Raw genomic sequence first — 72,089 nt, forward strand, 5'->3', positions numbered from 1 at the left:
GGTAAAAAGGATCCAAGGCTTTGAGCACTAATGGATAGGAGGGCCCAAGGAAATAAATCCAGGACTAAGCGGCTAAATCAAGCTGTCCCTAACCATGTGCTTGTGGCATGCAGGCCCAAATGAAAAGCTTAAGACTGAGTGGTTAAAGTAGTGATCCAAAGTAAAAGAGTGTGCTTAAGAACTCTGGACACCTCTAATTGGGGACTCTAGCAAAGCTGAGTCACAATCTGAAAAGGTTCACCCAATTATGTGTCTGTGGCATTTATGTATCCGGTGGTAATACTGGAAAACAAAGTGCTTAGGGCCACGGCCAAGACTCATAAAGTAACTGTGTTCAAGAATCAACACACTACACTAGGAGAATCAATAATATTATCTGAGTTCTGAGTTCCTATGGATGCCAATCATTCTGAATTTCAAAGGATAAAGTGAGATGCCAAAACTGTTTGGAAGCAAAAAGCTACTAGCCCCGCTCATCTAATTAGAATCTGAGCTTCACTTAAAACTCTGAGATATTATTGCTTCTTGATTTCTTTTTATCCTCTTTTATTCATCTAGTTGCTTGGGGACAAGCAACAGTTTAAGTTTGGTGTTGTGATGAGCGGATATTTTATACGCTTTTTGGGGGTAATTTCATGTAGATTTTAGCATGTTTTAATTAGTTTTTAGTAGAATATTATTAGTTTTTAGGCAAAAATCATATTTCTGGACTTTACTATGTGTTGTGTGTTTTTCTGTGATTTCAGGTATTTTCTGACTGAAATTGAGGGAGCTGAGCAAAAATCTGAGTTAGGCTGAAAAAGGACTGCTGATGCTGTTGGATCCTGACCTCCCTGCACTCGAAATGGATTTTCTGGAGCTACAGGAGTCCAATTGGCGCGCTCTCAACGGCGTTGGAAAGTAGACATCTAGGGCTTTCCAGCAATATTTAATAGTCTATACTTTGCGCAAAGATAGACGACGTAACTTGGCATTGAACGCCAAGTACATGCTGCTGTCTGGAGTTAAACGCCAGAAACACGTCATGATCCGGAGTTGAATGCCCAAAACACGTTATAACTTGGAGTTCAACTCCAAGAAAAGCCTCAGCTGGTGGATAGCTTTAGTCTCAGCCCCAGCACACACCAAGTGGGCCCCAGAAGTGGATTTCTGCACCAATTATCTTAGTTTACTCATATTCTGTAAACCTAGGTTACTAGTTTACTATTTAAACAACTTTTAGAGAATTATTTTGTATCTCATGACATTTTTCAGATCTGAATTACATACTTTTTGACGGCATGAGTCTCTAAACTCCATTGTTGGGGGTGAGGAGCTCTGCAGCGTCTCGATGAATTAATACAATTCCTTTATTTTCCATTCAAACACGCTTGTTCTTATCTAAGATGTTCATTCGCGCTTAATTATGGAGAAGGTGATGATCCGTGAAACTCATCACCTTCCTCAATCCATGAACGTGTGCCTGACAACCACCTCCGTTCTACATCAGATTGAATGAGTATCTCTTAGATTCATTACTCAGAATCTTCGTGGTATAAGCCGGATTGATGGAGGCATTCATGAGAATCCGGAAAGTCTAAACCTTGTCTGTGGTATTCTGAGTAGGATTCTGGGATTGAATGACTGTGACGAGCTTCAAACTCCTGAAGGCTGGGCGTTAGTGACAAACGCAAAAGAATCAATGGATTCTATTCCAACCTGATTGAGAACCGACAGATGATTAGCCGTGCTGTGACAGAGCATAGGAACGTTTTCACTCAGAGGATGGGAAGTAGCCATTGACAACGGTGACACCCTACATACAGCTTGCCATGGAAGGGACTTTGCGTGTGGAAAAGGATTTCAAGGAAGAGTTGAAGTTCAGAGGACAAAGCATCTCCAAAACTCCAACATATTTCTCATTACTGCACAACAAGTAACGCTTTTATTCTCTTTTATTTTTCTGATCTAATAATTCCAACTGATAATTTTAATTAATATCCTGACTAAGAATAATAAGATAAACATAGCTTGATTCAAACCAATAATCTCCGTGGGATCGACCCTTACTCACGTAAGGTATTACTTGGACGACCCAGTGCACTTGCTGGTTAGTTGTGCGGATCACAAATTCGTGCACCAGTAATGAATCCAAAAACTTGGTGTTCAATACCATGGCATAAACACAACTTCGCACAACTAACCAGCAAGTGCACTGGGTCGTCCAAGTAATAAACCTTACGCGAGTAAGGGTCGATCCCACGGAGATTGTTGGTATGAAGCAAGTTATGGTCATCTTGTAAATCTCAGTCAGGCAGACTCAAATGGTTATGAATGATTTATGAATAAAACATAAAGATAAAGATAGAGATACTTATGCAATTCATTGGTGAGAATTTCAGATAAGCGTATGAAGATGCTTTGTCCCTTCCGTCTCTCTACTTTCCTACTGTCTTCATCCAATCCTTCTTACTCCTTTCCATGGCAAGTTGTATGTTGGGCATCACCGTTGTCAATGGCTACAGTCCGGTCCTCTCAGTGGAAATGTTTAACGCACCCTGTCACGGCACGGCTATCCAGCTGTCGGTTCTCGATCATGTCGGAATAGAATCCAGTGATTCTTTTGCGTCTGTCACTAACGCCCCACAATCGTGAGTTTGAAGCTCGTTACAGTCATTCAATCATTGAATCCTACTCAGAATACCACAGACAAGGTTTAGACCTTCCGGATTCTCTTGAATGCCGCCATCAATTCTAGCTTATACCACGAAGATTCCGGTTAAAGAATCCAAGAGATAAACATTCAAGCCTTGTTTGCTTATAGAACGGGAGTGGTTGTCAGGCACGCGTTCATAAGTGAGAATGGTGATGAGCGTCACATAATCATCACATTCATCAAGTTCTTGAGTGCGAATGAATATCTTGGAATAAGAACAAGCTGAATTGAATAGAAGAACAATAGTAATTTCATTAATACTCGAGGTACAGCAGAGCTCCACACCTTAATCTATGGTGTGTAGAAACTCCACCGTTGAAAATACATAAGAACAAGGTCTAGGCATGGCCGTGAGGCCAGCCCCCAGTGATCAAAAGATTCAAAGATCAAAAGATGATCTAAGATCTAGAGATGAAAATACAATAGCAAAAGGTCTTATTTATAAAGAACTAGTAGCCTAGGGTTTACATAGATGAGTAAATGACATAAACGCCAGCTTTTGTGCCAGTTTGGGCGTTTAACTCCCATTCTTGTGCCAGTCCCGGCGTTTAACACCGGGCATTCTTGAGCTGATTTGGAACGCCGGTTTGGGCCATCAAATCTCGGGCAAAGTATGGACTATTATACATTGCTGGAAAGCCCAGGATGTCTACTTTCCAACGCCGTTGAGAGCACGCCAATTGGGCTTCTGTAGCTCCAGAAAATCTACTTCGAGTACAGGGAGGTCAAAATCCAACAGCATCTGCAGTCCTTTTCAGTCTCTGAATCAGATTTTTCCTCAGGTCCCTCAATTTCAGTCAGAAAATACCTGAAATCACAGAAAAACACACAAACTCATAGTAAAGTCCAGAAAAGTGAATTTTAACTAAAAACTAATAAAAATATACTAAAAACTAACTAAATCATACTAAAAATATACTAAAAACAATGCCAAAAAGCGTACAAATTATCTGCTCATCACAACACCAAACTTAAATTGTTGCTTGTCCTCAAGCAACTGAAAATCAAATAAGATAAAGAGAAGAGAATATGCAATGAATTCCAAAAACATCTATGAAGATCAGTATTAATTAGATGAGCGGGGCTTTTAGCTTTTTGCCTCTGAATAGTTTTGGCATCTCACTCAATCTTTTGAAATTCAGAATGATTGGCTTCTTTAGGAACTCAGAATCCAGATAGTGTTATTGATTCTCCTAGTTAAGTGTGATGATTCTTGAACACAGCTACTTTATGAGTCTTGGCCGTGGCCCAAAGCACTCTGTCTTCCAGTATTACCACCGGATACATACATGCCACAGACACATAATTGGGTGAACCTTTTCAGATTGTGACTCAGCTTTGCTAAAGTCCCCAATTAGAGGTGTCAAGGGTTCTTAAGCACACTCTTTTTGCCTTGGATCACAACTTTATTTCTTTCTTTTTCTTTCTTTTTCTCTTTCTCCCTTTTTTTTTTTTTTTTTTTTTTTTTTTCGCTTCTTCTTTTTTTTTTGTATTCACTGCTTTTTCTTGCTTCAAGAATCATTTTTATGATTTTTCAGATCCTCAGTAACATGTCTCCTTTTTCATCATTCTTTCGAGAGCCAAGAATTTTAACATTCATGAACAACAAATTCAAAAGGCATATGCACTGTTTAAGCATACATTCAGAAAACAAAAGTATTGCCACCACATCAAAATAATTAATCTGTTATAAAATTTAAAATTCATGCAATCTTCTCTTTTCAATTAAGAACATTTTCATTTAAGAGAGGTGATGGATTCATAGGACATTCTAACTTTAAGGCATAGACACTAAGACACTAATGATACAAGACACAAACATAGATAACATAAGCATGAAAATTCGAAAACAGGAAAATAAAGAACAAGGAGATTAAAGAACGGGTCCACCTTAGTGATGGCGGCTTGTTCTTCCTCTTGAAGATCTTATGGAGGCTTGAGCTCCTCAATGTCTCTTCCTTGCCTTGTTGCTCCTCTCTCATGATTCTTTGATCTTCTCTAATTTCATGGAGGAGGATGGAATGTTCTTGGTGCTCCACCCTTAGTTGTCCCATGTTGGAACTCAATTCTTCTAGGGAGGTGTTGATTTGCTCCCAATAGTTTTGTGGAGGAAAGTGCATCCCTTGAGGTATCTCAGGGATTTCATGATGAGTGGGATCTTTTGTTTGCTCCATTATTTTCTCAGTGATGGGCTTGTCCTCATCAATGGGGATGTCTCCCTCTATGTCAACTCCAACTGAATAACAGAGGTGACAAATGAGATGAGGAAAGGCTAACCTTGCCAAGGTAGAGGACTTGTCCGCCACCTTATAAAGTTCTTGGGCTATAACCTCATGAACTTCTACTTCTTCTCCAATCATGATGCTATGAATCATGATGGCCCGGTCTAGAGTAACTTCAGACCGGTTGCTAGTGGAAATGATTGAGCGTTGGATAAACTCCAACCATCCCCTAGCCACGGGCTTAAGGTCATGCCTTCTCAATTGAACTGGCTTCCCTCTTGAATCTCTCTTCCATTGGGCGCCCTCTTCACAAATTCAAAAGGCATATGCACTGTTTAAGCATACATTCAGAAAACAAAAGTATTGCCACCACATCAAAATAATTAATTTGTTATAAAATTCAAAATTCATGCAATTCTTCTCTTTTTCAATTAAGAACATTTTTCATTTAAGAAAGGTGATGGATTCATAGGACATTCATAACGTTAAGGCATAGACACTAAGACACTAATGATCACAAGACACAAACATAGATAAACATAAGCATGAAAATTCGAAAAACAGGAAAATAAAGAACAAGGAAATTAAAGAACGGGTCCACCTTAGTGATAGCGGCTTGTTCTTCCTCTTGAAGATCTTATGGAGTGCTTGAGCTCCTCAATGTCTCTTCCTTGCCTTTGTTGCTCCTCTCTCATGATTCTTTGATCTTCTCTAATTTCATGGAGGAGGATGGAATGTTCTTGGTGCTCCACCCTTAGTTGTCCCATATTGGAACTTAATTCTCCTAGGGAGGTGTTGATTTGCTCCCAATAGTTTTGTGGAGGAAAGTGCATCCCTTGAGGTATCTCAGGGATTTCATGATGAGTGGGATCTCTTGTTTGCTCCATCCTTTTCTCAGTGATGGGCTTGTCCTCATCAATGAGGATGTCTCCCTCTATGTCAATTCCAACTGAATAACAGAGGTGACAAATGAGATGAGGAAAGGCTAACCTTGCCAAGGTAAAGGACTTGTCCGCCACCTTATAAAGTTCTTGGGCTATAAACTCATGAACTTCTACTTCCTCTTCAATCATGATGCTATGAATCATGATGGCCCAGTCTATAGTCACTTCGGACCGGTTGCTAGTGGGAATGATTGAGCGTTGGATAAACTCCAACCATCCCCTAGCCACGGGCTTTAGGTCATGCCTTCTCAGTTGGACTGGCTTCCCTCTTGAATCTCTCTTCCATTGAGTGCCCTCTTCACAATTGTTCATGAGGACTTGGTCCCTTCTAGTGTAAGGGTGTTCATCTCCTTGCATCATGGGCAAGTTGAATGCTAAGCTTACATTTTCCGGACTAAAATCTAAGCATTTCCACCGAACCATTGTAAGCCAATTCTTTGGGTTCGGGTTCACACTTTGATCATGGTTCTTGGTGATCCATGCATTGGCATAGAACTCTTGAACCATTAAGATTCCGACTTGTTGAATGGGGTTGGTAAGAACTTCCCAACCTCTTCTTCGGATCTCATGTGGGATCTCCAGATATTCACTCTTTTTGAGTTTGAAAGGGACCTCGGGGATCACCTTCTTCATGGCCACAACTTCATAGAAGTGGTCTTGATGCACCCTTGAGATGAATCTCTCCATCTCCCATGACTCGGAGGTGGAAGCTTTTGCCTTCTCTTTCCTCTTTCTAGAGGTTTCTCCGGCCTTAGATGCCATAAATGGTTATGGAAAAACAAAAAGCAATGCTTTTACCACACCAAACTTAGAAGGTTTGCTCGTCCTCGAGCAAAAGGAGAAAGAAGAGAGTAGAAGAAGAAGAAATGGAGGAGATGGAGGGGGTTTGTGGTTCGGCCAAGTGGGAGAAGTAGTGTTTAGGTTGTGTGAAAATAAGGTGGTGAAGATGGGTTTATATAGGAGTGGAGAGGGGTGTATGGGGAAGAGGTGTTGAGTTGATTGGTGAATGGGTGAAGAAGAGAGAGAGTGGTGGGGTAGGTAGGGATCCAGTGGGGTCCACAGATCCTGAGGTGTCAAGGAAAATTCATCCATGCACCAAGGGCGAGCAAAAATGCTTTTTATGCCAATTCTGGCGTTAAACGCCGGGCTGGTGCCCATTTCTGGCGTTTAACGCCAGCTTCTTGCCCTTTCCTGGCGTTTAACACCAGTCTGATGCCCCTTTCTGGCGTTAAACGCCTAGAATGGTGCCAGACTGGGCGTTAAACGCCCATTTGCTGCCCTTACTGGTGTTTAAACGCCAGTAAGGTTTTCCTCCAGGGTGTGCTATTTTTCTTTCTATTTTTTCTTTTTCAATTGATTTTGTGACTTTCCATGATCATCAACCTACAGAAAACATAAAATAATAAAGGAAAATAGATAAATATAACATTGGGTTGCCTCCCAACAAGTGCTTCTTTAATGTCAATAGCTTGACAATGGCTCTCATGGAGCCTCACAGATACTCAGAGCAATGTTGGAACCTCCCAACACCAAACTTAGAGTTTGAATGTGGGGGTTCAACACCAAACTTAGAATTTGGTTGTGGCCTCCCAACACCAAACTTAGAGTTTGACTGTGGGGGCTCTGTTTTGAGAGAAGCTCTTCATGCTTCTTCTCCATGGTAACAGAGGGATATCCTTGAGCCTTAAACACAAGGGATTCTTTATTCACTTGAATGAACAATTCTCCTCTGTCAACATCAATCATAGCCTTTGCTGTGGCTAGGAAGGGTTTGCCAAAGATGATGGATTCATCCATGCATTTCCCAGTCTCTAGGACTATGAAATCAGCAAGGATGTAATGGTCTTCAACCTTCACCAAAACATCCTCTACAAGTCCATAAGCTTGTTTTCTTGAATTGTCTGCCATCTCTAGTGAGATTCTTGCAGCTTGCACCTCAAAGATCCCTAGCTTCTCTATTACAGAGAGAGGCATGAGGTTTATGCTTGACCCTAGGTCACACAAAGCCTTCTCAAAGGTCATGGTGCCTATGGTACAAGGTATTGAAAACTTCCTAGGATCCTGTCTCTTTTGAGGTAATCTCTGCCTAGTCAAGTCATCCAGTTCTTTGGTGAGCAATGGAGGTTTATTCTCCCAAGTCTCATTACCAAATAACTTGTCATTTAGCTTCATGATTGCTCCAAGGTACTTAGCAACTTGCTCTTCAGTGACATCTTCGTCCTCTTCAAAGGAGGAATACTCATCAGAGCTCATGAATGGCAGAAGTAAATCCAATGGAATCTCTATGGTCTCAGTGTAAGCCTCAGATTTCCATGGTTCCTCATTAGGAAACTCATTGGAGGCCAGTGGACGTCCATTGAGGTCTTCCTCAGTGGCGATCACTGCCTCTTCCTCCTCTCCAAATTCGGCCATGTTGATGGCCTTGCACTCTCCTTTTGGAGACTCTTCTGTATTGCTTGGAAGAGTACTAGGAGGGAGTTCAGTAACTTTCTTACTCAGCTAACCCACTTGTGCCTCCAAATTTCTAATGGAGGACCTTGTTTCAGTCATGAAACTTTGAGTGGTTTTGATTAGATCAGAGACCATGGTTGCTAAGTCAGAGTGGCTCTGCTTAGAATTCTCTGTCTATTGCTGAGAAGATGATGGAAAAGGCTTGCCATTGCCAAACCTATTTCTTCCACTATTATTATTGTTGAAACCTTGTTGAGGTCTCTGTTGATCCTTCCATGAGAGATTTGGATGATTTCTCCATGAAGGGTTATAAGTGTTTCCATAGGGTTCTCCCATGTAATTCACCTCTTCCTTTGAAGGGTTCTCAGGATCATAAGCTTCTTCTTCAGATGAAGCGTCCTTAGTACTGCCTGGTGCAGCTTGCATTCCAGACAGACTTTGAGAAATCAAATTGACTTGCTGAGTCAATATTTTGTTCTGAGCCAGTATGGCATTCAGAGTATCAATCTCAAGAACTCCTTTCTTTTGATTCGTCCCATTGTTCACAGGATTCCTTTCAGAAGTGTACATGAATTGGTTATTTGCAACCATTTCAATGAGTTCTTGAGCTTCTGCAAGTGTCTTCTTCAGATAAAGAGATCCTCCAGCAGAGCTGTCCAATGACATTTTAGACAGTTCAGACAAACCATCATAGAAGATACCTATGATGCTCCATTCAGAAAGCATGTCAGAAGGACACTTTCTGATCAATTGTTTGTATCTTTCCCAAGCTTCATAGAGGGATTCACCTTCCTTCTGTCTGAAGGTTTGGACTTCCACTCTAAGCTTACTCAATTTTTGAGGTGGAAAGAACTTTGCCAAGAAGGCATTGACTAGCTTTTCCCAAGAGTTCAGGCTTTCCTTAGGTTGTGAGTCCAACCATATCCTAGCTCTGTCTCTTATAGCAAAAGGGAGTAGCATAAGTCTGTAGACCTCAGGATCAACCCCATTAGTCTTGACAGTGTCACAGATTTGCAAGAATTCAGCTAAAAACTGATGAGGATCTTCCAATGGAAGTCCATGGAACTTGCAATTCTGTTGCATTAGAGAAACTAATTGAGGCTTAAGCTCAAAGTTGTTTGCTCCAATGGCAGGGATAGAGATGCTTCTCCCATAGAAGTCGGGAGTAGGTGTAGTAAAGTCACCCAGCACCTTCCTTGCATTGTTGGCATTGTTGTTGTTTTCGGCTGCCATGGGTTCTTCTTCTTTGAAGATATCTGTTAGGTCCTTTACAGAGAGTTGTGCTTTAGCTTCTCTTAGCTTTCGCTTCAAGGTCCTTTCAGGTTCAGGGTCAGCCTCGACAAGAATGCTTTTGTCTTTGCTCCTGCTCATATGAAAGAGAAGAGAACAAGAAAATATGGAATCCTCTATGTCACAGTATAGAGATTCCTTGAGGTGTCAGAGGAAAAGAAAAATAGAAGGAAGAGGTAGAAGAATTCGAACTTATCAAGAAAGATAGAGTTCGAATTGTGCATTGAGGAGGAGTGTTAGTCCATAAATAGAAGGATATGAAAAGAGGGGAAAAAATTTTCGAAAATTAAAGTAAAAAAATTTTGAAAAATAGTAATTGATTTTCGAAAACTAAGATTGGGAAAGAAATTAAGTGATTTTTCAAAAAGATTTTGAAATTAGAAATCAAAAAGATATGATTGAAAACTATTTTGAAAAAGATGTGATTAAGAATATATGATTGAAAAGTTATGGTTTTAAAAAGATATGATTGAGAAGATATGATTTGAAAAACAATTTAAAGAGATTTGATTTTGAAAATTAATGACTTGGCTAACAAGAAAGATATGATTCAGACATTAAACCTTTCTCAACAGAAAAGACAACATACTTGAAATGTTGAATCAAATCATTAATTGTTAGCAAGTATTTTTGAAAATGGAAAGAAATTGATTTTGAAAATATATGATTGAAAAGATATGATTTGAAAAAGATTTGATTTTGAAAAAAATTTTGAAAACTTGAAAAAAAATTTGACTTAAAAACGAAATCTTCCCTCTTGTGCCATCCTGGCGTTAAACGCCAGAATGGATACCATTCTGGCGTTTAACGCCCAAAACTCACCCCTTTTGGCCGTTAAACGCCCAGCCAGGCACCCTGACTGGCGTTTAAACGCCAGTTTTCCTTCCTCACTGGGCATTTTGAACGCCCAGCCTTTTTCTGTGTAATTCCTCTGCTGTATGTTTTGAATCTTCAATTCTCTGTATTATTGACTTGAAAAGACAAAAAAAAAATTTTGAATTTTTAATGATGGGGAATAATCAAAATGCAACTAAGACCAAATAAACAATGCATGCAAGACACCAAACTTAGAAGTTTGTATACTACTGACACTAACAAAATGAGAATGCATATGAGAAACAACAAAACACTCAAGATGAGAGAATGTAAATATCAGAGTAAGGAAATCATCAAGAACAACTTGAAGATTAATGAAGACACATGAATGAATTCGAAAAAAATGCAAGAAGAATAGAAACATGCAATTGACACCAAACTTAAAATGAGACACTAGACTCAACAAGAAACATACAATATTTTTGGTTTTTTTTTATGATTTTGTAATTTTTTTGGATTATTTTTTTTCGAAAATTGAGTGAAAAAGAAAATAAGGATATCAAAATTCTTAATGAGAATTCCATGAATCATGCAATGTTAGTCTAAAGCTTTAGTCTAAAGAAATTAGACATGGCTAGCCAAGCTTCAGCAGGACATTACATTCAAGAGCTAAATTGATGAGAATCAATAAGCTTTGGTGATGATAAGAACATCACCTTGAACCACTAGAATTCATTCTTAAGAACTCTGAAGAAAAATATCTAAGCTAAGCAACAAGATGAACCGTCAGTTGTCCAAACTCAAACAATCCCCGGCAACGGCGCCAAAAACTTGGTGCGCGGAATTGTGATCATCAATGGCGCCATCAACATGGTACAATAAATTGCAATCTCAACTCTTTATCACAACTTCGCACAACTAACCAGCAAGTGCACTGGGTCGTCCAAGTAATAAACCTTACGCGAGTAAGGGTCGATCCCATAGAGATTGTTAGTATGAAGCAAGCTATGGTCATCTTGTAAATCTCAGTCAGGCGGATTCAAATGGTTATGGATGATTTATGAATAAACATAAAATAAGGATAGAGATACTTATGTAATTCATTGGTGAGAATTTCAGATAAGCGTATGGAGATGCTTTGTCACTTCCGTCTCTCTGCTTTCCTACTGTCTTCATCCAATCCTTCTTACTCCTTTCCATGGCAAGCTGTATGTTGGGCATCACCGTTGTCAACGGCTACAGTCCCGTCCTCTCAGTGAAAATGTTCAACGCGCTCTGTCACAGCACGGCTAATCATCTGTCGGTTCTCAATCAGGTTGGAATAGAATCTAGTGATTCTTTTGCATCTGTCACTAACGCCCAGCCTTCAGGAGTTTGAAGCTCGTCACAGTCATTCAATCCTTGAATCCTACTCAGAATACCACAGACAAGGTTTAGACCTTCCAGATTCTCTTGAATGCCACCATCAATTCTAGCTTATACCACGAAGATTCTGATTAAGGGATCCAAGAGATATCCACTCAATCTAAGGTAGAACGGAGGTGGTTGTCAGGCACACGTTCATAGGTGAGAATGATGATGAGTGTCACGGATCATCACATTCATCAAGTTGAGGAACAAGTGATATCTTAAAACAAGAATAAGCCAAATTGAACAGAAGAACAATAGTAATTGCATTGATACTCGAGGTACAGCAGAGCTCCACACCTTAAACTATGGTGTGTAGAAATTTCACCATTGAAAATTGATGAGCGGATAATTTGTACGCTTTTTGGCATTGTTTTTAGTATGTTTTTAGTATGATCTAGTTAGTTTTTAGTATATTTTTATTAGTTTTTAGTTAAAATTCACTTTTCTGGACTTTTCTATGAGTTTGTGTGTTTTTCTGTGATTTCAGGTATTTTCTGGCTGAAATTGAGGGACCTGAGCAAAAATCTGATTCAGAGACTGAAAAGGACTGCAGATGCTGTTGGATTCTGACCTCCCTGCACTCGAAGTGGATTTTCTGGAGCTACAGAAGCCCAATTGGCGCGCTCTCATCGGCGTTGGAAAATAGACATCTTGGGCTTTCCAGCAATATATGATAGTCCATACTTTGCCCAAGATTTGATGGCCCAAACCGGCGTTCAAAGTCACCTTCAGCTTTCCGAGCGTTAAACGCCGGAACTGGCACCAAAATGGGAGTTAAACGCCCAAACTGGCACAAAAGCTGGCGTTTAACTCCAAGAAGAGTCTCTACACGAAAAATGCTTCATTGCTCAGCCCAAGCACACACCAAGTGGGCCCGGAAGTGGATTTTTATGTCATTTACTCATCTTTGTAATCCTTAGGCTACTAGTTCCCTATAAGTAGGACCTTTTACTATTGTATTTCACATCTTGAGATCTTTGAATCTTTTGATCACTGGGGGCTGGCCTCACGGCCATGCCTAGACCTTGTTCTTATGTATTTTCAACGGTGGAGTTTCTACACACCATAGATTAAGGTGTGGAGCTCTGCTGTACCTCGAGTATTAATGCAATTACTATTGTTCTTCTATTCAATTCCGCTTGTTCTTGTTCCAAGATATCACTTGTTCTTCAACTTGATGAATGTGATGATCTATGACACTCATCATCATTCTCACCTATGAATGTGTGACTGACAACCATCTCCGTTCTACCTTAGATTGGGTGAATATCTCTTGGATTCCTGATACACAATGCATGGTTGATCGCCTGACAACCGAGTGCTCGCCTGACAAACGAGCCAGCCATTCCATGAGATCAGAGTCTTCGTGGTATAGGCAAGAACTGATGGCGGCATTCAAGAGAATCCGGAAGGTCTAACCTTGTCTGTGGTATTCTGAGTAGGATTCAATGATTGAATGACTGTGACGTGCTTCAAACTCCTGAGGGCGGGGCGTTAGTGACGGACGCAAAAGAATCACTGGATTCTATTCCGGCCTGATCGAGAACCGACAGATGGATAGCCGTGCCGTGACAGGGTGCGTTGAACATTTCCACTGAGAGGATGGGAGGTAGCCACTGACAACGGTGAAACCCTTGCATAAGCTTGCCATGGAAAGGAGTAAGAAGGATTGGATGAAGACAATAGGAAAGCAGAGAGACGGAAGGGACAAGCATCTTCATACGCTTATCTGAAGCTCTCACCAATGATATACATAAGTATCTCTATCTTCATCTTTATGTTTTATTCATATATCATCTATACCCATTTGAGTCTGCCTGACTAAGATTTACAAGGTGACCATAGCTTGCTTCATACCAGCAATCTCCGTGGGATCGACCCTTACTCGCGTAAGGTTTATTACTTGGACGACCCAGTGCACTTGCTGGTTAGTTGTGCAAAGTTGTGTTTATGCCATGGTATTGAGCACCAAATCTTTGGGGCCATTACTAGGGATTATTTGAGTTGTGAAAAGTAGTGATCACAATTTCGCACACCAAGTTTTTGACGCCGTTGCCGGGGATTGTTTCGTGTATGGACAATTGACGGTTCATCTTGTTGCTTAGATTAGGTATTTTTCAGAATTCTTAAGAATGAGTTCTAGAGTTTCATGATGATCTATTGAAATCTGGCTGGCTGAGAAGCCATGTCTAATCTTATTGGACCGAGGTTTCAACTTATCATCACAAGAGCTTGTTGATCTCTATCAATCTGGCTCTTGGAGCAATGATCTGCTAAGGCTTGGCTGGCCATTGGCCATGTCTAGTGTTTTGGACCGAAGCTTTCTTTGAAAGCTTGGCTGGCTGTGAAGCCATGTCTAATTCCTGGACCGAAGTCTTAGACTAGCATTGCAATGATTCCTGGAATCCAAATTGAGAATTCTGAAACCTTCATTTTCTATTTCCATATAATTTTCGAAAAATCCAAAAAAATTCAAAATCATAAAAACCAAAAAGATTTTATGTTTCTTGTTTGAGTCTAGTGTCTAATTTTAAGTTTGGTGTCTTGCATGCATTGTTTATTTGATCTTGGTTCTATTTTCAAGTCAATAGTACAGGGAACTGAAGATTCAGAACATGCAGCAGAGGAATTACACAGAAAAAGATGGGCGTTCAAAACGCCCAGTGAAGAAGGACAAACTGGCGTTTAAACGCCAGCCAGGGTACCTGGTTGGGCGTTTAACGCCCAAAAAGGTAGTGCATTGGGCGTTAAACGCCAGAATGTGCACCATTCTGGGCGTTTAATGCCAGGATGGCACAAGAGGGAGGATTTTGTTTTCAAATCAATTTTTTTTCAAGTTTTCAAAGTTTTTCAAAATCAAATCTTTTTCAAATCATATCTTTTCAATCAAATGTTTTCAAAATCAATTTCTTTCCTTTTTCAAAGATACTTGCTATCAATTAATGATTTGATTCAACATTTCAAGTATGTTGCCTTTTCTGTTGGGAAAGGTTTAATATTTGAATCATATCTTTTCCTGTTAGGCAAGTCATTAATTTTTAAAATCAAATCTTTTTAAATTGTTTTCAAATCATATCTTTTCAATCATATCTTTTTAAAACCATAACTTTTCAATCAAATCTTTTTAATTACATCTTTTTCAAAATAGTTTTCAATCATATCTTTTTGATTTCTAAATTCAAAATCTTTTTCAAAAATCACTTGATTTCTTTCCCACTCTTGGTTTTCGAAAATCAATTAAAGTTTTTCAAAATGTTTTTAAAATCTTTTTAACTTAATTTTCGAAAATTTCTTCCTCTCTTTTCACATCCTTCTATTTATGGAGTACCACTCCTTCTCAATGCACAATTCGAACTCTATCTGATTAAAGTTCGAAGTCTTCTACCTCTTCCTTCTATTTTTCTTTTCCTCTGACACCTCAAGGAATCTCTATACTGTGACATAGAGGATTCCATATTTTCTTGTTCTCTTCTCTTTCATATGAGCAGGAGCAAAGACAAAGGCATTCTTGTTGAAGCTGACCCTGAACCTGAAAGGACCTTGAAGCGAAAGCTAAGAGAAGCTAAGGCACAACTCTCTGTAGAGGACCTAACAGAAATCTTCAAAGAAGAAGAACCCATGGCAGCCGAAAACAACAACAATGCCAACAATGCAAGGAAGGTGCTGGGTGACTTTACTGCACCTACTCCCGACTTCTATGGGAGAAGCATCTCTATCCCTGCCATTGGAGCAAACAACTTTGAGCTTAAGCCTCAATTAGTTTCTCTAATGCAACAGAATTGCAAGTTCCATGGACTTCCATTGGAAGATCCTCATTAGTTCTTAGCTGAATTCTTGCAAATCTGTGACACTGTCAAGACTAATGGGGTTGACCCTGAGGTCTACAGACTTATGCTATTCCCTTTTGCTGTAAGAGACAGAGCTAGGACATGGTTGGACTCACAAACTAAAGAAAGCCTGGACTCATGGGACAAGCTAGTCAATGCCTTCTTGGCAAAATTCTTTCCACCTCAAAAATTGAGTAAGCTTAGAGTGGAAGTCCAAACCTTCAGACAGAAGGATGGAGAATCCCTCTATGAAGCTTGGGAAAGATACAAACAATTGATCAGAAAATGTCCTTCTGACATGCTTTCTGAATGGAGCATCATAGGTATTTTCTATGATGGTCTCTCTGAACTATCCAAGATGTCTTTGGATAGCTCTGCTGGAGGATCTCTTCATCTGAAGAAGACGCCTACAGAAGCTCAAGAACTAATTGAAATGGTTGCAAATAACCAATTCATGTACACTTCTGAAAGAAATCCTGTGAACAATGGACAAGTCAGAAGAAAGGAGTTCTTGAGATTGATACTCTGAATGCCATATTGGCTCAGAATAAAATATTGACTCAACAAGTCAATTTGATTTCTCAAAGTCTGTCTGGAATGCAAAATGCACCAAGCAGTACTAAGGATGCTTCATCTGAAGAAGAAGCCTATGATCCTGAGAACCCTTCAATGGAAGAGGTGAATTACCTAGGAGAACCCTATGGAAACACTTATAATTCTTCATGGAGAAATCACCCAAATTTCTCATGGAAGAATCATGAGAGACCTCAACAAGGTTTCAACAACAATAATGGTGGAAGAAACAGGTTTAGCAATGGCAAGCCTTTTCCATCATCTTCTCAGCAACAGACAGAGAATTCTAAGCAGAACCACTCTAACTTAGCAACCATGGTCTCTAATCTAATCAAAACCACTCAAAGTTTCATGACTGAAACAAGGTCCTCCATTAGAAATTTGGAGGCACAAGTGGGACAGCTGAGCAAGAAAGTTACTGAACTCCCTCCAAGTACTCTCCCAAGCAACACAGAAGAAAATCCAAAAGAAGAGTACAAGGCCATCAACATGGCCGAATTTGGAGAGGAAGGAGAGGAAGTGAACGCCACTGAGGAAGACCACAATGGGCGTGCACTGACCTCCACTGAGTTCCCCAATGAGGAACCATGGGAATCTGAGGCTCAAAATGAGACCATAGAGATTCCATTGGACTTACTTCTGCCTTTCATGAGCTCTGATGAGTATTCCTCCTCTGAAGAGGATGAGTATGTCACTGAAGAGCAAGTTGCTAAATACCTTGGAGCAATCATGAAGCTAAATGACAAGTTATTTGGAAATGAGACTTGGGAGAACAAACCTCCTTTGCTCACCAAAGAACTGGATGACTTGTCTAGGCAGAAATTACCTCAAAAGAGACAAGATCCTGGGAAGTTTTCAATACCTTGTACCATAGGCACCATGACCTTCAAGAAGGCTCTGTGTGACTTAGGGTCAAGTGTAAACCTCATGCCTCTCTCTGTAATGGAGAAGCTAGGGATCTTTGAGGTGCAAGCTGCAAGAATCTCACTAGAGATGGCAGACAATTCAAAGAAACAAGCTTATGGACTTGTAGAGGATGTTCTGGTAAAAGTTGAAGACCATTACATCCCTACTGATTTCATAGTCCTAGAGACTGGGAAGTGCATGGATGAATCCATCATCCTTGGCAGACCCTTCCTAGCCACAGCAAAGGCTGTGATTGATGTTGATGGAGGTGAACTGATCATTCAAGTGAATGAAGAATCCTTTGTGTTTAAGGCTCAAGGATATCCTCTGTCACCATGGAGAGGAAGCATGAAGAGCTTCTCTCAAATCAGAGTCAAACAGAGCCCCCACAGTCAAACTCTAAGTTTGGTGTTGGGAGGCCACAACCAAACTCTAAGTTTGGTGTTGAACCCCCACATTCAAACTCAAAGTTTGGTGTTGGGAGGTTCCAACATTGCTCTGAGCATTTGTGAGGCTCCATGAGAGCCCTCTGTCAAGCTACTGACATTAAAGAAGCGCTTGTTGGGAGGCAACCCAATGTTATATTTTATCTATTTTCCTTTGTTATTTTATTTTATTTTATTTTTTTGTAGGTTGATGATCATGAGAAGTCACAAAATCAATTGAAAAAGCAAAAACAGAATGAAAAACAGGAAGAAAAATAGCACACCCTGGAGGAAGAACCTACTGGTGTTTAAACGCCAGTAAGGCTAGCAGATGGGCGTTTAACGCCCAGTCTGGCACCATTCTGGGCGTTTAACGCCAGAAAGGGGCACCAGACTGGCGTTAAACGGCAGGAAAAGGCAAGAACCTGGCGTTAAACGCCAGAAATGGGCACCAGCCCGGCGTTTAACGCCAGAATTGGCTCAAAACGCGTTTTTGCATGCCATTTGGTGCAGGGATGACTTTTCCTTGACACCACAGGATCTGTGGACCCCACAGGATCCCTACCAACCTCACCACTCTCTCTTCTTCTTCACCCATTCACCAATCACCTCAATACCTCTTCCCCAAAAAACCCTTCACCTATCAAATCCCATCTTTCTCTTCACCACTCACATCCATCCTTCATAAAACCCCATCTACCTCACCCTTCAAATTCAAACCACTTTCCCTCCCAAACCCACCCATACATGACCGAACCATGAGCCCCCCTCTCCTATAAAAACCCTTCTTCACTCCTTCATTTTCACACAACCTAAACACCACTTCTCACCCTCTTTGGCCGAACACAAAGCCATTCCCTTCTTCCTCATTTCTTCTTCTTCTACTCTCTTCTTTCTTCTTTTGCTCGAGGACGAGCAAACCTTTTAAGTTTGGTGTGGTAAAAGCATTGCTTTTTGTTTTTCCATAACCATTTATGGCATCTAAAGCCGGAGAAACCTCTAGAAAGAGGAAAGGAAAGGCAAAAGCTTCCACCTCCGAGTCATGGGAGATGGAGAGATTCATCTCAAGGGTGCATCAAGACCACTTCTATGAAGTTGTGGCCTTGAAGAAGGTGATCCCCGAGGTCCCTTTTTCACTCAAAAAGAGTGAATATCCGGAGATCCGACATGAGATTCGAAGAAGAGGTTGGGAAGTTCTTACCAACCCCATTCAACAAGTCGAAATCTTAATGGTTCAAGAGTTCTATGCCAATGCATGGATCACCAAGAGCCATGATCAAAGTGTGAACCCGGATCCAAAGAATTGGCTTACTATGGTTCGGGGGAAATACTTGGATTTTAGTCCGGAAAATGTGAGGTTGGCATTCAACTTGCCCATGATGCAAGGAGATGAACATCCTTACACAAGAAGGGTCAACTTTGATCAAAGGTTGGACCAAGTCCTCACTGACATTTGTGAAGAGGGTGCCCAATGGAAGAGAGATTCAAGAGGGAAGCCGATTCAATTGAGAAGGCATGACCTCAAGCCCGTGGCTAGAGGATGGTTGGAGTTTATCCAACGCTCAATCATTCCCACTAGCAACCGGTCCGAAGTTACTCTAGACCGAGCCATCATGATCCATAGCATCATGATTGGAGAAGAAGTAGAAGTTCATGAGGTTATAGCCCAAGAACTCTATAAGGTGGTGGACAAGTCCTCTACCTTGGCAAGGTTAGCCTTTCCTCATCTCATTTGTCACCTCTGTTATTCAGTTGGAGTTGACATAGAGGGAGACATTCTCATGGATGAGGACAAGTCCATCACTAAGAAAAGGATGGAGCAAACAAGAGACCCCTCTCATCATGAGATCCCTGAGATACCTCAAGGGATGCACTTTCCTCCACAAGACTATTGGGAGCAAATTAACACCTCCTTAGGAGAATTGAGTTCCAACATGGGACAACTAAGGGTGGAGCACCAAGAACATTCCATCCTCCTCTATGAAATTAGAGAAGATCAAAAAATCATGAGAGAGGAGCAACAAAGACAAGGAAGAGACATTGAGGAGCTCAAGCACTCCATAAGACCTTCAAGAGGAAGAACAAGCCGCCATAACTAAGGTGGACCCGTTCTTTAATCTCCTTGTTCTTTATTTTACTGTTTTTCGAAATTTTCATGCTTATGTTTGTCTATGTTTGTGTCTTATGATCATTAGTGTCTTAGTGTCTATGCCTTAAAGTTATGAATGTCCTATGAATCCATCACCTTTCTTAAATAAACAATGTTCTTAATTGAAAAGGAGAAGAATTGCATGAATTTTGAATTTTATAACAGTTTAATTATTTTGATGTGGTGGCAACACTTTTGTTTTCTGAATGTATGCTTAAACAGTGCATATGTCTTTTGAATTTGTAGTTCATAAATGTTGGCTCTTGAAAGAATGATGAAAAAAGAGACATGTTACTGAGGATCTGAAAAATCATAAAAAAATGATTCTTGAAGCAAGAAAAAGCAGTGAATACAAAAAAAAAGAAGGAGAAAAACGAAAAAAAAAGAAAGAAATAAAGTTGTGATCCAAGGCAAAAAAAGTGTGCTTAAGAACCCTGGACACCTCTAATTGGGGACTCTAGCAAAGCTGAGTCACAATCTGAAAAGGTTCACCCAATTATGTGTCTGTGGCATGTATGTATCCGGTGGTAATACTGGAAGACAGAGTGCTTTGGGCCACAGCCAAGACTCATAAAGTAGCTGTGTTCAAGAATCATCATACTTAACTAGGAGAATCAATAACACTATCTGGATTCTGAGTTCCTAAAGAAGCCAATCATTCTGAATTTCAAAGGATAAAGTGAGATGCCAAAACTGTTCAGAGGCAAAAAGCTAAAAGCCCCGCTCATCTAATTAATACTGATCTTCATAGATGTTTTTGGAGTTCATTGCATATTCTCTTCTTTTTATCTTATTTGATTTTCAGTTGCTTGGGGACAAGCAACAATTTAAGTTTGGTGTTGTGATGAGCGGATAATTTGTACGCTTTTTGGCATTGTTTTTAGTATGTTTTAGTATGATCTAGTTAGTTTTAGTATATTTTATTAGTTTTAGTTAAAATTCACTTTTCTGGACTTTACTATGAGTTTGTGTGTTTTTCTGTGATTTCAGGTATTTTCTGGCTGAAATTGAGGGACCTGAGCAAAAATCTGATTCAGAGACTGAAAAGGACTGCAGATGCTGTTGGATTCTGACCTCCCTGCACTCGAAGTGGATTTTCTGGAGCTACAGAAACCCAATTGGCGCGCTTTCATCGGCGTTGGAAAATAGACATCCTGGGCTTTCCAGAAATATATGATAGTCCATACTTTGCCCAAGATTTGATGGCCCAAACCGGCGTTCAAAGTCACCTTCAGCTTTCCCAGCGTTAAACGCCGGAACTGGCACCAAAATTGGAGTTAAACGCCCAAACTGGCACAAAAGCTGGCGTTTAACTCCAAGAAGAGTCTCTACACGAAAAATGCTTCATTGCTCAGCCCAAGCACACGCCAAGTGGGCCCGGAAGTGGATTTTTATGTCATTTACTCATCTTTGTAATCCTTAGGCTACTAGTTCCCTATAAGTAGGACCTTTTACTATTGTATTTCACATCTTGAGATCTTTGAATCTTTTGATCACTGGGGGCTAGCCTCACGGCCATGCCTAGACCTTGTTCTTATGTATTTTCAACGGTGGAGTTTCTACACACCATAGATTAAGGTGTGGAGCTCTGCTGTACCTCGAGTATTAATGCAATTACTATTGTTCTTCTATTCAATTCCGCTTGTTCTTGTTCCAAGATATCACTTGTTCTTCAACTTGATGAATGTGATGATCCGTGACACTCATCATCATTCTCACCTATGAACGTGTGACTGACAACCACCTCCGTTCTACCTTAGATTGGGTGAATATCTCTTGGATTCCTGATACACGATGCATGGTTGATCGCCTGACAACCGAGTGCTCGCCTGACAAACGAGCCAGCCATTTCGTGAGATCAGAGTCTTCGTGGTATAGGCAAGAACTGATGGTGGCATTCAAGAGAATCCGGAAGGTCTAACCTTGTCTGTGGTATTCTGAGTAGGATTCAATGATTGAATGACTGTGACGTGCTTCAAACTCCTGAGGGCAGGGCGTTAGTGACAGACGCAAAAGAATCACTAGATTCTATTCCGGCCTGATCGAGAACCGACAGATGGATAGCCGTGTCGTGACAGGGTGCGTTGAACATTTCCACTGAGAGGATGGGAGGTAGCCACTGACAACGGTGAAACCCTTGCATAAGCTTGCCATGGAAAGGAGTAAGAAGGATTGGATGAAGACAGTAGGAAAGCAGAGAGACGGAAGGGACAAGCATCTTCATACGCTTATCTGAAGCTCTCACCAATGATATACATAAGTATCTCTATCTTCATCTTTATGTTTTATTCATATATCATCTATACCCATTTGAGTCTGCCTGACTAAGATTTACAAGGTGACCATAGCTTGCTTCATACCAACAATCTCCGTGGGATCGACCCTTACTCGCGTAAGGTTTATTACTTGGACGACCCAGTGCACTTGCTGGTTAGTTGTGCAAAGTTGTGTTTATGCCATGGTATTGAGCACCAAGTCTTTGGGGCCATTACTAGGGATTATTTGAGTTGTGAAAAGTAGTGATCACAATTTCGCACACCAAAAATACATAAGAACAAGGTCTACGCATGGCCGAATGGCCAGCCTCCCAATGATCTAAGAACTAGACGTCCAAAGATGATCCTCAGATCTAAAGTGATCAAAAGATTCAAAGATCTAAAGATGATCAAAGATCTAAAGCTGAAAATACAATAGCAAAAGGTCCTATTTGTAGAGAACTAGTAGCCTAGGGTTTACAGAAATGAGTAAATGACATAAAAATCCACTTCCGGGCCCACTTGGTGTGTGCTTGGGCTGAGCATTGAAGCTTTCATGTGTAGAGACTTTTCTTGGAGTTAAACGCCAGCTTTTGTGCCAGTTTGGGTGTTTAACTCCCATTCTTGTGCCAGTTTCGGCGTTTAACGCCGGGCAGTTTTGAGCTGATTTGAAACGCCGGTTTGGGCCATCAAATCTCGGGCAAAGTATGAACTATTATACATTGCTGGAAAGCCCAGGATGTCTAATTTCCAACGCAGTTGAGAGCGCGCCAATTGGGCTTCTGTAGCTCCAGAAAATTCACTTCGAGTGCAGGGAGGTCAGAATCCAACAGCATCTGCAGTCCTTTTCAGCCTCTGAATCAGATTTTTGCTCAGATCCCTCAATTTCAGCCAAAAAATACCTGAAATCACAGAAAAACACACAAACTCATAGTAAAGTCCAGAAAAGTGAATTTTAACTAAAAACTAATAAAAATATAATAAAAACTAACTAAAACATACTAAAAACATACTAAAAACAATGCCAAAAAGCGTATAAATTATCCGCTCATCAGCGGGGGATTTGTAATGGTGTTATATTATTGGTTATTGTACATATATGAATATTGTAAATAGGTCTTTTTCTTGTTTACTAGGTTTTGTTAGTTTTATTCTGTCCTTTCATAATGAATTCTCACTTTGTCTATGAGTGTGATTCTAATTGTGTTGTAGGAAATGTGAACTTCAATGATAACATGTACCAAGGATGGAACCAACAAAGATGGGAGGAGTCTCAAGGAATTGATCACTCCTATTGGCAATAACCTCCGGACACTTATAGGTATAATTCACATCCTAATGTATGTCAATTCAATGGCTATGGTGACTCCTTTTGTGATAATCAACCACCATATGCCTATGAATCTTATCCTCAACATGATGCTCAACCATGCTCACAAGCCCCTCCAAACCAAGCACCTTCCTATAATCCATATCCATCATATGACCAATCACCCATACCACATCCTTGTGATCATTATGAGCAAGAACCTTTAGAACCACCACAACCCTATCATGATTACTACCAAGAACCACTTCAATGCACATCTTCTCCACAATTTTACCAAGAGGAACCACCTTCCTACCATGAACCCTCTCTCCAAAATAATGAACCCTCCTATTCACCCCAAGCCCCAATAGACGATTCTCTCACTTTGTTACTTCAAGGACAAGAGGCCATGAAGCGAGATACACTTGATTCTGTGACCAACTTGACCAAGGTGGTGCATGCTTTAGCCCACCAATGTTTGAATACTCAAGTTGTTTTTGTAGCCCCATGTGAAAAGCCAAAGGAAGAACGAAGCATGGAGAAGATATCAAAAAATCCAGTGAAAAGGAAAGAATCGGTAATAGTAGTAGAGCAATTGGAGAAGCTTATGGTTATTGAAACAAAGGAAGAAGTGGTCCAAGATTTAAGAGATATGGAACTACCATGTGAATATCAACAACCTCCGGAGCATATCAAGATTGAAGAACATGAGAGGGTTGAGCAAGAGATAGATTCAACCATGGATGAGTTTCTATCTACAATTGAATCCTCTCCCATTGGACATGGAGTTGAAAATATAGAAGAGTGTGCACAACCTCTCATACCCTTGGTGAACAATAAAGAAGAGAATGAATTGAAAGAGAGCTACCATGGAGAAAAAGTTGGCATGGTGTATATTGAAATTGAAGAATATGAAGAGGTTGATCAAGAGATGGATTTATTCATCAATGAATTCCTATCCAAAATTGAATCACCTCCCATTGGGCAAGAAACCGAAGTTCTTGAAAACAACACCGAGCTGAATGACAAAAGGAAAAAGGTTGAAATTAAAGAAACTTGTCAAGAGGTGGGGATATTCAAAGAAGAGAATAAAGAAATCAACCTTGCATTGTCTAAGTGTGGGGAGGCTCTCCTTCCCAAGTTATCCAACACAACATTCAAGTGGGTAAAATTCTTATCCCTAAGCTTCACTTTCTCACTTGAATATGGTTTGATTGAAACGGATGGACAACTTATAGCTCTTTGTGGAATCAAAAGCAAGAACGAGTTGTGTAGTAGTTGGAAGTTAGGAATTAGGCTCATTAAGGTCAAAGCTTCAAGGTATAGGAACCGTGATTGGAAGAGTGCCACTTTGTATGGGTCTAGAAGAAAGAATTGGTGGACTAAAGAGAATTCTATGTGTCAACCACCCGGAAAGAAAAATTATGAAGATCAAACTGAAGACGGGTGCGAAAATAAGATATGGGATCCCGGATCGAAGAATGAAGACCAATTCGGGGAACTCATATCCTGGGTAGAACTCTATCCAAGCTTGGTGACGATGGTTGGAAATTCTATAAACCAATTGAGAAGCAAAGATCTTTGGAGATTCAAGGACGAGTACAAGTATAAGCCGCCATGACAATGAGCTTCCCAAATGTCCAACTTAAGGACTTTAACTAAAAGTGCTAGGTGGGAGACACCCACCATGGTATATTCTTTCCACTCTCTTGTAGATTTCATTAATAAGTGATTTGAGTTACCATTATAGCTAGTTCCCCCATTTCATTTTAGTTGCCTTAATAAATTGATTGTTAGCATAGTCACATGTATGTTGTGCTTAGTAGTAGATGAATAAATCAAATTGAATTTTTGTGAATTGTATGATTTTTGAGTGAATAAAGAGTTGTAGGCATTATAGGGAGCTCTTGGAAATTTTTCTGCTGTTTAGCAGATGAAAAAAAAGGGGGGGAGGGGGAATGGCGCATGCGCACGCAGTACGCGCACACGTCCATGAGCGGATCCACCACCATACTAAACTCCAGAGAGTTGGGCCTCTCTTATGCGAGTATTAGGCTTTTAGCCCAACTCGCAAGACGCCGACGCGCACATGCCGCGTGTGCGTCCATTTACATAGAAAGCCATGCACGCGGAGGCGCAGCTGCCGCGTGCGCCACCATGCTGATCCAACATTCCATATTTTCGACCCGAGAGTCATGCTGGCGTTGGGCCAACCCTAAGCTTCTGGCCCAACATCCATCGCGCGGACGCGCACTGCGCACATGCCCTGTGCGTGCCGATCTAATGACGCGACTTCTAGGCCAATGACCCACGAGTTGTGCCAACTCGGGGCCAACCTTAAGCCCCCAGCCCAACACCTGGCACGCGTGCGCGCACCGTACTCGCACGGACACTTACCAACTCTCACCACCCACGCGTAAGCGCACACGGCGCACACGCGTCAGTTCTTAAATTCATCAATGCACGCAGACGCGTGCTGTGGCATGCCCGCGTCGATTCGAAAAGAGGGATAACCCTAGGTCGCGACGAACACTCGCGCAAATGCACCCAACGCCCCTCTTTTCTTCCTTCCCCTCCATAGACATCCCTTCTTCTCCCTGCGACCACCGCCCGGAGCCCCTCCTCCACCGTCGCTCCTGTCTTCTCTCACCATCACCCACATTCTCTTTCTTTCTTTCTCACTCATCCTCTCTCTCACCGCCACAGCCCAGCACCACCGCGGCCACCACAGTCGCCAACGTCACTCCTCTCATACCATCATCTCTTTTCTCTTTCTCCTTATCACCCATTCCTCCTCTGCCTCTGTGTGCCACTACCTGCATCGCCGTGGGTCTCTGCCGCCACCATCATCCTAGGTGGCAGTTTTGCTTCTAATTCGGCCACCCTCGCTCATCCAGTTCCAATCCCCTTCTCTGTTATGCTTCCAGGTTACCTGCCACAACTCTGTTTTCTTGATTCTTCTTTTTATTCTTAGTTACTGTAGTTACTGTTAGCTTAGTTAGTTGATTGTTAGGTTAGATAGAAATAACTGCTGTTAGGTAGCTAGGTTCTAGATAGAGAATTCTAGGCCTAATAAGTGCGCCGTATTTGTTTACCTGCTTATGTACATATTGTTTGCTGTTGAGTGGTTTGATTATGCTTTACCATGATGTACTCATATTCTGCTGCTTACTTGTTCAGAACTTTGCCATGCTTGCTTGAGTATGTGAATGGTATTAACTGATGCTTTTGAAACCAATTCTTGCTCATTTAGTTATCCGGGAACGTCCATATTCTAGGCGGAATACTGCCCGATTTTTTTTCCAAAACTATTTTAACTCTAATCCTTGCTCAAGGAATTGAACTTGGCACTCAAAACTCAACCTTTTTCCTAATACACCCCAAGTTTAATGCTCGGGATTTTGGGCCAGCATTTCCACTCTTATTTCTGGTTCTCGTGATTACTATATAATGCTCACTTCCTTACAATAGTTGGTATGCTTTGATTGTGCAACTCTTTTTCAATTGCATTTTATCGCTTGTAACACCAACTATTGCAAGTTCATTTTCATGCATTTTTGAGAATTCCATACTCTCATGATAGTGAACATAATTGCTGTGCACAATTTGCATATTTCTTTTCATTAGGCAATTCTCCACTATACCACTAATCCTCTAACTTTATTTTCCTAACCCTCTAACACCTTTAACGTTCTAACTTCACTTTTAATTACACTTAACTCCTTTAACCATTCTTTTAGGGTATGATTGATGAATATGCCTATTCTTTAAGCGTTGTGTTACATTGGTTGAAATTTTGAATTCTTGGATTATGCTTCCATTTTCTATGCTTATTTGCTATCCATGTGTTCCGAGGGTTACCTGAAACGTGTAGCTCGGTCTTCTGGCAAGGCCCGAGGTGGGGGGTCTGTGACCCGAGCTGGTTGTGCTGAACGGCGGGGGGTTATACCTGCAATGACACTCCGATGCTTAAGTTAGCATGGGTCCAAGCAGATATCAAGTAGAATTAGAGTATGCCTTATACCTGGGTGCTCTAGTGTATTTATAGTAGTTGGCTGCGATCATCCCTGGATAAGATATTCTTATCTTATCTTATCTTTTGGGAGATTCATCTCTATCTTTGCGGAACCGCCTTTCCCAGGCCCTTTCGGCCTTTAGGTTTTGGGCTTAGTTCCTTCTGATGGGCCTTTCTTTGGCCTGTTTGTCCGAGGTCCGACCTCGAACGTGGGCCTTGGGTCGAGGTCGGGCCTTCTATCAGCTTTACCGAGTTTGGAGAGCTCGGTCAGGGTATGAACAGTGCCCCTGCCGAGTTCGTCTTTTTTCGGAAGGTCGAGCTCGGGCATAGTAGTTTTTTCAAAATTTGAAAACGGTCGCTTCAGCATTTATTGCTTGTTACCGTTTCTTCTTCGATTTCCGTGCGGCGCTCTGTGGAGGCTTTATTTATTTGCCCCTTTCTTCATTTTTCTTTGTTTATTCATCACTTCTTTTCGAGCATCTTCTCTTCTTTCTCTCTGTTCTTCGTCTTCCATTTTTTGTGCGTTTTTTCAGAGTTCTTTTCTGCGCCGCCGTTTTCCTTTCGTCGGAGCTCGTCGCTTTCTTCTTTTCCGGGTTTGCTTTTTTCGCTTTTATTCTTCGTACGCTTCTTTTTTCTGATATCTTCTATGCCCGGGTTGCCCCGAAAAGAGGCGCCGCTATTGCTTTGTACGTGTGTGTGGGGGGACTCTTTTCTCCGATCCATTTTTGTTATTCGAGTTGCTGCCTTCTTGTTTGTAAAAGAACTTTGCTTTCTTTGTTTTTGTTGAATTTGGTTTTTCTGCCTTTGTGTGATTTTGTCTTGTTGTTGTATTCTTTCTTTGTAGGCAAGATTTTTTTATGTCTCGAAAGGTGTTTCAAGCAATGTCGACTAAGATTCCGAGTGGTCTAGGTTGGGTAGATCCTGCTCCTTTAAGGGTCCCGTCTGTTGTAGATTCTGAGTATCTGATTAGGTTCCGTAGGGAGTGTAGTATTTGTGAGAACAGGGAGTCTGAGCGGGATTACGAGTTAGCAGCCCCGGAGTCCGAGGAGAGGGTATGTTTTCCGCCGTTAGAGAGTTCCGAGAAACTTTTTTCTATGCTTATGATTGTTTCTTTTCCAAGCTAGGTGTCCGTCTTCCTTTCACCGACCTGGAATCCGAGGTCCTTTGGTCTTGTAACCTTGCCCCTACACAACTCCATCCGAACTCTTGGGCGTTTTTAAAGCTTTTCCAACTTTTGTGTCAGATTTAGGCGTCTCCCCTTCTGTTTCTCTTTTTCTTATCTGTTTGTACTGACGAAGCCGGGGTCGGGTGCTGGGAAGGTGTCCTGGGTTTCGTTTAGGGCTAACCAGGGTAGGAAATTTTGCACTTTGTATGATGAGTCGTTTCACGATTTCAAAAACTATTACTTCAAAGTCCGGGCTGTTGGAGATGTCCGACCTTTTTTCTTAGATGAGAGTGGGGAGCCTTCGTTTCCTCTTTGTTGGCAAGAGAGTGTGGTGTCGGTTAAGTACACTTTCGAGAGTCTAGATGAGGTGGAACAGGCTTTCGTTGGTGTGTTGAGCAGTCTATGGGGTCGGGCACCTTACTTGGATACGAAGAAAATGTTGGGAGATCCAAGCCTTCTCCGTTCCGAGTTAGGTAGCTCCCGACCTCTTTTTGAGATTTCATTTTCATATTTTGACTTTGTTTTGATCTTTCTGTTTGATAACCTCTTTGTTTCGTTTCTGCAGAGATGTCTTCTCAGGCTGATTCTATGAAGTTTCTCCGTCGAGCGAAGAAATCTGCGGCATCTCGGAATATCGAGGCTGAAGCTTCTCCCCAACCTTCTCCGCAGAAGACTACAATTGGTGTTCAGACTCGGTCGAAGACCATTCCGGTCCCTCAGTTCCGAGCTATAACTCAGGATCCTCCGACCTCCGGACCCGGTCAGCTTTCCCCGACCTCGACCTCGGGTCCTCCCCCCAAGAAACAGAAGACTTCCCGAGAGCCTGCTGGTTTCAATGACAAGGATTTCGATGCTCTCGGTTGGGTTGAGCAGCACATTCTTCCTCAGACTTTTATTTCTACTGATGATGCGTCCATGGAGCATCACTTTCAGTATATGGCGCGGAGTTGTGTTCGGATGGCTAGCCTTCATGCCGCCATTGCTCGGGAGTTTAAGAAAGCTCCCCTTGGGGCGACCAGCTCCCGACTTGAGAAGGCCGGTCCGAGCTTGATAAGGTTAGTCAGCTGAAGGATGCTAGGATTGCCGAGCTGGAGGAGTCTTTGGAGGAAGAGAAGACTAGGGCTACCGCGGCTGTGGCGGTGGCGAAGACGTCTGAGGAGATGGCGAGGGTGGCGACGGAGAACTATACCAAGCTGTATGCTGAGCTTGTGGAGACGAAGGAGAAGCTGCAATCTGCTCGGGATGACTTTTATGAGCTGGAAGATAATGTGGCCAAGGGTATGGATGCTATGTTTGTGAATTTGAGGGATCAGGTCCGGGTTCTTGCTCCCGAATTGGATCTCAGTTTGTTCAGTACGGATAACATGGTTGTGGAGGGGAAAATTGTTCCTGCCCCTGTTGAGGATGAGGTTCCGATGTCCAACCCCAAGGCTCCGGTGTCCGACCCCGAGGCTCCGGTCGTGAACCCGGCTTCACCTTTGGCCGAGGATAGAGTTGGTATGGAGGTTCCAAGCGATGGTGCTGTTCCTGCAGTCCCGATATCCATGTTTCAGCCAGGTGTTGATGCGGAGTCTGGAAAGGGCCTTGATCCTCTGTAATTTTTTGTACTTTTTGTGCTTTTGCCCGACCTGTGGGCTTTTTGTTTTTTGGATGTTTTCTGCAAACATTTTGGACACCTGTTCTGCTATTTTAGCTACTCTTGTAGCTTTATTATGCCATGCTTTGTGTTTCGATTGTCTCGTTCCGCTTTTATGCTTTTTAGTTGTTCTCGGGTAACAACTTTTTAGCTAGCGTTTTGACTTCTCGCTTTTTGCTTTTTTAGTTGTTTTTGGGTAACAACTTTTTAGCTAGCGCTTTGACTTCTCGCTTTTTGCTTTTTAGTTGTTTTTGGGTAACAACTTTTTAGCTAGTGCCTTGACTTTCTCGCTTTTTGCTTTTTAGTTATTTTGGGTAACAACCTTTTAGCTAGCGCCTTGACTTTCTCGCTTTTTGCTTTTTAGTTGTTTTTGGGTAACAACTTTTTAGCTAGCGCCTTGACTTTCTCGCTTTTTGCTTTTTAGTTGTTTTTGGGTAACAACTTTTTAGCTAGCGCCTTGACTTTCTCGCTTTTGCTTTTTAGTTGTTTTTGGGTAACAACTTTTTAGCTAGCGCCTTGACTTTCTCGCTTTTTGCTTTTTAGTTGTTTTTGGGTAACAACTTTTTAGCTAGCGCCTTGACTTTCTCGCTTTTTGCTTTTTAGTTGTTTTGGGTAACAACTTTTTAGCTAGCGCCTTGACTTTCTCGCTTTTGCTTTTTAGTTGTTTTTGGGTAACAACTTTTAGCTAGCGTTTCTCGAAGTCCTGGTTCTTTGCCAGCTTCTTTCTTGGGTCCGAGTTTACTCTCGGACATCGGGATCCTTGAGTACCCCTTTGGTCAGGTCCGACTTCGTTGTTTGGTCGGCCTTTTTTAAGTTATTTTTGTAACTTCTTTTCTATTTGGCTTTTTGAGCCATTTCAGAGTTACTTTTATAACTTCTCACATTAATTTGAACCTCGTCGCTTCATCTTTGCCGACCTCGTATGGCCTTTGGCAAATGATTTTTTGCGTTTTGCCGAGCATAAATTAATGCGCCTTGGTGGGGTACTTTTTAGGATATGCTTTATAACGAGAAAGAGAAAATAAAGAAATTTGATTAGTACTAAAAAAAAGAAGATATGTACAAAGTGTTTACCCTTTTGACTAGGCCGGGTGTCCTACTTAACCGGGTGTCTCATTAAAAAACCCTCGTGGGGAAAAAGAGTACACCTCGGGTTAAGTTTTTCTAGCTGTAGTATCGTCTTAGGTTACAGGCGTGCCAGGTTCTGGGCAGCTCATTGCCTTCTAGGTCGGATATCTTGTAGTAGCCTGTCCCTAAAACTTCTGTTACTTTGTAGGGCCCTTTCCAATTTGCGGCTAGCTTTCCTTCTCCCGATTTTTATGTTCCGATGTCGTTTCGGATTAAAATCAGGTCGTGAGTGGAGAAGCTTCGTTTATCACCTTTCGGTTATATCTGAGGGCCGTTCGTCGTTTTAAGACTTCTTCTCTGATTCGGGCTCTTTCTCGGACCTCGGGTAGGAGGTCGAGTTCTTCCCTTTGTGCCTGAGGGTTGCCTCCTTCGTTGTAGAAGATGGTTCTGGGTGATCCTTCGTCTATTTCGACGGGAATCATTGCCTCCATTCCGTAGGCTAGTCGGAATGGGGATTCTCCTGTTGTAGAGTGCGGGGTTGTCCGATATGCCCATAATACCTGGGGGAGTTCATCGGCCCATGCCCCTTTGGCCTCTTGGAGTCTTCGTTTTAACCCGGCCAAGATGACTTTATTTGCGGCCTCTGCTTGTCCATTGGCTTGCGGGTGTTCGACCGATGTGAACTGCTGTTTGATTTTTAGCTCGGCCACCAAGTTCTGAAAACTTGTGTCTGTGAACTGTGTTCCATTGTCTGTTGTGATGGAGTAGGGGACTCCGAACCTCGTGACAATGTTTTTGTATAGGAATTTACGGCTTTTCTGAGCCGTAATAGTGGCTAAGGGTTCAGCCTCGATCCACTTTGTGAAGTAGTCGACCCCTACTATGAGGTACTTGACTTGCCCCGGTCCTTGTGGGAATGGGCCGAGTAGGTCGAGTCCCCACTTGCGAAGGGCCATGGTGCGGTGATGCTTATGAGGTCTTCGGGCGGTGCTTTGTGAAAATTGGCGTGTTTTGGCAGGGGGGGCATATTTTCACAAACTCTGCCGCGTCTCTTTGCAAGGTCGGCCAGTAGAACCGGCTCTGACTATTTTCTTGGACAGGGCCCGGGCTCCGAGATGGTTCCCACACATGCCTTTGTGGACTTCTTCGAGGACGCTCTTTGTTTCTGTGGTCGGGACGCACCTCAGGAGGGGGTTTGAGAATCCTCTTCTGTATAATACGTCGTGGATTAACGTGTAGTTCTGGGCGTCTTTTGTAAGCCTTTTAGCTTCTTTTCTTTCGGCGGGGAGAGTTCCCGATTTCAGATAGTTGAGTATGGGGGTTATCCACCCTTGTTGTTGCCCGGATATATTTAGTATTTCTTCCTCCCTTAACACGGAGGGGGATTGTAGAGTTTCTTGGAGGAGACTTCTGTTGTTCCCTCCGGGCTTGGTGCTAGCAAGTTTTGAGAGGGCGTCTGCCCGGGCATTTTGCTCCCGGGGTATGTGCTGGATTTGTATTTCCGGGAAGTGTCGTAATTGCGCCTGTGTTTGGTCTAGGTATTTTTCATAGTAGGGTCTTTGGCCTGGTAGCTTCCATTTACTTGTGATGTGACGACCTGGGAGTCGCTGAAGATCGTGATCCTCTTTGCTCTGACCTCTTCGGCTAGTTTTAGTCCCGCTAGTAGGGCTTCGTATTCGGCTTGGTTATTTGAGGCCTGGAACTCGAATTTTAGGGATAGCTCAATCCGTGTTCCTTGACCGCTTTCGAGTATAACACCGGCCCCGCTTCCTGTTTTGTTTGAGGATCCGTCGACATACAGATTCCATGAGAGTGGGGTTCCCGGGGTCTCAGTGTATTCTGCGACGAAGTCGGCTAGGTATTGAGATTTTATGGCAGTCCGGGCTTCATAGTGGAGGTCGAACTCGGACAATTCCACCGCCCATTGTAGGATTCGTCCTGCCATGTCTATCTTTTGTAGGATGTGTCTCATGGGTTGGTTTGTCCGGACTTTGATGGTGTGGGCTTGAAAGTAGGGGCAGAGTCTCCGAGCTGTGAACACTAGTGCATAGGCGAATTTCTCTATTTTCTGATAGTTTAATTCGGCCCCTTGTAGTGCTTTGCTTACGAAGTATATGGGGTGTTGCCCTCCTCATTTTCTCGTATTAGTGCCGAGGCGACTGCCCGATGTCCGACCGACAGGTATAGTACGAGCTCTTCCCCTTTTAGAGGTCGGGTTAAGATTGGTGGCTGCCCGAGGAATTCCTTGAATTCTTGGAAGGCCTTTTCGCATTCCGGGGTCCAAGAGAAGGGTTTCCCTTTCCTTAGGAGTGAGTAGAGAGGGAGTGATCTTATCGCTGATCCTGCTAAGAATCTTGATAGGGCGGCTAGTCTCCCATTTAGTTGTTGTACTTCTTTGACACACGTCGGGCTTTTCATATGAGTATTGCTTGGCATTTGTCCGGGTTTGCTTCGATGCCTCTCTGAGTCAGCATGAAGCCTAAGAACTTCCCGGCTTCTGCGGCGAAGGTGCACTTTGTCGGGTTAAGTCTCATGTTGTGTTTCCGGAGGGTGTCGAAGATACTGCTGAGGTCGGCGACCAAGTTTCTGTCTTTGTGTCTTTACTAGCATGTCGTCGACGTACACCTCTAGCTGTAGCCCGATGTGTTCTGAGAACACTTTGTTCATTAGCCTCTGGTAGGTTGCCCCTGCGTTCTTCAGCCCGAAGGGCATTACTACGTAGCAGTAGTTTGCCCTTGGGGTTATGAACGAGGTCTTTTCTTGGTCGGGTCCATACGTCGGGATTTGATTGTATCCCGAGTATGCATCCATGAAGGAGAGGTATCTGTAGCCCGAAGCGGCATCGACTAAGGCGTCGATGTTCGGTAGTGGATATGGATCTTTGGGGCAGGCTTTGTTGAGATCCGTGTAGTCGACGCACATCCTCCATTTTCCATTGGGCTTCTTCACTAGGACCACGTTTGCGAGCCATAGGGGGTACTTTACTTCCCTAATGAACCCTGCATCTAGTAGTGCTTGCACTTGTTCTTCTATTGCTTGCATGCGTTCGGGCCCGAGCTTCCTGCGTCTTTGTTGGACAGATCGGGATCCCGGGTATACTGATAGCTTATGGCACATCAGGTCGGGGCTTATGCCTGGTATATCGGAGGCTTTCCAGGCGAAGAGGTCGGAATTCTCCCTTAAGAGGGTTGTGAGTTCCTCCTTTAGGCCTGCTTCGAGGTTTGCCCCTATGTTTGTTACTTTCTCGGGTGTGTTCCCGATCTGGATCTTTCGGTCTCTCCTTCTGGTTGTGGCCGAAGATCTTCTCGGGCTTGGACTCGCCCGAGTTCTATTGTGTTGACCTCTTTCCCTTTTAGGCTCAGGCTTTCGTTGTAGCATCGTCGTGCTAGTTTTTGGTCGCCTTTTAGGGTAGCGATTCCCTTTGCGGTAGGGAACTTCATACAGAGGTGTGGGGTCGAGACTATAGCCGCTAGTTTGTTTAGGGTTGGTCGTCCGATGAGGGCATTGTATGCTGAAGTGACGTCGACTACAATGTAGTCGATGCTTAGTGTTTTGGTTTGCTCGCCTTTTCCAAAGGTAGTGTGTAATGAGATGTATCCCAAGGGGCGGATCGGGGTATCTCCTAGTCCAAACAGGTCAGTGGGATAGGCTTTTAGCTCTTTTTCTTCGAGTCCGAGCTTGTCGAAGGCTGCTTTGAACAGGATATCTGCTGAGCTTCCTTGGTCGATCAGGGTTCGATGTAAGTTGGCGTTGGCTAGGATGATGGTGATCACCATAGGGTCGTCGTGTCCGGGTATTATTCCAAGAGCATCTTCTCGGGTAAATGAGATAGTAGGTAACTCGGGTAAGGGGCTGTCTTCTCGGACATGGTAGACTTCTTTGAGGTGTCTCTTCCGTGAGGATTTGGATGTCCCTCCCCCTGCGAAACCTCCGTTTATCATGTGTATGTGCCTTTCAGGAGTTCGCGGGGTTCGTGTTTGCTCGGTCCGATCTTCGTTATCTCCCCGTCTTCTCTTTCTGGTTTCTTCTCCTTTCTCAGCTATGTATCTGTCGAGTTTTCCCTCTCTGGCTAGCTTTTCTATAACATTTTTTAAGTCGTGGCAGTCGTTAGTAGAGTGGCCGTAGAGTCTGTGATATTCGCAGTACTCGGACCGATCTCTTCCTGCTCTCTTGTGCTTCAGAGGTTTGGGTGGTGGGATCTTCTCGGTGTGGCATACTTCTCTGTAGACGTCTACCAGGGAGACTCGGAGGGGAGTGTAGCTGTGGTATTTTCGTGGCTTGTCCGAGTTGGATTCTTCTTTCTTTTTCTGTTCCCGATCTCGATCTCGGGGGGTAGGTTGACTCCTTCCTGGAGGAGTCTCTCAGCTGGGAGGTTTCTTCCATGTTGATATACTTTCCTGCCCGTTCTTGTACTTCGTATAAGGAGGTCGGGTATCTTTTGGATAGGGATTGGCTAAACGGTCCTTCTTTTAGGCCGTTTGCTAGTCCCATGATGGCTGCTTCCGTGGGCAAGTGTTGTATGTCCAGGCAGGCCTTGTTGAATCGCTCCATGTACTCTCTGAGAGTTTCTTGGTTGCCTTGTTTGATCCCGAGTAGGCTGGGGGCATGTTTTGCCTTGTCCTTTTGAATAGAGAACCTTGTTAAGAATTTTTTGGTCAGGTCTTCAAAGCTGGAGATTGATCCTGGTGGCAGGTTGTCGAACCACTTCATGGCTGACTTAGTGAGAGTGGTGGGGAAGGCTTTGCATCGAATCGCGTCGGAGGCGTCGACTAAGTACATTCTGCTTCTGAAATTGCTGAGGTGATGACTTGGATCGGTGGTGCCGTCGTAGAGGTCCATATCTGGTGGTTTGAAGTTTCGCGGTACCTTCTCTTTCATGATCTCTTGTGTGAAGGGATCATGGTTGCTTTCGGGAGTGGTGCCGTGTTCCGTCCGATCTTTTAGGTTGGCCTCTATCTTCCGCAGTTTTTCTTCCAATTCTCTGCGTTTGCGGGCTTCCCTTCTCAGATCCTGTTCAGTTTCCTTCTGCTTCTTTACGTCCTCTTCGAGTTGTCTCAGCCGGCTTTGTTGTGCCCGAACTGTTTCCAGAATCTCCGAACTTTTTCTCTTTCGGGATTTTGTGGATCTTTGTCTGGGGGTGATGTCTTTGGGCGATTCTGTTTGTTTCCTCCTGGAGTGCGTGGTGATAGAGGGCTGTCCGGCCGTTCTCCGGTGTCAACTTCCTCTTCTTGTTCTGATGTAGCGTGGTTATTGTTGGGAGGGTCGTCCGCCATGGTAAAGGGATGACTTCCAGGTCCCCGGCAACGGCGCCAATGTTCCGAGGGTTACCTGAAACGTGTAGCTCGGTCTTCTGGCAAGGCCCGAGGTGGGGGGTCTGTGACCCGAGCTGGTTGTGCTGAACGGCGGGGGGTTATACCTGCAATGACACTCCGATGCTTAAGTTAGCATGGGTCCAAGCAGATATCAAGTAGAATTAGAGTATGCCTTATACCTGGGTGCTCCAGTGTATTTATAGTAGTTGGCTGCGATCATCCCTGGATAAGATATTCTTATCTTATCTTATCTTTTGGGAGATTCATCTCTATCTTTGCGGAACCGCCTTTCCCAGGCCCTTTCGGCCTTTAGGTTTTGGGCTTAGTTCCTTCTGATGGGCCTTTCTTTGGCCTGTTTGTCCGAGGTCCGACCTCGAACGTGGGCCTTGGGTCGAGGTCGGGCCTTCTATCAGCTTTACCGAGTTTGGAGAGCTCGGTCAGGGTATGAACACCATGTTTTCTGTTTTAGTTCACCATTTGCCTATTTATCATTCATCTTACATCCTGAACATGTTTTACTTGCTTCGTGCTACTTGCTTAATTGCTTATACTCTATTCTATTATAATTTTTAGGATGTCAGACAAAGGGAAAGCCATAGCCACTACTTCCAAGAAGAGGAAACACTCTAAGACTTCTACTCCTTCTCCCTATACCAATTATGCTAAGAATCCGCTGAGTGAAACGGATAAGGAAAACCAGTTGCTACCTTCCACTGACCCAACCAAATTTCCCAACCTTTATTGTGAGCTTCGCCTTCCCAGGTATCGGAAGAAGAACTTGAACATTGAAAAGAGACTAGTCCTCCCCAATGATGTGAGACGCGCCATCAACAGTCACATTCTAGAGTTGGGTTTGGACTTTGTTGATGGGATCTGGGAAACATAAAAATCTCATGGGTCAAGGAGTTCTATTGCAACTTCTTCCGTGCCACTTTTGATTCAGTACAGATGAGGGGTAGAGAGATTATGATTACTGAGGCTGCTATTCACAAGGCATTGCAGTGCCGACACCTTACTGATGGCACCTGCGCTTATCAGCAGGTAGAGACAGCTATCAACTGTATGACTTTTGACTATGAGGCACTTAAGCGCGTGATTGCCACATCAGATGCTCCATGGGTAATGGATTCAGGTAACACAAAGCCCAAAGGGATGCTTTTCACTCATTTGACTAGAGAGGCTAAGACTTGGCAGATGATATTCGCCCACTATGTCCTGCCCACCACTCACTTTTTTGAGATCCCCATGGAGATGTTACTTCTGATTGGCTGCGTCATGGAGGGCAAGGAGGTATATTTTCCCCAATTGATCCGACAGAGCATGTGGCGAGCACACATTCGTGGCCTACTCCCGTTCCCTACACTAGTCACCAGCATGGCTGCACTAGCCGAGGTTCCTTGGCAGGATGATGATATGACACCACCACTCCCAGATGACGATGACAAGGAAGTTACTATTCCTTGGGGTGGTTGGGTGCATGAGAAGCCCCCGGCTAGATGCCGTTCTCGGGCTAGAACAGTTGTGGAGGCAGCTAGACCTTCACCTTCCACAGCAGCACCTCCATCCTCCTCTACAGCCCCTTCTTCAGCCGCAGCCCATGTGCCACCACCGCCAGCACCTGAGCTGACATACCTACTGGTTCAGCGTCTTTTCCGGTTCATGGAGCGCAGCAAGCGCCAGCTCATGCGTCGCCTGGATTGGATTGACCAGGTGTTTATCTCACAGGGTATTGAGCTACCTCCACTCCCAGATTCTCCAGCCTTTGATGAGCATGATCAGGAGGAGGAGGATGTTGAGGAGCCGGCTCAACAGGATGCACCACCAGAGACACATATCACTACAGAGACTACAGAGACTCAGCAGCCAGTACCACAGCCTCAGCCAGAGCCAGAGCCTACCAGTGTACCTCTCCCTAATCCTCAGGTTTAGCATCGGGGACGATGCTTGATATTAAGTGTGGGGAGGTTGCCAGTGGCACCATTAGAGGACTGATGAACATTTTGGCTATTTCCTAGTTATGCTACCTAGTTATCTTATTTTGCGCACTATTGTATATATTTTTCATTTTGGTTTATTTTTGATACTTTTACCTTAGTTGTTGCACATTTTGGACTATTAGATATTTTGGATACTAGATTTCATACTTTTTTTAGTTGGATTTTTCTTTATATAGTTATTCTTTTTAGCTTGTGTTCATGATTAGAAATTGTTTTGCAGTTGTTAAAACTTAGTTACCCTTTTTGCATAAGAAAATTGTTTTTGATTGAAAAAAAAAGAAAAGGGTAAACTAGGAAATTTTTAGAATTTGTCAATCACAACAATGCTTAGTCAAATATTGAGATTTTCCAAGGAATTTAACTATAGGGCACTACCCCAATTGATTGGAAAAATTTTATGGAACTTGATTGAATTATCTATATTTTGTGAAGCATGTTTTGAGCTAAGAACACAAGCAAGTGAGTCTTGAGCCTATTGATGTGGTTACACTTTATAACCATTTATTTCCCTTCTTGTGTGCAATTGTTCTCTTTCTATGATTGTGATCCTTTGTTTGCCTAATTCTATATGTCCAATTACTCCTTGTATTCATGCATTTATATGATTGAGGCCATGATTTCATTAGCTCACTTAACCAAATAGCCTTACCTTTTATCAACCTTTGTTAGCCAATTTTGAGCCTACGTTTAACCCACTTGTTTCTCAATTTAGAACATTACAAGCCCCAAAGCGAAAAACAATAAATGTCCTATTTGGATCTTCGATTAGCTTAGGCTAGCGAGAGTGCTCATTTTCAAGATTAGTGAGGATTGGGAACATTGGTTGGGATAAAGGGGATGTTTTGTATTTTTATATTTAGGAATTGGGTACATACTCATGTATTGATTAAGTGTAAGACTTTATGCATTAATATTCTTGAAAGAAAAAAAATGATGAGAAAAACAAAAGAAAAAGAAAAAAAGAAAAAGAAAAAAGAAGAAAAGCAATAAAAAGGGGACAAAATGCCCCAAAGCAAAGCTCAATAAAAGATCAACGCATAAGTGTTGTGAAATGAAAAGAAAATGCATGAGTATGTGGAAAAGTGAAAGATGGGTAGTTAGGTTAGAATTCAATTATATAGGTCATTATATAGGTTAGGTGGGAAAGTTTAAGCTCATCAAAGGTCCAAATTCTAGTCCAGTTATCCACATATGATCCTACCTTGACCCTAGCCCCATTACAACCTATGAAAGACCTCATGATGAATGTATGCATGCATGGATTAAGTGTTGATTGTTAGAAGAAGATCAAATTTTGGAGAAACATGATTAGTAGAGAATTGAGTGAATTAACCCTTAAACACTTGAGTGAAAAGACCGGATATACATCCGGTGAGGGTTCCATAGCTCAATTACATGTTTTCACCATTATCACTTATATTCATGCAAGTTTATAATTCTTTTGATAATCCAATGCAATTCTGGTTTGGACTTGGTTCCTATTGCTCTAGCTCTTGTGCTTGTATATGATCCCTTGGAAATTGATTTGTTTTGACCAAGCATTTTCATTCACTTTAGGTAGTTGCATTTAGATAGATTGCATGTAGCTTAGTTGCATTTAATAAATGTCATACCCCTTAGTTCCTTCTTATTTTAGCATGAGGACATGCTAAGGTTTAAGTGTGGGGAGGTTGATAAACCCCGTTTTTAGGGTTTATCTTGTGTTGAATTTAGAGCATTTTGATAACCTTTTCTCACATTTAACCAATGAATTAGCATAGTTTTGTGATCTCTCCCGTATTTGTGCTTGAATGTAAAAACATGTTTTTTAAGCCTCCAATTTGGTAATTTCAATTCATCCTTGATTCCATAAGATGCCTTGATGTGTTTGCTAGTAATCTCAGGTTAAAATAGGCTAAGCATAGATCAAATGAGCAAGGAATGAAGCATGCAAGTGGAGAGAAGCATAAAAAGCCAAAGACTTTATCTCGGCCAAGGACGCGCACGTGCACAAGGCACTCACGCGCATCTTGCAAATTTGACCAGGGACGTGTACGTGTACCATGCGCGTCCGCGCCGAAGGCTGCACGTGAGTTTTAAACAGAAAATGTGCCCAGCGATTTCTGGGAAGCTGTGGGGCCTAGTTACAACCAATTTTGGCGCCAAAGTGCTTTAAAGGACCAAGGATTGAAGGGAAAGATATCTTTAGTTTAGAAGTAGTTTCTAGAGAGAGAAGCTCTCACTTCTCTCTAGAATTAGGATTAGGTTTAGGTTAATCTCTCCTCTTAAATCTAGGTTTAATTCATGCTTTGATTTACTTTTCCTTTATCAATTCTTACTCCTTACCTCTTCCTCTCTCTAGTTTTGTACTTTAATCCTTCTAATTCTTTACTTTGTTGTGGATATATCTTTGTTCTTTTGTTTTCTTTCAATAATGCAATTTGAGGTTATTCATGATAATTGTGATTTTCTTGATTGTTGTTGTTAATTCTTTGTATTCAATTATTGCTAGAAATATTTCTTGTTGTGATTTACTATACTTTACTTTTGTACCTTCCAAGTGTTTAATGAAATGCTTGAGAGGATGTTAGAGTAGAATTTTATGTTCTTGGCTTGGGAAGATAACTTAGGAACTCTTGAGTTACTAATATCCAAGTGATTGATAGTTGATAGCCATTGACTCTAGCCTTCATTAATTCAATTAGTGGAAAGCTAGGATTTGTTGACTTGGATTGATATAACTCACTTGACTTTCCTTTGCTATTAGTTAGAGGATGACTTAGTGAGATTGATCCTTGCAACTACCATAATTGTGGTTAGTGATAATGATATAGGTCCTTGACAACCAACCTTTGCCAAGACCATTTTGTTAATAAAATTTCATTACCATTTACTTTTCATATTTCTCATCTAAAACCCTAAAATAAACAAGTTCAGAACCAATAACAAGAACACTACCCTGCAAGTCCTTTGAGAGACGACCCGAGGTTTAAATACTTTGGTTTATAGATTTTAGGGATTTGTACTTGTGACAAACAAATTTTTGTATGAAAAGATTATTGTTGGTTTAGAGACTATACTTTACAACGAGATTTCGTTAGTGAAATTCTAAACCGTCAAAAATCTAATCATCAAAGACCCTAATACAATAGTAAAAAGTGCTATTTATACTAAACTAGTAAGCTAGGTTTACAGAAAATGAGTAGATAGTGCAGAAATCCACTTTCGGGGCCCACTTGGTGTGTGCTTGGGCTGAGCTTGAGTGCCAGTTTGAGCGTTTAACTCCAACTTTGGTGCCAGTTCTGGTGTTTTACGCCAGAAAAGGGTCTCTGGTTGGCGTTTGGACGCCAGTTTGGGCCATCAAATATCGGGCAAAGTATGGACTATTATACATTGCTGGAAAGCCCAAGATGTCCACTTTCCAACGCAATTCAGAGCGCGCCAATTGGGCTTCTGTAGCTCAAAAAAATCCACTTCGAGTGCAGGGAAGTCAGAATCCAACAGCATATGCAGTCCTCTCTCAGCCTCTGAATCAGATTTTTGCTCAGGTCCATCAATTTCAGCCAGAAAATACCTGAAATCACAGAAAAACACACAAACTCATAGTAAAGTCCAGAAATGTGAATTTTGCATAAAAACTAACAAAAATATACTAAAAAGTAACTAAAATATACTAGAAACTACCTAAAAACAATGCCAAAAAGCGTATAAATTATCCGCTCATCACAACACCAAACTTAAATTGTTGCTTGTCCCCAAGCAACTGAAAACAAAATAGGATAAAAATAAGAGAATATACAATAAATTCCAAAATATCAATGAAGCTTAGTTCCACTTAGATGAGCGGGACTAGTAGCTTTTTGCTTCTGAACAGTTTTGGCATCTCACTTTATCCTTTGAAATTCAGAATGATTGGCATCTATAGGAACTCAGAATTAAGATAGTGTTATTGATTCTCCTAGTTCAGTATGTTGAATCTTGAACACAGCTACTTATGAGTCTTGGCTGTGACCCTAAGCATCTTGTTTTCCAGTATTACCATTGGATACATAAATGCCACAAACACATAACTGGGTGAACCTTTTCAGATTGTGACTCAGCTTTGCTAGAGTCCCCAATTAGAGGTGTCCAGAGTTCTTAAGCACACTCTTTTTGTTTTGCATAATGACTTTAACCACTCAGTCTCAAACTTTTCACTTGGACCTTCATGACACAAGCACATGGTTAGGGACAACTTGATTTAGCCGCTTAGGCCAGTATTTTATTCCTTTGGGCCCTCCTATCCACTGATGCTCAAAGCCTTAGATCATCTTTATCCTTGCCTTTTAGTTTAAAGGGTTACTGGCTTTTTTTTTTTTTTGCCCCCTTTTTTTTCGCAAGCTATGTGTTTTTCACTGCTTTTTCTTGCTTCAAGAATCAATTTTATGATTTTTCAGATTATCAATAACATTTTTCTCTTTTCATCATTCTTTTAAGAGCCAACAAATTTAACATTCATAAACTTCACTGTCAAAAATATGCCCTGTTCACGCATTTATTCAGAAAATAAAAGTATTGCCACCACATCAAAATAATTAAACTAATTTCAAGATAGAATTCAAAATTCATGTACTTCTTGTTCTTTTTGCAATTAGAAATATTTTTCATTTAAGAAAGGTGAAGGATTCATGGGACATTCATAGCTTCAAGACATAGACACTAGACACTAATGATCATGTAATAAAGACACAAACATAGACAAAACATAAAGCACAAGAAATGAAAAACAGAAAAACAAATAACAAGGAAATTAAAGAACGGGTCCACCTTAGTGATGGCGGCTAGTTCTTCCTCTTAAAGATCCTATGGAGTGCTTAAGCTCCTCAATGTCTCTTCCTTGCCTTTGTTGTTTTTCCCTCATGGCTCTTTGGTCCTTTCTAATTTCATGGAGGATAATGGAGTGCTCTTGGTGCTCCATCCTTAGTTGCTCCATATTGGAACTCAAATCTCCTAAAGAGATGTTGAGTTGCTCATAGTAGTTGTGTGGAGGAAAATGCATCCCTTGAGGTATCTTAGGGATTTCCTGAAGAGGGACTTCTTCATGCTCTTGTTATGGTCCATGAGTGGGCTCTCTTGTTTGCTCCATCCTCTTTCTAGTGATGGGCTTTTGAGATGAATCTCTCCATCTCTCATGATTCGGAGTTGGAAGCAACTTCCTTCCCTTTCTTCTTCTTAGAGGTTTCTCCGGCCTTAGGTGCCATTAATGGTTATGGAAAAATAAAAAGCAGAGCTTTTTTTTCCACACCAAACTTAAAAGGTTTGCTCATCCTCGAGCAAAAGAAGAAAGAAAGAATTAGAGGAAGAAGAGATGGAAGAGATGGAGGTATGTGAATGGTTCGGCCAAGGGGGTTTAGGTGGTTGTAATGTGTGAAAATGAAGGAGTGATGAGGGGCTTATATAGGAGTGGAGTGGAGAGGTAATTCGTGTAACAGGGGTTGGGTTGGGAGGGAGATGGTTTCAATTTGAATAGGTAGGGGTATGTGGGTTGTATGATGGTTTTGAAGGAGAAATGGAGGTGATTGGTGTAGGTTATTTTGAGGAAGAGTGTTATGGAAAGGTGTGAAATGAGAGAAAAAGAGTTGGGGTAGGTGGGGATCTTGTGGGGTCCACAGATCCTGAGGTGTCAAGGAATTCTGGTCCCTGCACCTTTCTGGCATTTAAACGCCCTCTAGGTGCCATTTTCTGGCGTTTAACACCAACTCTGCTGCCTTTCATGGCGTTAAACGCCAGTCTGGCTGCCATTTCTGGCGTTTAACGCCCAGAATGCTGCCAGACTGGGCGTTAAATGCCCATTCTGCTATCCTTACTGGCGTTTCATGCTAGCCATATACCAGACACCCTTTTCTAGCGTTAAACGCTAGTCTGGCTGCCATTTCTGGCATTTAATGCCCAGAATACTGCCAGACTGGGCGTTAAACGCCCATTTTGCTATCCTTACTGGCGTTTAAACACCAGTAAGCTCGTCCTCCAAGGTGTACTATTTTTTATGCTTTTTTTATTCCGCTTTAATTCTGTAGTTGTTTTTGTGACTTCACATGCTCATCAACCTAAAGAAAACATATAATAACAATGGAAAATAAAATGAAAAACTAATTAATATAGATAAATAAAATTGGGTTGCCTCCCAATAAGCACTTCTTTAATGTCAATAGCTTGACAGGAAGCTCTTACAAAGCTTCACAGATGCTTAGAGCATGATTGTGGCCTCCCAACACCAAACTTAGAAGTTGAGTGTGGGGGCTCTGTCTGACTCTATATTGAGAGAAGCTTTTCATGCTTCTTCTCCATGTTTACAGAAGAAGATCCTTGAGTCTTAAACACAAGGTAGTCCTCATTCAATTGATGGACTAACTCTCCTCTGTCCACATCAATCACAGCCCTTACTGTGGCTAGGAAGGGTCTTCCAAGGATGATGGATTCATCCTAATCCTTCCCAGTGTCTAGAATTATAAATTCAGCAGGGACGTAAAGGCCTTTAACCTTCACTAAGACATCCTCTACAAGTCCATAAGCCTGTTTCATTGATTTGTCTGCCATCTCTAGTGAGATTCTTGCAGCTTATACTTCAAAGATCCCTAGTTTCTCCATTACAGAGAGTGGCATGAGGTTGATACCTGACCCTAGATCACACAGAACCTTTTCAAAGTTCATGGTGCCTATGGTGCAAGGTATTAAGAACTTTTCAGGACCCGGTTTCTTTTGAGGTAATGTCTGCTGAATCCATGTATTCAGTTCATTGATGAGTAATGGAGGTTCATCCTCCCAAGTCTCTTTACCAAATAACTCGGCATTCAGCTTCATGATTGCTCCTAGATACTGAGCAACTTGCTCTTCAACAGTGTCTTTGTCCTCTTCGGAGGAAGAATACTCATCAGAGCTCATAAATGACAATAGTAGGTTCAGTGGAATCTCTAGGGTCTCTGTGTGAGCCTCAGATTCCTTTGGTTCCTCAATAGGGAACTCTTTATTGGTCAGTGGACGTCCCTTGAGGTCTTCCTCACTAGGAATCACTGCCTTTTCACTCTCTCCAGGTTCGGCCATTGTGGTTATTGTTACGGCCTTGCACTCTCTTTTGGGATTTTCTTCTGTATTGCTTGGGAGAGTACTAGGAGGAGTTTCAGTGACTCATTTACTCAGCTGACCCACTTGAGCCTCCAAATTTCTGATGGAGGACCTTGTTTCATTCATGAAACTGAGAGTGGTCTTAGATAGATCAGAGAATATGTTTTCTAAGCCAGAGAGGCTCTGCTCATAATTCTCTGTCTATTACTGAGAAGATGATGGATAAGGCTTGCTATTGCCAAACCTATTTCTCCCACCATTATTGTTGTTGAAGCCTTGTTGAGGCTTCTGTTGATCCTTCCATGAGAAATTTGGATGATTCCTCCATGAAGGATTATAGGTGTTTCCATAGGATTCTCCCATGTAATTCACCTCTTCCATTGCAGGATTCTGATGAGCGGATAATTTATACGCTTTTTGGCATTATTTTTAGGTAGTTTTTAGTATGATTTAGTTAGTTTTTAGTTATATAATTATTAGTTTTTATGCAAAAATTACATTTCTGGACTTTACTATGAGTTTGTGTATTTTTCTATGATTTCAGGTATTTTCTGGCTGAAATTGAGGGACCTGAGCAAAAATTTGATTCAGGGGCTGAAAAATGACTCCAGATGATATTGGATTCTGACCTCCCTGCACCCGAAATAAATTTTCTAGAGCTACAGAAGCCGAATTGGCGCGCTTTCAACTGCGTTGGAAAGTAGACATCTTGCGATTTCCAACAATGTATAATAGTTCATACTTTGCCCGAGATTTGATGTCCCAAACTGGCGTTCCAAGTCAGCATAAAAATTCTGGCGTAGAACGCCCAAACTGGCACCAGAATTGGAGTTAAACGCCTAAACTGGCACCAGAGCTGGCGTTTAACTCCATGAAAATCCTACGCACGAGTAAGCTTCAATGCTCAGCCCAAGCACACACCAAGTGGGCTCCGGAAGTAGATTTCTGCATCATTTACTTATTTCTGTAAACCCTAGGTTACTAGTTCTCTATAAATAGGACCTTTTACTATTGTATTTTCATCTTTTGATCATCTTTGATCTTGGGATCAGGTCTTTGAACCCTTTTTTGTTTGTTTCATGATATTTGGGAGGAATGGCCATGCCTAGACCTTGTTCTTATGTATTTTTAACGGTGAAGTTTTTACACACCATAGATTAAGGTGTGGAGCCCTGCTATTCCTCATGAATTAATGCAAAGTACTACTGTTCTTCTATTCAATTCAAGCTTATTCTTGTTCTAAGATATTCACTCGTACTTCAATCTGATGGATGTGATGATCCGTGACACTCATCATCATCCTCCCTTATGAGCGCGTCCCTGACAACCACTTCCGTTCTATCTGCGAGAGCTTGAGTGTGTATCTCTTGGCCTCCTTGTTCACAATGCATGGTTACCTCTCCTGACAACAGAGCTTCCATTCCATGCAATCAGAGTCTTCGTGGTATAAGCTAGAATCAAATGGGTAGCATTCTTGAGACCGGAAAGTCTAAACCTTGACTGTGGTATTCCGAGTAGGATCTGGGATGGGATGACTGGTGCACGAAATTGTGATCACTACTTTTCAAAACATAAACAATCCCTAGTAATGGCTCCAAAGACTTGGTGCTCAATACCATGGCATAAACACAACTTCGCACAACTAACCAGCAAGTGCACTGGGTCGTCCAAGTAATACCTTACGCGAGTAAGGGTCGATCCCACGGAGATTGGTGGTATGAAGCAAGCTATGGTCACCTTGTAAATCTCAGTCAGGCAGACTCAAATGAATATGGTGATGAACGAAAATAACATAAAAGATAAAGATAGAGATACTTATGTATATCATTAGTGAGAGCTTCAGACAAGCGTATGAAGATGCCTTCCCTTCCGTCTCTCTGCTTTCCTACTGTCTTCATCCATCCTTCTTACTCCTTTCCATGGCAAGCTCATGTAGGGTTTCACCGTTGTCAGTGGCTACCTCCCATCCTCTCAGTGAAAATACGTCCCTGATGCTCTGTCACAGCATAGGCTAATCAGCTGTCGGTTCTCGGTCAGGCCGGAATAAAATCCATCGATCCTTTTGCATCTGTCACTAACGCCCCGCCTGCTAGGAGTTTGAAGCACGTCACAGTCATTCAATCATTGAATCCTACTCAGAATACCACAGACAAGGTTAGACCTTCCGGATTCTCTTGAATGCCGCCATCAGTTCTCGCCTATACCACGAAGATTCCGGTTAAAGAATCCAAGAGATATTCACTAAGCCTCGTATGCTTGTAGAACAAGAATGTTGTCAGTCACCTGTTCATAGGTGAGAATGGTGATGAGTGTCACGGATCATCACATTCATCAAGTTGAAGAACAAGTGATATCTTGGACAAAGAACAAGCGGAATTGAATAGAAGAACAATAGTAATTGCATTAATACTCGAGGTACAGCAGAGCTCCACACCTTAATCTATGGTGTGTAGAAACTCCACCGTTGAAAATACATAAGAACAAGGTCTAGGCATGGCCATGAGGCCAGCCCCCAAATGATCTAAGAACTAGATGTCCAAAGATGAAAAATACAATAGTAAAATGTCCTATATATAGAGAACTAGTAGCCTAGGGTGTACAGAGATGAGTAAATGACATAAAAATCCACTTCCGGGCCCACTTGGTGTGTGCTTGGGCTGAGCAATGAAGCATTTTCGTGTAGAGACTCTTCTTGGAGTTAAACGCCAGCTTTTATGCCAGTTTGGGCGTTTAACTCCCATTTAGGTGCCAGTTCCGGCGTTTAACGCTGGAATTTCTTGAGGTGAATTTGAACGCCGGTTTGGGCCATCAAATCTTGGGCAAAGTATGGACTATCATATATTGCTGGAAAGCCCAGGATGTCTACTTTCCAACGCCGTTGAGAGCGCGCCAATTGGGCTTCTGTAGCTCCAGAAAATCCACTTCGAGTGCAGGGAGGTCAGAATCCAACAGCATCTGCAGTCCTTTTGAGTCTCTGGATCAGATTTTTGCTCAGATCCCTCAATTTCAGCCAGAAAATACCTGAAATCACAGAAAAACACACAAACTCATAGTAAAGTCCAGAAAAGTGAATTTTGACTAAAAACTAATAAAAATATACTAAGAACTCAACTAAAACTACTAAAATCATACTAAAAACAATGCCAAAAAGCGTATAAATTATCCGCTCATCACAACACCAAACTTAAATTGTTGCTTGTCCCCAAGCAACTGAAAATCAAATAAGATAAAAAGAAGAGAATATACTATAGACTCCAAATTATCAATGAAACTTAGCTCCAAATTAGATGAGCGGGACTAGTAGCTTTTTGCCTCCAAACAGTTTTGGCATCTCACTTTATCCTCTGAGGTTCAGAATGATTGGCTTCTTTAGGAACTCAGAATCCAGATAGTGTTATTGATTCTCTTAGTTAAGTATGATGATTCTTGAACACAGCTACTTTATGAGTCTTGGCCGTGGCCCAAAGCACTTTGTCTTCCAATATTACCACCGGATACATACATGCCACAGACACATAATTGGGTGAACCTTTTCAGATTGTGACTCAGCTTTGCTAGAGTCCCCAATTAGAGGTGTCCAGGGTTCTTAAGCACACTCTTTTTGCCTTGGATCACAACTTTATTCCTTTCTTTTTCTTTCTTTTTCTCTTTCTCCTTTTTTTTTCGTTTTTCTCCTTCTTTTTTCTTTTTTTTTTCTCTTTTTTTTTTGTATTCATTGCTTTTTCTTGCTTCAAGAATCATTTTTATGATTTTTCAGATCCTCAGTAACATGTCTCCTTTTTCATCATTCTTTCAAGAGCCAACAATTTTAACATTCATGAATAACAAATTCAAAAGACATATGCACTGTTCAAGCATACATTCAGAAAACAAAAAGTATTGTCACCACATCAAACTAATTAAGCTAGTTTTAAGGATGAATTCGAAATCCTGTACTTCTTGTTCTTTTGTAATAAAAACAGTTTTCTTTTAAGAAAGGTGATGGATTTCATAGGACATTCATAACTTTAAGGCATAGACACTAAGATACTAATGATCATAAGACACAAACATGGATAAACATAAAGCATAATTTTCGAAAAACAGAAAAATAAAGAACAAGGAGATTAAAGAACGGGTCCACCTTAGTGATGGCGGCTTGTTCTTCCTCTTGAAGATCCTATGGAGTGCTTGAACTCCTCAATGTCTCTTCCTTGTCTTTGTTGCTCCTCTCTCATGATTCTTTGAGGAGGAGGATCTCTTGTTTGCTCCATTCTTTTCTTAGTGATGGGCTTGAGGTCATGCCTTCTCAGTTGAACCGGCTTCCCTCTTGAATTTCTCTTCCATTGGGCGTCCTCTTCACAGATATCTATGAGGACTTGGTCCAACCTTTTGATCAGAGTTGACCCTTCTTCATGGCCACAACTTCATAGAAGTGGTCTTGATGCACCCTTGAGATGAATCTCTCCATCTCCCATGACTCGGAGGTGGAAGCTTTTGCCTTCCCTTTCCTCTTTCTAGAGGTTTCTCCGGCCTTGGACGCCATATATGGTTATGGAAAAACAAAAAGCAATGCTTTTACCACACCAAACTTAAAAGGTTTGCTCGTCCTCGAGCAAAAGAAGAAAGAAGAGAGTAGAAGAAGAAGAAATGAGGAAGAAGGTAGTGGCTTATGTATTCGGCCAAGGAGTGGGGGAGTGATGCTTATGAAGGATGGATGTGAGTGGTGAAGAGAAAGAGATGTTGAGGTGATTGGTGAATGGGTGAAGAAGAAGAGAGAGAGTGGTGGGGTTGGTGGGGATCCTGTGGGGTCCACAGATCCTGAGGTGTCAAGGAAAAGTCATCCCTGCACCAAATGGCAATCAAAATCACGTTTTGAGCCAATTCTGGCGTTAAACGCCGGGCTGGTGCCCATTTCTGGCGTTTAACACCAGGTTCTTGCCCTTTCCTGGCGTTTAACGCCAGTCTGGTGCTCCTTTCTGGCGTTAAACGCCCAGAATGGTGCCAGACTGGGCGTTAAACGCCCAACTGCTAGCCTCACTGGCGTTTAAACGCCAGTGGGTTCTTCCTCCAGGGTGTGCTGTTTTTCTTCCTGTTTTTCATTCTGTTTTTGCTTTTTCAATTGATTTTGTGACTTCTTATGATCATCAACCTACAAAAAACATAAAATAACAAAAGAAAATATATAAAATATAATCATTGGGTTGCCTCCCAACAAGCGCTTCTTTAATGTCAGTAGCTTGACAGAGGGCTCTCATGGAGCCTCACAGATACTCAGAGCAATGTTGGAACCTCCCAACACCAAACTTAGAGTTTGAATGTGGGGGTTCAACACCAAACTTAGAGTTTGGTTGTGGCCTCCCAACACCAAACTTAGAGTTTGACTGTGGGGGCTCTGTTGTCTCTGATTTGAGAGAAGCTCTTCATGCTTCTTCTCCATGATGACAGAGGGGTATCCTTGAGCCTTAAACACAAAGGATTCTTCATTCACTTGAATGATCAGTTCACCTCCATCAACATCAATCACAGCCTTTGTTGTGGCTAGGAAGGGTCTGCCAAGGATGATGGACTCATCCATGCACTTCCCAGTCTCTAGGACTATGAAATCAGTAGGGATGTAATGGTCTTCAACTTTTACCAAAACATTCTCTACAAGTCCATGAGCTTGTTTTCTTGAGTTGTCTGCCATCTCTAGTGAAATTCTTGCAGCTTGTACCTCAAAGATCCCTAGCTTCTCCATTACAGAGAGAGGCATGAGGTTTACACTTGACCCTAAGTCACACAGAGCCTTCTTGGAGGTCATGGTGCCTATGGTACAAGGTATGGAAAACTTCCCAGGATCTTGTCTCTTTTGAGGTAATTTCTGCCTAGACAAGTTATCCAGTTCTTTGGTGAGCAAAGGAGGTTCATTCTCCCAAGTCTCATTTCCAAACAACTTGTCATTTAGCTTCATGATTGCTCCAAGGTATTTAGCAACTTGCTCTTCAGTGACATACTCATCCTCTTCAGAGGAGGAATACTCATCAGATCTCATGAAAGGCAGAAGTAAGTCCAATGGAATCTCTATGGTCTCATTTTGAGCCTCAGATTCCCATGGTTCCTCATTGGGGAACTCAGAGGAGGTTGATGCACGCCCATTGAGGCCTTCCTCAGTGGCGTCCACCTCCTCTCTTTCCTCTCCAAATTCGGCCATGGTTATGGCTTTGCACTCTCCTTTTGGATTTTCTTCTGTATTGCTTGGAAGAGTACTTGGAGGGAGTTCAGTAATTTTCTTGCTCAGCTGTCCCACTTGTGCCTCCAAATTCCTGATGGAGGACCTTGTTTCAGTCATGAAACTTTGAGTGGTTTTGATTAGATCAGAGACCATGGTTGCTAAATCAGAGGGGTTCTGCTTAGAATTCTCTGTCTGTTGCCGAGAAGATGATGGAAAAGGCTTGCCATTGCTAAACCTGTTTCTTCCACCATTATTGTTGAAACCTTGTTGAGGTCTCTCTTGATTCTTCCATGAGAAATTTGGGTGATTTCTCCATGAAGAATTATAGGTGTTTCCATAGGGTTCTCCTAGGTAATTCACCTCTTCCATTGAAAGGTTCTCAGGATCATAAGCTTCTTCTTCAGATGAAGCATCCTTAGTACTGCTTGGTGCATTTTGCATTCCAGACAGACTTTGAGAAATCAAATTGACTTGTTGAGTCAATATTTTATTCTGAGCCAATATGGCATTCAGAGTATCAATCTCAAGAACTCCTTTCTTCTGATTGGTCCCATTGTTCACAGGATTCCTTTCAGAAGTGTACATGAATTGGTTATTTGCAACCATTTCAATTAGCTCTTGAGCTTCTGTAGGCGTCTTCTTCAAATGAAGAGATCCTCCAGCAGAGCTATCCAAAGACATCTTGGATAGTTCAGAGAGACCATCATAGAAAATGCCTATGATGCTCCATTCAGAAAGCATGTCAGAAGGACATTTTCTGATCAATTGTTTGTATCTTTCCCAAGCTTCATAGAGGGATTCACCATCCTTCTGTCTGAAGGTTTGGACTTCCACTCTAAGCTTACTCAATTTTTGAGGTGGAAAGAACTTTACCAAGAAGGCATTGACTAGCTTTTCCCAAGAGTCCAGGCTTTCTTTAGGTTGAAAGTCCAACCATATTCTAGCTCTGTCTCTTACAGCAAAAGGGAATAGCATCAGTCTGTAGACCTCAGGGTCAACCCCATTAGTCTTGACTGTGTCACAGATTTGCAAGAATTCAGCTAAGAACTGATGAGGATCTTCCAATGGAAGTCCATGGAACTTGCAATTCTGTTGCATTAGAGAAACTAATTGAGGCTTAAGCTCAAAGTTGTTTGCTCCAATGGCAGGGATAGAGATTCTCCTCCCATAGAAGTCGGGAGTAGGTGCAGTAAAGTCACCCAGCACCTTCCTTGCATTGTTGGCATTGTTGTTGTTTTCGGCTGCCATGTCTTCTTCTCCTTTGAAGAATTCGGTTAGGTCCTCTACAGAGAGTTGTGCCTTAGCTTCTCTTAGCTTTCGCTTCAAGGTCCTTTCAGGTTCAGGGTCAGCTTCAACAAGAATGCCTTTGTCTTTGTTCCTGCTCATATGAAAGAGAAAAGAACAAGAGAATGTGGAATCCTCTATGTCACAGTATAGAGATTCCTTGAAGTGTCAGAGGAAAATAAAAATGGAAGACAGAGGTAGAAAATTCGAACTTATCAAAGAAGATGGAGTTCGAATTTTGCATTAAGGAATAGTGTTAGTCCAAAAATAGAAGGATGTGAGAAGAAGGGAAGTAATTTTCGAAAATTGAGTTGAAAGATTTTGAAAACATTTTGAAAAACACTTAATTGATTTTCGAAAATAAGAGTGGAAAAGAAATCAAGTGATTTTTGAAAAAGATTTTGAAATTAGAAATCAAAAAGATTTGATTGAAAACTATTTTGAAAAAGATGTGGTTAAAAAGATATGATTGGTTTTAAAAAGATGTGATTGAGAAGATATGATTTGAAAACAATTTTAAAAAGATATGATTTGAAAACAATTTTAAAAAGATTTGATTTTAAAAATTAATGACTTGCCTAACAAGAAAAGATATGATTCAAACATTAAACCTTTCTCAACAGAAAAGGCAACAAACTTGAGATGTTCAATCAAATCATTAATTGTTAGTAAGTATCTTTGAAAAAGGAAAGAAATTGATTTTGAAAACATTTGATTGAAAAGATATGATTTGAAAAAGATTTGATTTTGAAAACTTGAAAAAAAAATGATTTGAAAACAAAATCCTCCCCCTTGTGCCATCCTGGCGTTAAACGCCCAGAATGGTGCACATTCTGGCGTTTAACGCCCAAACTACTACCCTTTTGGGCGTTAAACGCCCAACCAGGCACCCTGGCTGGCGTTTAAACGCCAGTCTGTCTTCTTCACTGGGCATTTTTGAATGCTCAGCTTTTCTGTGTAATTCCTCTGCAGTATGTTCTGAATCTTCAATTCTTTGTATTATTGACTTAAAAAGACACAAATTAAAAATATTTTTGGGTTTTTTTAATAATGAGGAATAATCAAAATGCAACTAAAATCAAATAACAATGCATGCAAGACACCAAACTTAGCAGTTTGTATACCATTGACACTAACAAAATGAAAATGCATATAACAAAACACTCAAGTCAATAGAATTCAAAGATCAAAACAAGGAAATCTTGAAGATCAATGAGGACACATGCATGAATGCAATAAGAACAGAAACATGCAATTGACACTAAACTTAAGATGAGACTCTAGACTCAAACAAGAAATATTTTTGGATTTTATGATTTTGTAATTTTTTTGTGCTTTTTCGAAAATTAAGTGAAAAGGAAAATAAAGGTATCAAAATTCTTAATGAGAATTCCAGGAATCATGCAATGTTAGTCTAAAGCTTTAGTCTAAAGGAATTAGACATGGCCGGCCAAGCTTCAGCAGGACATTGCATTCAAGAGCTAAATTGATGAAAATCAATCAGCTTTGGTGATGATAAGAACATCACCTTGAAACACTAGAATTCATTCTTAAGAACCCTGAAGAAAAAATACCTAATCTAAGCAACAAGATGAACCGTCAGTTGTCCATACACAAGAACAATCCCCGGCAACGGCGCCAAAAACTTGGTGCACGAAATTGTGATCACTACTTTTCAAAACATAAACAATCCCTAGTAATGGCTCCAAAGACTTGGTGCTCAATACCATGGCATAAACACAACTTCGCACAACTAACCAGCAAGTGCACTGGGTCGTCCAAGTAATACCTTACGCGAGTAAGGGTCGATCCCACGGAGATTGGTGGTATGAAGCAAGCTATGGTCACCTTGTAAATCTCAGTCAGGCAGACTCAAATGAATATGGTGATGAACGAAAATAACATAAAAGATAAAGATAGAGATACTTATGTATATCATTAGTGAGAGCTTCAGACAAGCGTATGAAGATGCCTTCCCTTCCGTCTCTCTGCTTTCCTACTGTCTTCATCCAATCCTTCTTACTCCTTTCCATGGCAAGCTCATGTAGGGTTTCACCGTTGTCAGTGGCTACCTCCCATCCTCTCAGTGAAAATACGTCCCTGATGCTCTGTCACAGCATAGGCTAATCAGCTGTCGGTTCTCGGTCAGGCCGGAATAAAATCCATCGATCCTTTTGCGTCTGTCACTAACGCCCCGCCTGCTAGGAGTTTGAAGCACGTCACAGTCATTCAATCATTGAATCCTACTCAGAATACCACAGACAAGGTTAGACCTTCCGGATTCTCTTAAATGCCGCCATCAGTTCTCGCCTATACCACGAAGATTCCGGTTAAAGAATCCAAGAGATATTCACTAAGCCTCGTATGCTTGTAGAACAAGAATGGTTGTCAGTCACCTTGTTCATAGGTGAGAATGGTGATGAGTGTCACGGATCATCACATTCATCAAGTTGAAGAACAAGTGATATCTTGGACAAAGAACAAGCGGAATTGAATAGAAGAACAATAGTAATTGCATTAATACTCGAGGTACAGCAGAGCTCCACACCTTAATCTATGGTGTATAGAAACTCCACCGTTGAAAATACATAAGAACAAGGTCTAGGCATGGCCATGAGGCCAGCCCCCAAATGATCTAAGAACTAGATGTCCAAAGATGAAAAATACAATAGTAAAAGGTCCTATATATAGAGAACTAGTAGCCTAGGGTGTACAGAGATGAGTAAATGACATAAAAATCCACTTCCGGGCCCACTTGGTGTGCTTGGGCTGAGCAATGAAGCATTTTCGTGTAGAGACTCTTCTTGGAGTTAAACGCCAGCTTTTATGCCAGTTTGGGCGTTTAACTCCCATTTAGGTGCCAGTTCCGGCGTTTAACGCTGGAATTTCTTGAGGTGAATTTGAACGCCGGTTTGGGCCATCAAATCTTGGGCAAAGTATGGACTATCATATATTGCTGGAAAGCCCAGGATGTCTACTTTCCAACGCCGTTGAGAGCGCGCCAATTGGGCTTCTGTAGCTCCAGAAAATCCACATCGAGTGCAGGGAGGTCAGAATCCAACAGCATCTGCAGTCCTTTTGAGTCTCTGGATCAGATTTTTGCTCAGATCCCTCAATTTCAGCCAAAAAATACCTGAAATCACAGAAAAACACACAAACTCATAGTAAAGTCCAGAAAAGTGAATTTTGACTAAAAACTAATAAAAATATACTAAGAACTCAACTAAAACTACTAAAATCATACTAAAAACAATGCCAAAAAGCGTATAAATTATCCGCTCATCAATGACTGTGACGAGCTTTAAACTTGCGACTGTGGGGTACAGTGACAGTGTGCAAAAGGATCAATGGATCTTATTCCGACATGATCGAGAACCGACAGCTGATTAGCCATGTGGGAAACCGTAGAGGACCATTTTCACTGAGAGGATGGATGGTAGCCATTGACAACGGTGATCCACCTACATACAGCTTGCCATGGAAAGGAGTATGAATGATTGGATGAAGGCAATAGGAAAGCAGAGGCTCAGAGGGAACAAAGCATCTTCATACGCTTTTCTGAAATTCCCACCAATGAATTGCATAAGTATTTCTATCCTATTTTATGTTCTATTTCGTTCTTTTAATTATCAAACCTCATAACTATTTGAATCCGCCTGACTGAGATTTACAAGATGACCATAGCTTGCTTCAAGCCGACAATCTCTGTGGGATCGACCCTTACTCACGTAAGGTATTACTTGGACGACCCAGTGCACTTGCTAGTCAGCTGCATGAAGTTGTGTATCACGATTTCGTGTACCAAGTTTTTGGTGCCGTTGCCGGGAATTGTTCGAGTTTGGACAACTGACGGTTTATCTTATTACTTAGATTAGGTATTTTTCTTTTTTTTATTTTGTTCTTCAGAATTTTTAAGAACGAATTCTAGAGTTTCAGATGATGCTTTTATCATCACAGGGGCTAGTTGATTCCCATCAATTTGGCTGTTGTATGTAATGTCTTGCTGAAGCTTGGCTGACCATGTCTAATCTTTTTAGACTGAAGCTTTAGACTAACATTGCATGATTCCTGGAATTCGTATTAAAAATTTTGAGTTTCTTATTTTCTTTTTCAAAATAATTTTCAAAAAAATACAAAAAAATTATAAAATCATAAAATCAAAAATATTTTTGTGTTTCTTGTTTGAGTCTAGAGTCAAATTTTAAGTTTGGTGTCAATTGCATGTTTTTAATTTTACCTACAAAATTTTTCGAAAACTCATGCATTGTGGTCTTCATGATCTTCAAGTTGTTCTTGATGATTTTCTTTGTCTGATCTTTAAATTCTCTATTTTGTTTCTTTTATTGTTTTTCATATGCATTCTCAAATTGTTAGTGTCTCTAGTATGAAAATTTCTAAGTTTGGTGTCTTGCATGTTTTTTTCTTTTCTCAAAAATTATCAAAAATTATGTCTTTTCAAGTCAATAATAGAGAGAATTGAAGATTCAGAACATACAGTAGAGAAATCATAGAGAAAAAGCTGGGCGTTCAAAATGCCCAGTGCAGAAGGAATTCTAGCGTTTGGCTGGCGTTTAACGCCCAAAAAGGTAGACAAGTGGGCATTAAACGCCAGAATGGATACCATTCTGGGCGTTTAACGCCAAGATACCACCAAGGAGGTAGTTTTATTTTCAATTCAAATCTTTTTCAAATTTTCAAGTTTTAAAATTAATTTTTCAAAATCTTATCTTTTTCAAATCCTCTCTTATCAATCACATCTCTTTCAAAATCAAATCTTTTTCATTTTTCTTTTAATATTCTCGAAAATCCTTGCTAACAATTAATGTTGTGGTTCAAAAATTTCAAGTTTGTTACTTTCTTGTTAAGAAAGGTTCAATATTTGAATTTTAGAATCATATCTTTTAATTTCTTGTTAGTCAAGTCATCAATTTTAAAAAAATTAAATCTTTTTCAACCATATCTTTTCAATCATATCTTTTTAAAATCAAATTTTCTTCAATCACATCTTTTCAATCATATCTTTTTAAAATCAAATCTTTTTCAATCATATCTCTTTTATTCTTATTTCAAAAATCTTTTCTAACTTCTTATCTTTTCAAAATTGATTTTCAAATCTTTTTACTATTTGAAAATCTTTTTCAAAACCACCTAACCACTTTTTCACTTACAATTTTCGAAAATCACTAACCACTTTTTCAAAAATCTTTTTAAGTAACTAATTTTTTTAAACTCTAATTTTATTTTATCTAAAAATTTTCAAAAATCCCCTCTCTCATCTCTTTCTATTTAATCACCAATACTCCTCCTCTCTTAATAATTTGAACCTTCTCCCCTCTTTATATGTTCGAATTCTTCTTTATCTACCTCATCCTTCTATTCTTCTTTTCCTCTGACACATCAAGGAATCTCTATACTGTGACATAGAGGATTCCATACTTTCGTTGTTTTCTTTTCTCTCATATGAGTAGGAACAAAGATAAAGGCATTCTTGTTGAAGCTAATCCTGAACCTGAAAGGACTCTGAAGAGGAAGCTAAGAGAAGCTAAAGCACAACTCTCTGGAGAGGACCTGACAGAAATCTTCAAAAAAGAAGAAGACATGGTAGCCGAAAATAACAATAATGCCAACAATGCAAGGAAGGTGCTTGGTGACTTTACTGCACCTACTCCCGACTTCTATGGGAGAAGCATCTCTATTCCTGCTATTGGAGCAAACAACTTTGAGCTTAAGCTTCAATTAGATTCTTTGATGCAACAGAATTGCAAGTTTCATGGACTTCCATTGGAAGATCCTCATCAGTTCTTGGCTGAATTTTTGCAAATCTGTGACACTGTTAAGACCAATGGAGTTGATCCCGAGGTCTACAGACTTATGCTTTTCCCTTTTGTTGTAAGAGACAGAGCTAGTATATGGTTGAACTCACAACTTAGAGACAGCCTGAACTCTTGGGAAAAGCTAGTCAATGCCTTCGTAGCTAAATTCTTTCCACCTCAAAAGATGAGTAAGCTTAGAGTGGAAGTTCAAACCTTCAAACAAAAGGAAGGTGAATCCCTCTATGAAGCTTGGGAAAGATACAAGCAATTGATTAGAAGGTGGCCCTCTGACATGCTTTCAGAATAGAGCATCATAGGTATCTTCTATGATGGTCTATCTGAGTTATCCAAGATGTCATTGGACCATTCTGCAGGCAGATCTATTCATCTGAAGAAAACGCCTGCAGAAGCCCAGGAACTCATTGAAATGGTTACAAATAACCAGTTCATGTATACTTCTGAAAGAAATCCTGTGAACAATGGGACAACTCAGAAGAAAAGAGTTTTTGAGATTGATACCCTGAATGCCATATTGGCTCAGAACAAAATATTGACTCAGCAAGTCAATATAATTTCTCAGAATCTGACTGGATTGCAAGCTGCATCTGGCAGTGCTAAAGAAACCTCCTCTGAAGGAGAAGCTTATGACCCTAAGAATCCTACAATGGAAGATGTGAATTACATAGGAGAACCCTATGAAAACACCTACAATTCTTCATGGAGGAATCACCCAAATTTCTAATGGAAGAATCAACAGAAGCCTCAACAAAGCTTCAATAACAATAATGGTGGGAGAAACAGGTTTGGCAATAGCAAACCTTTCCCATCATCTTCTCAGCAACAGACAGAGAATTCTGAGCAGAGTCTCTCTAGCTTAGCAAACATAGTCTCTGATCTATCTAAGACCACACTAAGTTTCATGAATGAAATAAGATCCTCCATTAGAAATTTGGAGGCACAAGTGGGTCAGCTGAGTAAGAAGGTTATTGAAACGCCTCCTAGTACTCTCCCAAAAGATTTTCTTCTGAACAGTTTTGGTATCTCACTTTATCCTTTGAAGTTTAGAATGATTGGCATCCATAGGAACTCAGAGTTTAGATAGTGTTATTGATTCTCCTAGTTAAGTATGTTGATTCTTGAACACAATTACTTTTATGAGTCTTGGCCGTGGCCCTAAGCACTTTGTTTTCCAGTATTACCACCGGATACATAAATGCCACAGACACATAACTAGGTGAACCTTTTCAGATTGTGACTCAGCTTTGCTAAAGTCCCCAGTTAGAGGTGTCCAGAGCTCTTAAGCACACTGTTTTTGCTTTGGATCACGACTTTAACCACTCAGTCTCAAGCTTTTCACTTGGACCTGCATGCCACAAGCACATGGTTAGGGACTGCTTGATTTAGCCACTTAGGCCTGTATTTTATTTCCTTGGGCCCTCCTATCCATTGATGCTCAAAGTCTTGGATCCTTTTTACCCTTGCCTTTTGGTTTTAAGGGCTATTGGCTTTTTCTGCTTGCTTTTTCTTTTTCTTTTATATTTTTTCGCCACTTTTTTTCACAAGCTTTTGTTCCTCACTGCTTTTTCTTGCTTCAAGAATCAATTTTATGATTTTTCAGATCATCAACAACATTTTTCTTTTTCATCATTCTTTCAAAGAGCCAACAATTTTAACATTCATAAACAACAAGATAAAAAATATGCACTGTTCAAGCATTCATTCAGAAAACAAAAAGTATTGTCACCACAATCAATATAATTAAACTAATTTCAAGGACAATTTCAAAACTCATGTAATTCTTGTTCTTTTGTATTAAAAACATTTTTTCATTTTAGAAAGGTGAAGGATTCATGGAATTATTCATAGCCTTAAGACATAGTTACTAAATACTAATGATCATGAAGTAAAGACACAAACATAGGCAAACATGAAGCTCAAAAATTGAAAAACAGAGAGATAAGAACAAGGAAGTTAAGGAATGAGTCCACCTTAGTGATGGTGGCATCTTCTTCTTGAAGGACCAATGATGTCCTTGAGCTCCTCTATGTCTCTTCCTTGCCTTTGTTGCTCCTCCCTTATAGCTCTTTCATCTTTTCTAATCTCATTGAGAATAATGGAATGTTCTTGGTGTTCCACCCTTAATTGGTTCATGTCATGACTCAATCCTTCTAGAGAAGTGTTGAGTTGTTCCTAATAGTTGTTTGGAGGAAAATGCATCATTTGAGGCATCTCAGGGATTTCTTGATGATGAGCTTCCTCATGCGTCTCTTGAGATCCATGAATGGACTCTCTTGTTTGCTCCATCCTCTTCTTAGTGATGGGCTTGTCCTCTTCAATGAGGATGTCTCCTTCTATGACAACTCCAGCTAAGTAGCATAGATGGCAAATGAGATGAGGAAAAGCTAGCCTTGCCAAGGTGGAGGGCTTTTCGGCTACTTTGTAGAGTTCTAGGGAGGTGACTTCATGAACTTCTATTTCCTCTCCAATCATGATGCTATGGATCATGATAGCCTGATCCATAGTAACTTCAGATCGGTTGCTAGTGGGGATGATGGAGAGTTGGATGAACTCCAACCATCCTCTAGCCACAGGCTTAAGGTCCAGTCTTCTTAATTGAACCAGCTTGCCTTTAGAGTCTCTTTTCTATTGAGCTCCTTCCATACATATGTCCATGAGGACTTGGTCTAACCTTTGATCAAAGTTGACCCTTCTAGTGTAGGGGCGTGCATCTTCTTGCATCATAGGCAAGTTGAATGCCAACCTCACATTCTCCAAACTGAAATCTAAGCATTTCCCCCGAACTATTGTAAGATAATTCTTCGGGTTCGGGTTCATACTTTGATCATGGTTTCTAGTGATCCATACATTGGCATAGAACTCTTGAACCATTAAGAATCCGACTTGTTGAATGGGGTTGGTAAGAACTTCCCAACCTCTTCTTTGGATCTCATGTCGGATCTCCGGATACTCATTTTTCTTGAGCATGAAAGGGACTTCGGGGATCACCTTCTTCTTGGCCACAACTTCATAGATGAATCTCTTATATATTGCTGGAAAGCCCTGGATGTCTACTTTCTAACGCAGTTGAGAGCGCACCATTTGGATTTCTGTAGCTCCAGAAAATCCATTTCGAGTGCAGGGAGGTCAGAATCCAACAGCATCAGCAGTCCTTTTTCAGCCTGAATCAGATTTTTGCTCAAGTCCCTCAATTTCAGCCAGAAAATACCTGAAATCACAAAAAAACAAAAACTCATAGTAAAGTCCAGAAATGTGAATTTTGCATAAAAACTAATAAAAACATCCCTAAAAGTAGCTAGATCCTACTAAAAACTACCTAAAAAATGCCAAAAAGCGTATAAATTATCCGCTCATCAATCATTTCTGAAATCTCAAAGAGAAACTGACAATTGCAGAAGAAAGAAAATGAAATGAAAAGCAAAACTCATATTTGATCTCTAATTCTTCAAATTCAAAAAGAAAAATTAAAAGAGAGCTCTCTATTCTACTCCTACTCCTACTGCTCTCTAGCAGTGCCAGCCTTTTTAGTGAAATGAATCTGATGCCTTTATATAGGCTTTTACAAAATTAAAATGAAATTCAAATTAAAAACAAATTATAATCAAACAAAATTCCTATTCTAACTATCTCTTGTGCCCTTGAGTGATGATAATGGGCTTTGCTTACTTTGGATTTGAATGAAAGTGGGTCAGGATTGCTTGGTTCAAGTGGCATGGGTCATGGTGCTTTTGGTTTAAAATGAGTTGGAGCCATGCTCTAGTGGAGTGCTCCGTTGAGTTAGTGAGCATTGCACTCACTTGCCTTGTATGCTTCCTTCCCTAGCCTAGTAGTTCTTGGTGTAGCGCTCAGTTTGGTCTTTGAACGTAGCGCTCCTTGAAGCCTTGGTTCCCTCTTCGAGCACGAGAAAGTTCACTAAAGTGAACTCTGCGCTTGAATTTTTTAGCGCTACCATTGGGTACTCCCCACTTCGAGCCTTGGCTGCTCTATTTTGTGCCAATTTCCTCTTGCCTATAGCGAGTAGCGCTCCTTTGGTTCCCTTGTGCGCGCTGTGCTTTTCTTCATGGGACCCAAAAATGCTTGCTTTGTGAACGCTAGCGTTTATTAATTGAATGTTCTTCCTTGCCTTGCGTTTATGAACGATCCCTTACTTTTAAGGTGAAAACTCAAGTGAAGTTGACTTCACGTGAAGTTGATACCTGAGAACCATTAGATGATTTGATTGATTTGACTAAATTTTTATCTAACGATTCTCGAATATCAACTTCATGTGAAGTTGACTCCACCTGAGTTTTCACCTGCTTTTAAACATAACGCTCATTGCTTTATATTGCATGCTTTCATTAATAATGCTAATGCATTATAAAGCCTGATTTGTTCTTTTGCAATTGGCTTTAATAATGTATTACATGCATGCTTGCATTTGTTCAATTAATTATTAATGCCGTAAAGCTCATGCATTTCATTCATAGTTGGCATATTAATTCAATGCATGCATGCATAAGTATTAATGCATGATATCTCATGATAATAAGTCCAAATCTTCATGGTCATGGGCCACGCTTTTAAAAGCTTGGCCTAAGGCATCAAAGTGTGCTCTAACTTCAAAGTGTGCCCCAAAACTCTTTTTTTTTTCTCCTTTTTAGCTTATTTTGTGCTTTTTTTTTGCTTCTTTTTCTTCATATTTTCTACAAATTTTATCAAATCAAAAGATCAAAGAAATATACCATTTAAGCACAAAAGAATGCAATATTTAAGCACTAATTATCAATTTCTTGTATGAAAAAGCATAGAAAAACATGACATGATGACATTTCATCACAACCATCCGTTTCAAGCAAGCCAAACTCGAGTGGGATAATAAAGCTAATAGAGATGACTTTTACCCACTCAAGTGTAGGAGAAGATAACAACCTAGGTAAAGAAGCTTCCAAGGATCTTGACAAAACATATTCAACTCCCGTCTTTCTTTTTCTAAGGACTTCCACCTCTTCACAAGATTTCTCAAATTTAATCTTTTGTTCAGCAATTTTATCTAACTCTTTTCCCTTACTAAAATCATAATTGGGAGGGTGAGAGAAGTCTACCTCCACAATACTTTCAAATTCACCGGGAGAAGGTTCTTCAAGTTCAAAGGATTCTTCACCACTAAGATTTGATGCTTGACCTTCATTGCCAAGGGAATTCAATTCTTGGTCTATCCTGTCCAATTCTTCGTATGGAATATGCCTTGGAGGTTGTGCACTTTCCTCCTCAACATCAAATTCAATCTTCTTGGAGGGGTTTTCTTCAACTCTAAGTTCCCATGGAGGTTCCTCATCTCCTAAGTCTTCAACCACTTCTTCCTCTTCTTTAACAATCAGAGATTCCTCCAATTGTTCCAACACAAAGCAACATTCCTCATTTTCCACCGGAGTTTCCAATCTCTCCTTCATGCTATGCTCTTCATTTGATTCTCCACATGTGGCCATGGGATTACTTTGAGTGTTCAAGCATTGGGAGGCTAATCGGTTTACTACCTCGGCTAAGGCGGCCGTGAATTCTAGTACCTCTCCTTGCATCTCTTCTTGCCCTTGAAGAATAGAACCAAGGGTTTCATCTATTGGAGATTGGGGTAGATAGGAGTGTTCATTATTTTGGAGGAAGGGTTCATAATAGGAGGGAGGTTCATTATAACAAGGATGTGGTGGTTCAATATTCTCTATTTGTTTCACTTGTTGCTCAACACACTCCAATCCCTTGTTCTCAAGTTGAGATTCTACAATCCCCTTCATACTCCCCTCTTTGGTTGCTCTTTTACAATCATCCGTGGACATGTTTTGCTTGTGGCATGAATCCCATGAGTCAAACTTTTGCCGGATGGTTGCTTGAAGCCGATCCATCGATTCCTGTAGGTGATTCCTTGATTCTTTTCCAAATTGCTAGCATAAGTAAGATCATATTGCCCTTGGATTGATGGACATGGATATTCTTCCATGGAGGGTTGTGGTGGAAAGTAGAATTCATCTTGTGGGTGAAAATTCTCATACATTGGAGGTGGTTCATCTTGGTAATAGTATGGAGAAGGTGGTTCTTGTAGGTATTGAGGTTGGAATGGTGGTGGTTCTATATGTGGCTCATATGGCTCAAAAGATGATTAGTATGGTGGATATGGATTAGGGTCATATGGAGGTGTTTGGTGAAAAGGGTCTTGTGAGTATGGTTGAGGGGTATGTTGAGGGTATGGCTCATAGGTATATGGTGGTGGTTGTGATGGTCACAAGGAAGTTCACCATAACCATTGAATTGACATGCATTAGGATGGGAATTATACCTATAAGGGACCGGAGGTTGTTGCCAAGAAGGTTGATCATATGCATATGGCTTCTCCCACCTTTGATTATTCCACCCTTGATGCACGTCTTCAATGTAGCTCCCATTTCCTATAACATAATTGTAACCACACTCTGATGAGCAGATAATTTATACACTTTTTGGCATTATTTTTAGATAGTTTTTAGTATGTTTTAGTTACTTTTTATTATATTTTTATTAGTTTTTATGAAAAAATCATATTTTTGGACTTTACTATGAGTTTGTGTGTTTTTCTGTAATTTTAGATATTTTCTGGCTGAAATTGAGAGACCTGAGTAAAAGTCTGATTCAGAGGCTGAGAAAGGACTGTAGATGCTGTTGGATTCTGACCCTCCTGCACTCGAAGTAGATTTTCTGGAGCTACGAAAGCGCAATTGGCGTGCTCTCACTTGCGTTGGAAGGTGGACATCTTGAGCTTTCCATAAATATATAATAGTTCATACTTTGCTTGAGATTTGATGGCCCAAACTAGCGTTTAAATGCCAGCCAAAGACCCTTTTCTGGCGTAAAACGCCGGAACTGGAACCAAAACTGGAGTTAAATGCCCAAACTGGCATCCAAGCTGGCGTTAACTCCTGAAAAGGCCTATGCACGTGTAAAGCTCAATGCAAAGCCCAAGCACACACCAAGTGGGCCCCGAAAGTGGATTTCTGCACTATCTGCACTTAGTTACTTATTTTCTGTAATCCTTAGTAACTAGTTTAGTATAAATACTAGTCTTCCCTATTGTATTCGTATCTTTGGATCATCTTTTGATCTTTTGATAAAATTCAGGCTTGGCTGGCCTCACGGCCATGCCTAGGCTATTTTCTCTTATGTATTTTCCAACGGTAGAGTTTCTACACCTCAAAGATTAAGGTGCGGAGCTCTGCTGTTCTTCATGAATTAATGCAAGTACTATTATTTCTCTTTCAATTCATACTTACTTCTTCTCCAAGATATACTCTCACACTTAATTCAGTTAAGTCAGAATGAAGGGGTAACCCGTGACAATCACCCACTATCTTCGTTACTCACTTAGCCAAGATCTGCATGCCTGACAACCACAAGCGGTCTACATGATGTTCAACGTAGTAGTTGGACGACAGCCATAGTATAGTCTCTTGGGTCTCTAATCCATGGACCGAGTCCATGAGATTAGAACCTTCATGGTATAGACTAGAACCAATTGGCAGCATTCCTGAGATCTGGAAAGTCTAAACCTTATCTGTGGTATTCCGAGTAGGATCTGGGACGGGATGACTGTGACGAGCTTCAAACTCACGAATGTTGGGCACAATGACAGTGTGCAAAAGGATAGAGATATCCTATTCTGACACAAGTGAGAACCGATAGATGATTAGCTGTGCGGAAGCTGTGCCTGGTATTTTTCATCCGAGATGAGAAATTCGACAGTTGATTAGTCATACAGAAATCGTAGCTGGACCATTTTCACTGAGAGGATCATACAGCTTGCCATGGAAGGGAGCACGCATGATTGGATGAAGACAATAGGAAAGTAGAGGTTCAGAAGCAACAAAGCATCTCCAAACGTTTATCTGAAATTTCCACCAATGAATTACATAAGTATCTTTATTTTTATTTGTGTTTTATTTATCTTTCAATTATCAAAATTCATAACCAATTGAATCCGCCTGACTAAGATTTACAACATGACCATAGCTTTCTTCAAGCCGACAATCTTCGTAGGATCGACCCTTACTCATGTAAGGTTTTATTACTTGGACGACCCAGTGCACTTGCTGGTTAGTTGTACCGGAGTTGTGAAAAGTGTGATCACAATTTCATACACCAAGTTTTTGGCGCCGTTGCCGGGGATTGTTCGAGTTTGGACAACTGACGGTTCATCTTATTGTTTAGATTAGGTAACCTTCTTTCTTGTTTCAACCTTTATTTTCTTTTCAAACAAAATTAATAAAATCATAAAAACCAAAAAAATTTTTGTGTTTCTTGTTTGAGTCTTGTGTCAAATTTTAAGTTTGGTGTCAACTGCATGTTTTTAATTTTTCTTAGATTTTCGAAAATTCATGCATTGTGTTTTTCTTTGATCTTCAAGTTGTTCTTGATGATTTTCCTTGTTTGATCTTTAATTTTTCTTGTTTTGTCTTTTCTTGTTTTTCTGGTGCATTTTCGAATTGTTAGTGTCCCTAGTACAAAAGGTTTTAAGTTTGGTGTCTTGCATGTCTTTCTTTTCTTGAAAATTTTCAAAAATATGTTCTTGATGTTCATCATGATCTTTAAAGCGTTCTTAGTATTCATCTTGACATTCAAAGTGTTCTTGCATGTATTATTTGTTTTGATCTTAAATTTTTATGTTTTGTTTCATTTTGTTATTTTTCTCTCTCCTCATTAAAAATTCAAAAGTCAAAAAAATACCTTTTCCTTATTCTTCTCATAATTTTTGAAATTTTGAGTTAACTTGGTCAAAAATTTTTAAAATTTAGTTTCTTGTTAGTCAAGTCAAATCTTTTTCAAAATCAATTCTTTTTCATTTTTTTTATGATTTTCGAATTTCATTCTTAAAATTTTTCAAAATCTTTTTCATTTTTCTTTTAATGATTTCGGAAAATTTAAAACTAATTTTTCAAAATCTTTTTCCTAATTTTATTTCATATTTTCGAAAATCCTTGCTAACAATTAATGATTTGATTCAAAAATTTCAAGTTTGTTACTTTCTTGTTAAGAAAGGTTCAATCTTTGAATTCTAGAATCATATCTTTTAGTTTCTTGTTAGTCAAGTCATCAACTTAAATTTTAAAAATCAAATATTTTTAATTTCTTTTTCAATTGTTTTTCAAAATAAATTTCAATCATATTTTTTTAAAATTTTAATTTCAAAATCTTTTTCTAACTTCTTATCCTTTCAAAATTTATTTTCAAATCTTTTTCAACTAACTACTTGACTTGTTTGTTTTAATTTTAAAAAGTTTACTATTTATTATCTTTTTCAAAACCACATAACTACCTTTCTACTTCTAATTTTCGAAAATCACTTACCACTTTTTCAAAAATTTTTTAATTAATTAATTGTTTTAGTTTTTAATTTTATTGTATTTCTTTTTCAAATTTTCGAAACTAACTTAATTAATTAAATAAAAATAAAAATATTTTTCTTTTCCCTCTTTTAAAATTCGAACACACTCTCTCTCTCTCTCATCTCTTTTTATTTATTTTATTTAATTACTAATACTTCTCTTCTACTCATAATTCGAACCCCTCTCTCTTCTCTATGTTCGAATTACTTGTCTCCTCTTTCTTCTCATTCTTCTATTCTTCTATTCTTATACTCACATAAAGGAATCTCTATACTGTGACATAGAGGATTCCACTACTCTCTTTGTTCTCTTCTTTTTCATATGAGTAGGAACAAGGATAAAGATATTCTTGTTGAAGCTGATCCTGAACCTGAAAGGACTCTGAAGAGGAAGCTAAGAGAAGCTAAAGCACAACACTCCGAAGAGGACCTTATAGAAAATTTTGAAAAAGAAGCAGACATGGCATCCGAACCCAACAACAATGCTAGAGATGCAAGGAAAATGCTTGGTAACTTTACTGCACCAACTTCCAACTTCTATGGAAGAAGCATCTCAATTTCTACCATTGGAGCAAACAACTTTGAGCTTAAGCCTCAATTAATGCAGCAGAATTGCAAGTTTCATAGATAGAGAATTCTAGGCAGTGCCTCTCTGACTTAGCAACCATAGTCTCTAATCTATCTAAGACCACTCCCAATTTCATGACTGAAACAAGGTTCTCCATTAGAAATCTGGAGGCATAAGTGGGTCAGCTGAGTAAAAGAGTTACTGAAACTCCTCCTAGTACTCTCCCAAGCAGTACAGAAGAGAATCCCAAAAGAGAGTGCAAGGCCATAACTATATCCAAAGTGGCCGAACCTGGAGAGAGTAAAAAGGCAGTGATTTCCAGTGAGGAAGACCTTGCTGGACGTCCACTGACCAATAAGGAGTTCCTTGTTGAGGAACCAAAGGAATCTGAGGTTCATATAGAGACCATAGAGATTCCATGGAACTTAATGCTGCAGTTCATGAGCTTTGATGAAGATTCTTCCTCTGATAAGGATGAAGGTCTTGTTGACGAGCAAGTTGCTTAGTATCTTGGAGCATTCATGAAGCTTAATGCCAAGCTATTTGGTAATGAGACTTGGAAGGATGGACCTCCATTTCTCATTAAGAAACTAAATACCTTGGTTCAGCAGAAATTACCTCAAAAGAAATCGGATCCCTGAAGGTTCTTAATACCTTGTACCACAGGCACCATGACCTTTGAGAAGGCTTTGTGTGACCTGGGGTCTGGTATAAACTTCATGCCACTCTCTGTAATGGAAAAACTAGGGACCTTTGAGGTACAAGCTGCAAGAATCTCACTAGAGATGGCAGACAAATCAATGAAACAGGCTTATGGACTTGTAGAGAATGTCTTAGTGAAGGTTAAAGGCCTTTACATCCCTATTGACTTCATAATCCTAGACATTGGGAAGGATGAGGATAAATCCATCATCCTTGGAAGACCCTTCCTAGCCACAACAAGGGCTGTGATTAATGTGGACAGAGGAGAGTTAGTCCTTCAATTAAATGAGGACTACCTTGTGTTTAAGGCTCAAAGATCTTCTTCTGTAAACATAGAGAAGAAGCATGAAAAGCTTCATCCAATTCTCTCCATACAGAGTCAAGCAGAGCCCCCACACTCAAACTCTAATTTGGTGTTGGGAGGCCACTATCATGCTCTAAGCATTTGTGAAGCTCCGTAAGAGCTTCATGTCAAGCTATTGACATTAAAGAAACGCTTATTGGGAGGCAACCCAATTTTATTTATTTATGTTAGTTACTTTTTCATTTTATTTTCCATTGTTAATTTATGTTTTCTTTAGGTTGATGATCATGTGGAGTCACAAAAATAGCTACAGAATTAAAGTGGAATAAAAAATAGCATTAAAAACAGTACACCCTAGAGGACAGGCTTACTGGCGTTTAAACGCTAGTAAGGATAGCAGAATGGGCATTTAACGTCCAGTCTGGTAGCATTATGGGCGTTAAACGCCAGAATTGGCAGACAGACTAGCGTTTAACGCTATAAAAGGGTGTCTGGTGTCTGGCTGGTGTTTAACGCCAGAAAAGGGTGTCTGGTTGGCATTAAACGCCAGAAAGGGGCATCAGCCTGGCGTTTAACGCTAGGAAAGGCAGCAGAGCTGGCGTTATACGCCAGAAATGGCACATAGAGGGCATTTAGATGCCAGAAAGGTGCAGGGACCAGAATTCCTTGACACCTCAAGATCTGTGAACCCCACAGAATCCCCACCTACCCTAACTTTTTTTCTTTCCTTTTCACACCTTTCCATAACACTCTTTTCCAAAATAACCTCCACCAATCACCTCTATTTCTCCCCCAAAACCATCATACAACCCACCTACCCCCACCCATTCAAATTCAAAACCATCTCCCTCCCAAACCCAACCCCTATTACAAGAATTCTCTCTCCACTCCACTCCTATATAAGCCCTTCATCACTCCTTCATTTTCACACATCATAAACCACCTAAAACCCCCCTTGGCCGAACCATTCACACACCTCCATCTCCTCCATCTCTTTTTCCTCTCATCCTTTCTTTCTTCCTTTGCTCGAGGACGAGCAAACCTTTTAAGTTTGGTGTGGAAAAAAGCTCTGCTTTTTTTTTCATAACCATTAATGGCACCAAAGACTGGAAAAACCTCTAGGAAGTAGAAAGGGAAGGCAGTTGCTTCTAACTCTAAGTCATGGGAGATGGAGATATTCATCTCAAAAGCCCATCACTAGAAAGAGGATGGAGCAAACAAGAGAGCCCACTCATGGACCTCAACAAGAGCATGAGGAATTCCCTCATCAAGAAACCCTTGAGATGCCTCAAGGGATGCATTTCCCTCCACACAACTATTGGGAGCAACTCAACACCTCTTTAGAAGAATTGAGTTCTAACATGGAGCAATTGAGGATGGAGCACCAAGAGCACTCCATTATCCTCCATGAAATCAGAGAGGACTAAAGAGCAATGAGGGAGGGCAACAAAGGCAAGGAAGAGATATTGAGGAGCTAAAGCACTCCATAGGATCTTCAAGAGGAAGAACTAGTCGCCGTCACTAAGGTGAACCCGTTCTTTAATTTCCTTGTTATTTGTTTTTCTGTTTTTTGGGTTTTATGCTTTATGTTTGACTATGTTTGTGTTTTTATTACATGATCATTAGTGTCTAGTGTCTATGTTTTAAAGCTATGAATGTTTCATGAATCTTTCACCTTTCTTAAATGAAAAATGTTTCTATTTGCAAAAGAACAAGAAGTACATAAATTTCAAATTCTATCTTGAAATTAGTTTAATTATTTTGATGTGGTGGCAATACTTTTTGTTTTCTGAATGAATGCTTGAACAGTGCATATTTTTGATAGTGAAGTTTATGAATGTTAAAATTGTTGGCTCTTGAAAGAATAATGAAAAATAGAGAAATGTTATTGATAATCTGAAAAATCATAAATTTGATTCTTAAAGCAAGAAAAAGCAGTGAAAAACACAAAGCTTGCGAAAAAAATTTGCGAAAAATAAAGAAAAAGAAAGAAAAAGAGAAAAAGCAAGCAAAAAAAGCCAATAACCCTTTAAACTAAAAGGCAAGGGTAAAAAGGATCCAAGGCTTTGAGCATTAATTGATAGGAGGGCCCAAAGGAATAAAATTCTTACCTAAGCGGCTAAATCAAGATGTCCTTAACCATGTGCTTGTGTCATGAAGGTCCAAGTGAAAAGCTTGAGACTGAGTGATCCAAAGCAAAAAAAAGAGTGCTTAAGAACTCTGGGCACCTATAACTAGGGACTCTAGCAAATCTGAGTCACAATCTAAAAAGGTTCA

At 40.7% G+C, this 72,089-nt stretch overlaps 3 non-coding genes across 3 annotated transcripts; 2 read left to right on the plus strand and 1 right to left on the minus strand.

The window, feature by feature from the left end:
* Nucleotides 1-9,032: 9,032 nt before the first annotated feature.
* On the plus strand, nucleotides 9,033-9,140 carry LOC130950060 (small nucleolar RNA R71). Its single transcript, XR_009073514.1, has one exon. It is a non-coding gene; the product is annotated as a small nucleolar RNA R71 (small nucleolar RNA).
* Nucleotides 9,141-15,851: 6,711 nt separating this feature from the next.
* Nucleotides 15,852-15,959, minus strand: LOC130955928 (small nucleolar RNA R71). Its single transcript, XR_009076944.1, has one exon. It is a non-coding gene; the product is annotated as a small nucleolar RNA R71 (small nucleolar RNA).
* Nucleotides 15,960-52,473: 36,514 nt separating this feature from the next.
* On the plus strand, nucleotides 52,474-52,581 carry LOC130954117 (small nucleolar RNA R71). Its single transcript, XR_009076190.1, has one exon. It is a non-coding gene; the product is annotated as a small nucleolar RNA R71 (small nucleolar RNA).
* The last annotated feature ends 19,508 nt before the right edge of the window (nucleotides 52,582-72,089 follow it).

The sequence above is a fragment of the Arachis stenosperma genome, chromosome 1 (genome assembly GCF_014773155.1).
Source record: "Arachis stenosperma cultivar V10309 chromosome 1, arast.V10309.gnm1.PFL2, whole genome shotgun sequence".
Classification (NCBI taxonomy): domain Eukaryota; kingdom Viridiplantae; phylum Streptophyta; class Magnoliopsida; order Fabales; family Fabaceae; genus Arachis; species Arachis stenosperma.